This window comes from Lygodium microphyllum, chromosome 21 (genome assembly GCF_053477565.2).
Source record: "Lygodium microphyllum isolate KBCC chromosome 21, Lygodium_microphyllum_v1.1.10, whole genome shotgun sequence".
Classification (NCBI taxonomy): Eukaryota; Viridiplantae; Streptophyta; class Polypodiopsida; order Schizaeales; family Lygodiaceae; genus Lygodium; species Lygodium microphyllum.
This window is the reverse complement of record NC_141155.1, coordinates 24,823,637-24,895,725: the sequence shown is the minus strand read 5'-3', so window position 1 is coordinate 24,895,725 and position 72,089 is coordinate 24,823,637.

Sequence of the window (72,089 nt, the reverse complement as noted above, 5' to 3'; positions counted from 1 at the left end):
TCAGTACTGCATGGTCCCCATCTCATTGAACAATAGCCAACAAAAACTCTCAAGTCTTTGATTTGCATTTTATGCGTCGCGGAAGGGCAAGCATATAATTTAAATCAGTTTGCTTAAGGGAAGGTTGATGCATCATCATATGTTGATTTTTGTCCATCCCAAGCACACGAATGTAGACATAATACATGTGCTTGCAGGCCAGGAAGGGTTTACTTTCCAACTCTCTTTTGAAAGTCACGACACATGTAGAAGGGCTTGGGATTGACATGCACCTCATACAAATGCTCTGACATAACATAAAATATGACTTTCTCATTTGCCACCACTACTTTCTCTTCCATGAAAACTACATCCAATGCCTCAGCCAATGCAATTTTTCTTTCTACATCCTTAGAAATACCATGTCTCCATTTTTTTCTTCGCTTGCCACTTGAAGAGGTAAGTGGTTCTATCCCATGGGTCGTACTATTTTTGGGGGTAGGTGGAATGCCATCATGCTTGAATGCAAAACCTCCTTTTATAAGAATTGAAATCTCCTCTGCAAAAGCATTGGTGCCCTTGTCAATAGACCAAATCCTTGGTTGCAAGGGCACATGCTTAACTTGTTTATCAACATCCCATGTATGCTCCACATCATGACTGCAAAACCAAAACCATTGTGCAATAGGCTTACCTTGAAATTCCCTCTCTGACCAAAATGAAGGGCATAGTAACCCAGGTGATCTACTTTCTATCACGTTGCAGCACTTCTTTCTATTTATAATACCAAAACATTTTCGTTTGCAATGAACAGGCCTTCTCCGGATGGCCCACAAACTTCTATGCATTTCCTCCTCTAAGACAATATTAGTTGGGAGATCCATTTCAATCGACACTGCATGCACCTCATGGTCCAAGCCCACTTCTGTAGGTTGGTCATTTCTATTTTGAAAATTTATCTTGTGTGGTCGTCCTTTTTGTTTTCTATCCCTTGACTCCATTACATAGCCAGGTTTATGAGAGCTACAACCATCTAGAGTTCTTCTTTTCCTTTGAATTGTTTCTTTGTTTCCAGAAATGAAAGGCTCTCCGTACATGGGGGTGCCAAGAACTGCTCCTTGACCTGTTCGAGCTATGAATGCAAGTGAAGGGGTATTTCTTGCAACCACCCTATTAATAAGAGCATCCATGTCAGGACCACTTCCAGAGTACCTTCCAATTATGAAGGCCAGTTGCCTTGAACATTGAATATATGAGTTGATCAAGTCAGTGACGCATGCATCATACAAACCAATTTTCTTCTTTCCATCCTCCCCTACCAACCAACTTGCATGCACGCTCTCAGAAATATTTGTGTTGGGAATACAAGCCCTCTCAGAAGGACTCAAGGAAGCCTGCAACCCAATAAAAAACTCAGCAATTCCTCTTACATGTCTATTTTGTTCTCATACTTGGGTATTCCCACCCCAATGATATTAGTACTGTTGAGATTCAGCAATCACACTCACTAAACAGCCTCTTTGTATGGCGCTTCAGGGCCAAGGACATGCAGGCTAACCTATCCCATATGCACGATGGTGCCTATTGCAGTTTCCTACTTTCCTATAAAGCATTGTACTTGCTTCCTTTTCTTAATGCAATGATAGTACTCTTTTCTTTTCAGTGAAGTGTCAATGTCATTGTCCACATACACAAGATTGTGTTTATGAGTCCAAGTCTCAATCTTGGAGCCTAATTCACTTGTGTAACAAACAGTGTCTTTATCTTCTTCATCATGAGTCCACACTTCTCCTTTCATCCACCATAACTCACTGCCATGCTCTAGATCCCGCATTTCTCACATGGTATCAGAGCCCAGTCGGGCATGGCTCAGCTCGGCTTAGCTCTCCTCTGCTCTCTCTCAGCTCATGATAATCTCTGGTCAGCTTAGTTCCATCCTATGACTTCATCTCCCAACTCTACCCTCACTGAAGCTTCCATGGCAGCCATAGCCAGTAGCACCCTATCAGATTGAGCTGCTTATATCTCACTCCACAGGTCAAATCTCTTGGAGCTTCCTTCTGGAAAAGTATTCCCCAACTCACAAAGCTTCCCTATATCACATCAATCCATGACATTTGGCTATCTGAAGCTCCATACAAAGAGGTTGTTTAGTGAGTGTGATTGCTGAATCTCAACACCCCTCCTCAATCACAACTAGAAAGGCACACAGTGTGTAGAGGCTGTAATGAGAACCACCTGCAAAGTGTGGGCACACCACAAACATGGTAGACACCAGAGGCTGTCGCAGAAACGGCTAAGTGTGGGCACCAAAACATGATGGACATCCAGAGGCTGTAACAGGGGCCTCACAAAGTGTACAAGGACTGTAATGCCAAGTTACATGAGGAGTTTACAAAGCTTATGGCAGGAAGCATTAGGGCAAGGAAGTACAAGGCTTTTAAAACAGTATATCAGAGTTATGAGAGTAGAAGGACTGATGAGTCTTGTCCTTCCGATCCTGGTGGTCTTCATCTTCATCTTCTTCTTTCTTTGCTCCATTTTCTTCCTCTTCTTTGACTGCGACTAGATAGGCCTTTTGGGATCTCTTTCTTGCGTGGCAGAACTTCTCCAATGGTCTCCAATGTGTATGTAACAAATAGAAACAAAAAAAAACATTTACATGTGTAGTACTACCCCAATGGTCTATCCTATTCTCCCACCATTTGATCCATCTCTTCAATGGTACGGTACTATCTCGAGGTAGTCCTACTTGCTACTACCAATTTTGTATAGCTGTGGCATTCCTCTTGCCCTCTTCAATGGATTTTGAAAGGCGCCACCTCTCACATAAATTCAAGTGATGCTTCCAAAGGTTTAAAGGCACGTATTTTGTTGTGTGCTTTTGTAAGCTTTGTTCCCAGTGAAACAAACACGATCGCTCTCTTCCTTCCAAAACATTGTCAAGTCCCGCATTGAAAACAGTGCGGATCGCCATCCAATTTGCACCGGCTTCATCTGCCATAAAACCTGCAAAGTTTGCAGGAGGGTGTCCACACTCGAGCATCACATTATTAAGGCATCTCCAAAAAAGAACTTGTGTTTCTGTATCCTCTTCCTTTGTATCACAAATAGCAATCACCATGATCCCCTTCAAGCTGCAATAAGAAATATAGTGATTAGCAACTAGAACATGTCAACGAAAATTGATAACAAGTAAGGTTCCCGAACAAACCATGGATCGTACACAGAACAAGACATTGTTGCCCAATCATCTATTCTGTGTGTAAAGTCAAAGTGAACCCAAGACTTGCAAAGGTCTCCATTTCCTAAGCGTCGCATTCGATTAACCAATTCCACTCCAGAGCCAGGTCCTTTAGTAGACATCTTGAAAATGTAACTTTTTTCACCCACCCCTCCTTGCCCTGGAAATTTACTGCCATGAAAAAAAGGAAATATGCATCTTTTTTTCAACTCCAAAATGTTATCAAAGCCATCTCCAACAACACATGTTTCTTTTTTTTTTGGCATGTCACAATACTATTGAACCTGCAACCTCAACAAACGAAAGTTTGTTAAACTAATAACAATGCTACAAACCATAGTTTGCAGGCTTGAATAACCGAAACTAACCTCTGATTTTGAACCAATGGCATCAACTCCTCCAAAAAGTTTGTAAGCTCTTGTTCTCCCTCCACCATTGAACCATTAGTTGTCAAAGATTCAGTGATAATTTGTTTTGCTACAATCGTTTGAATCTTCCTAGCACCACAGTGTCGATTCACTTGCAAAACTGAGTGAACTAGAGATCTAATTTTTTTAATTGCAGCCATTGAAGTCCCTGGTTGCACATTATGTGTGTGAGTGCCTACATGAAGCATCAATCTCTCCATGCTTGTGTCCTTTGGCAAAATGTAATAAACTTTGCAATCACAAGTTGCATAACAAGTGACAACTTTACTACAATAGTGACACGTGATTGAATGTTTTTCTTCACTTGCCAGTAGCCCCTTGCTCACTGTGCTATTGAGGTAACCATGAAAATACATTTTATTATGTTGATTGTTGCTCTCATAGTAAGGACAATTGATTCGATGACATTGTAAGTCTCCAAGGCAATGGCTAATTCTCGAAGTAGCATTAGGGAAGATATTAGTTGGATGGGGCACCATCATATTGTTGCTGCATCCCATCCATGTTTGAAGATGTGCCATATGTCGGCAGAAGAATGAAAGCAACAGAACCATTATACTCTCTTGGAATCTCACTAATAAAAAAAGGGCCTTCACTCATCTGCAATAAAGCCTTCAACTTCTTTCCTCTGGGACTATTAGCAATCCAAGGTAAAATGTATTTCTTTATTTGTGGAAATGAATGAGGACTATCAAGTCCATCATCCGACTCTAAGTCAATAGTTGGAGTTAAGACAGGTGCACAAAAAGCATTTGTTATAAGTGGTGAAGAAGTTTGAGATGACATCTCTGCGAAGGAATTGGATGTAATGTCTACAACAAGTCCTGAAAGTGAATGCTATTTTCTACAGTGTATAGTCCTTCATCTTGGTCCATGGTGAAAGTGGTATCACAATGTACTATTTTATACTGACATGAAAGAGAAGAATCGAGCAAAAATTTCTCTGCACCATTGATATCCGGTTGGCCATGAACCGCGATCTCTTCACTGTAAGCATCAAGTTGGAAAATAGCATACAAACCTACCAGCTTCCGGTCAGGGGGTAGAAGTGATTGAAGAAAATAAGAACTCACAAGAATCTTTCCATCCCTCAGGGGCACAACACGTTCTAGTGATTCGGAGAGCCGATTGACCATTGAAGAGTAACTTCTACCACCATCATCTCTCACAAAAGCCGGTTTGAAACTCAGCAAACAATGGAGCTATGAAGGCAAAATATTATATCTACTAGCATGCTTATTGTTTATCAATTTCTTTGAACGTAGAAATAATAGTCCGTTACCCCACCAAATATGGATTAAATGAGCTCTTACTCCATGGGCAAGTTCTTAGTAATGGTTGAAGTTGTGAATCAGTCCATTAATGAACCAAATCATTAAAAAAAGTCTACATATTGAAAAATCACAAGATTTAGTTAAATATTTTTTTTTAAAAAACATGTCTTTTCGAAAATAAATCATGTCTTTTCGAAAATCATGTTGTGTTGTAGCACATATTTTTATAAGCACGTTTTATTTTGTCAGATGGCGGGCGCCATCAGCATTTACATTTTTTAGTAAATAATTTTTCGGTGTTCGAGAGAAACATTCTCTCATGATGGATGTTCAATATGCACGTACTGCTTGCCATTGAAAGTTGTGTATAATGGTTTAAACATATCTTCTTATTTGTCCTTCTTCTTCTTCTTCTTCTTCTTCTTTTTCTTCTTTTTCTTCTTCTTCTTTTTCTTTTTCTTCTTCTTCCTTTTCTCATTTGTTTCCCTCTTCTTCTCTCCCATTGCAAGTTGGAAGGCATAAAGAAGAAGCAAGAAGGAGAGCAGCCCTTGCAACAAGCTCAAACAAGATCAACATTCTCCATCAAACTCACCGGGTAAGCTCCACACTCCATCCTTATGGCTGAAAATCTATATTTCAAGTTTCATTTTTCCTCCATGGCTAAAAGAAATGGAAGAGCAGGTAGACAATGAGAGGACAACAATGGGAGGGGAGAGAAGGAAAGGGGAGGTAGAGAAGGAGATGGTAAACTGAAAAAATGGGAGAGGAGGAGACCTTTGGGACACCCGGGGCTATCTGCGTCAACGCAAACAACTCTCGAGGGTTGGGTGTAGCCCCCTTTGGAGGGAGGAGGAGGAGAGGGAGAAGGCGAGGAGGGGAAACCCTCAGTACCCGCCCGCTGTCTACGTCAACGCAGACGACCTGATGGGGGGGTGGGGTACCTTATGAAATGGGGCGGGTAGTGCACAGCCACCCCCCTCTCAACCCCTCCTCCTTAAACCACTCCCCTCTCAGTCCCTACTCCCTAAACCACTCCCCTCTTAGCACCTCATCCTTAAACCACTGCTCGTCCCTAAATCTCCCCTTAAACCTGTTCTATAGCCAAGTTACCTACAATTTTTGGCTTCAGGGGCGCTGCCCCCGAACCCTCGCCAAGGGGAGCCTCATGGCGACAATAATAGGGGGGTTGATGCCCCCCCTACACCCCCCTCCATATAGAGTGGGTGTAAATTACGTGAGTCCAAGGCGTGAAAAATTAAACCATTTTTAAATTGTACGCAAATCATCCTAATTTTGGATTGGGAATTGTCAAACACTCAGCATTGTCTGTGTCAACGCAAACAGGAACAAGGGGTTGGGAGTATCCCCCCTTTGGGGGTGTGGGGGTGAAAAAGTGGTCAGGAGGTTCAAATGATTAAGAAAATGTAATACATTTATTAAAACCAAATAACAAATGATATTAAAGTGTGTTGTCTGCGTCAAATGGTCATATTTTGGTGGAGATTAATTAATAGAACATGTGATTTAGTTGAGTTGTCTTCATTTTTAAAATGATTTGTGGTTTTTTTTAGTGCTTCTGAGCATGGCTAGAGGTCGGCATAGTGGTGGTAGGAGAGGTCAAAGCAAAAGGGACCATCCAAGTAAGTCATTCCATCACTCTTTTAAATTTACATATTCTATTCTTAATGGTTAAGCAACTCTTTTAAAGTTCCATATAAATGTTATATTCTATTTTCAAATTACTTTTGTAGATACTCCAATTACAAGGTTAAGATCCGGTCTATGCAATAGACTAGTAAGTATCGATCAAGAAGCATCCTCCCGTGCATTCTCTGAATCTCCAAATAACAAGGGTGGAAAACCAAGGAAAAAATGACATTTCATTAATGATGAAGCGCTTGAGGATAGCATGGATGAAGCAAGCAATGACATTCATGCTGATCCTATGAGCACCCACACTACAACTATGGAGTGTGGTGAAACAACACAGGGGAGGTCTTTAGATTTGCAAACTGTACATGAGGAAAATGAAGAGGTGAATGAGGATGTTGCTAATGAAGAAAAGAAAGAGGTCAGTGAGCATGATAGACACATTGGAGAGAATGTCAAGTTTGGGCTTATGTCAGATGTGTTGGCCTCATTTTTTGTAACGAGGTCTACTTCTCCTCCTCCTATCCCTTTGTGTAGACTTGTGCCCTATGAGGCTATAAGGCTTGCATCTAGTTCTGCTACATGGTTGATTTCATCTTTCGATAATGCTTTGTATATGGAAACAATGGGAAAATTTTTGGTTTCTTTGAGAAGGCCCACTGGTGAGCTAATGGATGTATCTCCCCAAAATTTGGAAGAGTGGGGCCCTCTTTGGAGAGAAGTTAACCAAAGGTTTGAAGATGAATTGACTGATGAGTGGGCTGATTTAAGAGGGCGCAAATTTTTGGTATGGGATGGTAATCATAGGTTGAAGACATGGATGAAGAGGATAAAGGAAGGTAACTATGCATTGTCTTGCTTTCTCTTGTTTATTGTGATGATACTTCCTTCTTTGACTAATTATTTATTTTATTATTTGATGTATGTAGTTTATAATGAAGATATTTCGCGACATGTTAGAGTTCTATGTCAATTCATTCAAGTGGAGAAGAAGAAAGAAGGAGAACTATTGTTAGCATTGGATACATCAAATGCGTAAGTATACTTATCACTATTAACTTTTTCAAATGGATTAATAGATCATCAATTGTGTGTGAATATTACCAATAGTTTTTATTTATGTGTGAATCTCAAAATATAAAGATAATTTAGGTGTGAATGTCAAGATATTTTATTTATACCAATAGGTTTCATCTATGTGTGAATGCCAATAGGTTTCATTTATTAGTTATGTGAATGTGAATAGGTTTTATTTATGTGTGAATCTTAAAATTTAAAGACAATTTTCAATGTTGTAGTGTAACAAGAGCACATGTCAAACCCAACCTAGGCCATGAAATTTTCATGTTCCAAAAGTTTGGTATCGCTGATAAACAAAGCATTTTGGAAAGGATGAGCCCTTCTCAAAGACGGTGGGCTGAAATAGAGTATGAAATTGAGGGAAAAAGTAACCATGGCAATGATCCATGGTACAACAACCCGTGTTTGCTAATATCGCTTTTGGTGTGGAAGGTAAAAAGTTTGGTATAGTATTTTAGTTTTCAGCATAACAAATTGTAGGTGGCGCATAGTCGCTTTTAGTAACATCCATAACAAAAGCATGACATATCTCAATGCAAAATATAAACCAGTCTACCTACAATTTGTTATGCGCTGGAGCAAACTTTCTTTTGTAGGTGGCTCCTTGCTACGTTCACAGAGGATCTCGACTATGCGCTGGATATTTTTTTAGGTCGTGGCGGCCTTGGTAGAGCATGTACAGAGATACATCGTTTTTGCATGTGCCTTGAGGGTGATTTTAGCCTCTACAACCAGTGCTTGGTTGATATGGCATGTGGACCGCCATTTGTTCACATCCTAGTGACAATGATGATTTCATATGATTTGTAGTTGCATTATTTTTAATATGATGACTTGTATTGGTAGTGCATGCCATGGGGCTTGATGATGCTAGGGAATTATGTATGACTCTATGGATTTTGGATCTCACTTAAATTGGGATTACTTCATAAACTTATAAAATTATGCTAAAACTTCATGCTTTAGAAGTAGTTGCATACCTATTTTTTGTTAGAGATCAAAGCATTCAATAGTTTGCGATTAGTTTGCAATTCAACATCCTAATATAATTGATCTAATTAGTTTGTAATTGCAAAATAATTAAATTCAAAGCGACAGCATAATCAAACAAAAAGCTCCATAAAATAACCAAAAAAATCCAAGTGATGACCAAAAAGCTTCAAGAAGCACTTAAAAAGCTCCAAATGAAGAGCTTGCTAAATAATAGCAGCCAATTAGTGAGTAGTACGACCGCCCTGTAGAAGCAAAGCAACAATGCCAAATGATGTTGTTGCTAATGCTATGTGCCGATCATTGCGCAACCTAGCAAGCAAACACTTGTAAAGAAATGTCTTTCCAGACCCACTGGGACAATCCAAAAAAAAAACATCCCCATAGTTTCCACCAATAGCACCTATAATTGCATTATATGCAACTCTCTGTCCATCATTCAACATTGCCTCCATAGAAACACAAACTCTACGTTGCTCTACTATATCATATGCATATTCATATTCTAAAAGGGGGTTAGTATACAACTAAGAATCTGTTCAATGAGGTTCTAGCAATCCATCAAAGTTAGATAATCTTCACCCATGCTATCGTAAAAGATCCTCAAGATGCAATAAAGCCCTATTTGATGCCTCTTGTTGTAGAACTACAGAAGATATATGCACATGCTCTAGCTATAACTTATACAAAATATCCTCTACCATTGGTGACATGAACCTATCCCAAAGATGACCAGGTTGCGCATGCTCACAAAAGACCAAAGTTGCAGCAAACAAAGCATGCAGCTGGGCACCAATTTGTACATATGCAGCTTCTTCCAAGCACAGAGCACATTCATCATCATCCTCTAACATGCTCTTTGCAATGCAAGCTTCCTTAAAGGTGTTGTACACCGCATTGCCAACAGTACGCAAACCATCAAAAGACATACATCCTCGAGACACTATCAAGAGCATTCGCAAGTAATAACGCTCACCAGATGTGGGCGGCACAAAGTATATTCGACCACACCTATTTCCACGCTTTCTCTTTGTCCATACCTTTCGTTGTGCATTCAACACCCAATACACCGGGAAGTCTTAATAGCGAATAGCTTGAGCCTCTGGATGAATACGATTGCATACAAACCATTCTGTAAGAGTAGTTTTTCTTATATCTTCATTCTGCATAATATCTAATATATTTTCTGTATCTTAAAACACCACACAATTCTCATCAGGTAAGTGCACCTGCAACCACTGTATATCAGGCTTCTCATTGTCCAATGCATAGTCATATATTCACCAACACGCTTCTGAAGAAGAAACATACCATGCATCTAAATAACTCTCGATCTCATCCACTTCACGAAAGGCTATACCATTTAACCCTGAGTTTCCAACATAAAATTTAATGGTTGCACGATCATGTCCCTTGTATATATACTTATACAAATACTTAATAGCTACCACCGTTGAGCATACCTCAACATTTATATGTGCATTGTATTTTTACTCAAGTAAGGATTGTATGGAACAATCCATCGATTATCAATAGTATTACCCTTTATTGTGACCATCTTTCCATCATCTCATCTTCTATAAATAGGATAGCCAAAGCTATCAGCAGTTGTTACATTCACAAACCTCTGAGGGAATTTTTTAGTGCATCGACCATTGCGCATGCAAGGGCTCTTGGGATTCATTGCACCACTAGGACCATGGACATTGCATGTTGCGATAGTTTCAAACAAAGCTGAAAACTTTGCTTTATCAGAAAACTTAGAACAAACAAATCTATCATAATGGCGTGCTTCAGGGGGTTTAAAAGGATGCTCCAAAATTAGCAAAGTATGAGAATGCAGTAGCCCTCGCTTTTGAAACTCAATCACACTAACATAGCCTGCAACATTCCCAAATAGATTCCTTTTCAACAATGTATGCATCATATCAGCATGTTTTTTATGAAAGACTCGAGCAGTCAAATCAGGACAATCATAAGTAGTCTATCCAAGCAACAAAGCATTAGTTATCTCTAACCACTTTGGATTACATGTCATCGTTATAAAGAGACCAAGTTTTCCCTTACTCTACACTATAGCCATGGTATCCCGATACAACCGATACATGTGCCTTGGCCCACCAGTAAAAGAAGATGGAAAAACCACTCTTTTACCAATAGAGGCACCAATAATTCCCACTAGCCTATCATCTATCACTCCCATCATATCTGCTAAGCCCTTATAAACTTCCGAGCATAAAACTGATTGATTCTGACAACACCAAGCCAACCTACATTGCTCTACACTATAGTAAGCATCAACAATAAATTGTTGCAACAATCAACCACCTCGCAATATGCACACCTCAGTGTCCTCACGCACTTGTAGTCAAAATGCATAAAATTGCATCTGAGTAACACAGTCCTTGTTAGACAATCCATGTATATTAATTGGAACATTGACACCACTATAAGGCACCTTTACATGCCAACCATCATCACCCATAGGAAAAAGAAGAACGTATAGCATTGGCATATATGTCCTATGCAAGTTTGAAATAGCAATGCATCATCCATCTCGACTATAAACATGTATGTCTCAACGATCAAGAGTATTCTCATCACCTTGTCCTGGCATGATAGCCGCAACCTTAGTTACTAGTGGAGTTGAGTATTGTCTATTAGCCTGTTGAACCCCAAAAATAGTCATTCTCAAATCATGCAAGGGATTGTTTTGCAATTGCATACCCACAGATCTAAAAGCTTGTGCATATGCATTGTGTTGATGCATCATAGATTGAAGCTCCCCAAGCAAATCTGGCAATAAATTAGGCATAACATCCAATCGATTAGATAACTCATGCTCCGTATCATAAACCTTAAAGTTGTGCAAATCTTGGCCTTTCCTATCATTGCACATTAGGAATCAAAGGGCCTATACGATAATAAACAAAGCCATGCACTCTAAAGGTATAAGAATTTCCCACAATAGACAAAATCTCATCAACATTGGCACCAAGTGACACAAATGCAAGAGCACTATTATATGCTCGTATATTATTTTTAAATACTCTACTTTGAGGATGCATACCATGCAACAAATCATGCAATAGCTGTGGTGGATGTTGCAATGGTGGTAACATTACTTTTCCATTTCGACAACAATGTTTACCAAACAAAACTGACCCCTGCACTTGAGTCTCACATCTCCACAATTTAGCCGAACATCGCTCACACATCTTAGAAAGACTCGCCATGGAATGCACAATTGGGTCTTGAAATAGCAATATTATAATTGCACGATGAATATCCATTGCAGGCAAAGCATGTAAAATGGAGCAAAAACCTCCATTTCGAGGACTAAAGGTTGAAGCATTATTCACATGTGACTCATTAATCACAAGATTTCCTAGACTTTGGTGATTTTCAAGATCACAATTATAATCATTAGCAAATTGCTGCTCAATCAAACTGTGAAGTCCCTCATAAATCAAGCTACCATGATTTAGAGCCCCTCCTTGCAAAATGTTCTGACACTCAACTATAGTAAAACACATCTCTTTGTGCCCCCTCTTGTTATATTTTTCCATTTGAGCCCTAAGCCTAGCAACCTATCGTTGTCTCTATGTCACGTAGAGTTGAGTCTATGCCTATGAATACGTAACACATAATCCCTGCTAGTTGTCCGATGCGAAAATCCCATATTGATTGGATTCTCACAAAGCCTATCAAGAGAGACCATGCATTCTTTCAAGGAGAGAATTGATTGGGATTAGTATTTTCAAAAAGACTTAAAAGTAGAATCAATCTAGAATCACATAATCCAAAATACTACAGCAATTTAAATTGGCACAATCCTCCTATACACAAGGAAAAATAGCAGCCAAAATCAGAATCATCATATATTTTTATGTGTTCTATACAATTAGATATCTAATCCAAAGACAGACAAAAAAAAACTATATCTAACCGGCAAGTGATCCCCCAAAGCCTATAACTCAAACCCAAACATCACTCTTCAACATGAATGCGCAATATACCTAAAACATTAGGATTCTTAAATCAATGAACTCTTCTCTGTAGATTGCAAGACATAATAAGTCTTTGTATAGATCAAACCTCAAGAAAGAGGAAATAGATTTAAAAATAAAAATATATTTAATATTTACAAATTCTTCAAAAGAGAAAGAATGCACATTATTCCATTCCATAGCAAGTTCCTAGACATTGAAACTAATATTGGAGAGAGAGAGAGAGAGAGAGAGAGAGAGAGAGAGAGAGAGAGAGAGAGAGAGAGAGAGAGAGAGAGAGAGAGAGAGAGAGAGAGAGAGAGAGATGTCCATATCTAGGTATTTAAGAGAGAATATTACTCTTTGATACGTACTACATTGCAAAAATAAACTAATATTGGAGAGAAAGAATGCACACTATTCCAATCCATAGCAAGTTCCTAGACATTGAAATTAATATTGGAGAGAGAGAGAGAGAGAGAGTGTGTGTGTGTGTGTGAGACAGAGATGTCCATATCCAAGTATTTTACAGAGAATATTACTCTTTGATACGTACTACATTGCAAAAATCAATGAAGTTTTTTCTCTAGATTGCAAGACATAATAAGTCTTTCTATAGATCAAACCTCAACAAAGAGACAATGGATACATACATAGAATCATAAATGCGATCAATGTTTACAAACTTTTTAAAAGAGAGAGAAGTGCATATTATTCCTCTAATCTAACTCAAGTCCCTATAATGAACCAAACATTGGAGAGAGAGAGAGAGAGAGAGAGAGAGAGAGAGAGAGAGAGATATATATATATATATATATATATATATATATGAATATTCAAACATTACAATTAGACCATACAATTAGAGAACATTACTCACATGCATTACATCGTAAAAATGAATAAAGTTATATCCACATTGTTTGACATGACAGTGATAATTCTTTATACAAATCAAATGTCAAGAAAAAGACATCACACCACATTGTAGGTATCCAATACATTTTACTCAATTTAGTCTCATTACAAAAAAAGGAAGTACACATTATCACAAAAAGAAAGCACACATTATCACAAAAAAAGTAGTGGTCCAAGCACTTCAAAATAACATAAGCGAGACAACAATAGATCATAAGCTTCATCCAAATGTTGGAGAGAGAGAGAGAGAGAGAGAGAGAGAGAGAGAGAGAGGTGAATATTCAAACATTACAATTAGACCATACAATTAGAGAATATTACTCTCGCATGCATTACACTGCAAAAATCAATAAAGTTGTATCCACATTGCAAGACATGATAATTCTTTATATAGATCAAACCTCAAGAAAGAGGCTTCACATCACATTGTGAAGCGCGTAAGGAATGCTAATACATTTTACTCAGCTTAACCTCGTTACACAAAAAGGAAGCACACATCATCATAAAAAAAGCACTGACCCAAGCACTTTAAAATAAGATATAAGCGAGACAATAATAGATCATCAGCCTCATCTTGAGCAAGTTCTCCTCAATTGTGACTGTTCATTTGACGACTCAATTGTTGTAGCAAGGCATTAAACTTATTAACGTTCATTTGAAACTGCAAGAATGGTAGTCAACAACCCCTCTGGGAAATCACAGGCTCACGGTCATCTCCAAGCCCCCAAAACGATGCCCACATATCATTCAGCAAACAACAAATTCATCAACCTGCTTGTCTCAGAGACAATTGTCGAAAGTTTCCTCACTTCACCACCCAAACCACTTGAGATTTGTTGAAGAACACTCTGGGTGTGCTTTGTCTCACACACAACACTGTATAAACCTTTAGCTTGTTCATGCAACTCTGTAGAGTAAATGGCAAGTGCATGATCAACACGTGTGGATAAACTCATTTGCAATTCCATCAACTCATTCATCTTGGTCTCGAGGCGTTTAAACTCCAAAGAACTTCAAGTAGCCTCTATGTTTCTTCGAATCCTTGTTGTCCTAATGGATTTAGTAACATGTCCTCCCTCTTGCCTTGCCACTTCTTTCATCTTTCGCACATTAACTTTATTCACTCTATTAAATTCCACATTTTGGATGCAACAAAATACACAAATGACTATCTCCCCAAAAAGTATATAATACCTTGACGCAAATACAATTACAATAACTATCTCTCATACCCATGAGAATGGCTCCAAGCAGGCAAGCGTCAAAGAGACAATGCAGTGGTTGTTTTCTTCACATCAACCAAGTCAATTGCATTCAATGGAGTCAAATGCACTATGTCTGGAACATCGTCCAGAGATTTGCTTTGTTCCATGATGACTACACGAAACTTTCAATAGAGTATAAGAGTCCCAATAGAGAAGTCTCAAAGCCATTGAAGACACAATCGATACACACATTTGCAACTGAAAACCCTAAATCAAAAGTGTCTTGGACTCAAGATAAAAGAATAGTCATGCATGAACATGTGCGTAAACAACCATGCATGAGCACATACATACACACAGTGCTCGCCAAAAGCCAATTAATGATTCCTCTCTCCAATGGATGTCCATTCATCCACATGTGCACATGACACTCACTAAAGGCCTAGCAAGCATCACTGAAACTTGAAGATATATTAGTCTTGAGGGTATCCTAGACTCGAAAGTGAAAGAATGAACACGTATTAGGCCCAACACGCATAACCAAATGCATGTATGGTCAGGCTTGAGTACATACACACATCGCTCAACAAAGGCCGGTGTCTAACCTCCCTCCTCTCCCTCCATGCCCCTCTCTCTCTCTCTCTCTCTCTCTCTCTCTCTCTCTCTCTCTCTCCAGGCCCTGCTAATGGATGTTTGTTTGTCCACATCTGTACATAGATCTTGCCAAAGGCTCGAATGTGTTGAAGATCCAAAGGTATTTGATGCTCAAAGATGAATGAATAAGGTGAAAATATGAAAAAATAAACTATTAAAATAATTTGGATGATATAGACAATATTTTTCAAAATGGAGATTTTCATCAATCAAATCAAATACAACAAACTCATTTAAAAAGTCTTGCAAAGGTTATATATATCAAGTAAAGCATGGATTCAAGGATGTGCTTATGCGACAACTCATCCAAGCTAAAATTGCCAAAAAGCTATCTAGATAAACTTTGAAAGAACCAAGTTGCACATCAAGGGCAATATTCTCGAGTGTAAGGGGATGACCCCACATGGCGATTCATCTGGGTTAACATTGCCGAAAACCTATTAAGACAAACTTTCAAAGAAGTAAGTTGCACATCAAGGAAAACGTTCTCTGATGCGACCAAGCTCTCATTCTTGTGAGCAATTAACTCACATACGCCATCCTCTATATGACCAGCACTGTCAATAAGATCTTTCATCTTCTCATCATGATCATCCAAGGATCCAATACGTGGCCAATATTTGCAAACATGGTCATACATCTCCCCTATGTAACCCTTGATTTCTTCTAGCTCGTCTTGTACCCTCACCCCATCACAAAGGTTCCCTTCGTATTTCTCCACCAAAATTCTCTCAATCCTTTATAGATGACTACCAATGCTCTCACCAAGAGAAATCGAAGCCCTTTGACATCGAAATAGTGCCTTCACTTGCATCTCAAGCCCATCCAAGTGATGAATGACTCTCAAGAAACTAACAGAACTTTCATATTCTCCAACATGCCTGATTGCACGATGACGAACTGCCTTCTTTCTTATAACCTCTTTCCCTTTGCACATATTCATTTGCACACTGGGAGTGCACTACACAACATTTGCTGCTAACACATTTTTGTCCTCCATGCTGCGCAAGACACATGCGTCAACATCGATGTGCATATCAACTATTGTTATCTTATCTTAAAATTTAGAAATAGTGAAAAATCCTAGATGACATTAGATTAACTTCCAAAGCATTAAATTTAAAACACATGTGCATTAGACCATATAATTGATTACAATAGTAGGATTTACTATAGTAAGTAGCATCTGGAGTGAGGTTTCAATTTGTTTATCCCACACATAGAACTCAAGTGGATCTTCGCGTGAACAAACTCAAAGATAAGATCCTTATAGTTACACCCACTCATGAATTGCAATGAGCAAAGTCGAGGATCGAGCCCAATATCATAATGACCAGTGAGTTGGCTTTTTAATTGGTGTACCTAACGTTGCATGGTGCACACCATACAATATCCCCACTCCTACCAATAGAACTATAGCTCACACATTAAACAACCTCCTAAATTTAAAAATGTCAATAATAGATTTTTAATGCCATTAAGTGTTATTATGTCCATGCCAACCCCACGAATTGCAATGAGCAAGGCAAAGGATAGTTGTACCTCTCAATAATAAATGTCATGATCATGAACAAATAAATAGTATTATAATATATATAATTTAGCTCCACTTTGGTACCTTTAGGGGTTCATAATATAATACATATATCTTATAAAGTTACTATAAAACCTTCCATTCCATAAAATACATGTGCATTAGACCAACTAGGTGCTCCGCACCTAGACTCAGCCGGGCGCTTCGCGCCGGGGCGGGCGCAATTTTTGCGGGCGGGGGCGGGGGCGGGTGCTGGACGCATGGCACCCACCACCGCGTTCTCTTTTTTTCTTGTGGGGGAGGTGGGGGCTGCCACGTGGCACCCACTCCCCACCTCTTGTTAACTAATAGTAAAGATGAGTTGGCTTTTTAATTGGTGTACCTAAGTTTGTATGGTACACACCATACAATATCCTTTCTTAGAAAATCATGCCCTAGGATGACGCAACACTCCCCACTCCTACCAATAAAACTATAGCTCACACACTAAACAACTTCCTAAGTTCAAAAGCGTCGATATAGGTTTGTAATAATACCCCACGAATTGCAATCAATGAGGCAAAGGATAGTTCTATCTCTCAATAATGAAAGTCATGAGTAAATAAATAGTATTATCATTATAATTTAGCTCCTCTAGTACCTCTAAGGATCGACAATATAATACATATCTTAAAGTTATTACAGAATCTTCCACTCCATGTTTAAAATCAATGAAAAGATATCTTCCACTCCATGTTTTAAAACACATATATATCCTAAAACATTTATTCCAATCCAATGTAGATCCTCATATTTTAAAGTGTGTGGGTGGGTATTCTCTATACAAATCCAACATTAATTAAAAACCCCACAATTTTAAAAGTAGAGAGAGAGAGAGAGAGAGAGAGAGAGAGAGAGAGAGAGAGAGAGAGAGAGAGAGAGAGAGAGAGAGAGAGCTACTTTCCTTACTCGAATGTATATATATATATATAGAGAGAGAGCTACTTTCCTTACTCGAATGTATACAACATATCACCATATCACTCGAGTGGAGAGAGACAGAGCTACTTTCCTTACTTGAATATACACAACATATCACCATATCTATTTGTTTTCAAACTCTGGAGAGAGAGAGAGAGAGAGAGAGAGACGCATCTCATACACTACAACCTATCTATTAGAGAGCAAGAGCGACAGATGTGCTCTCCCCCCCCCTCTCTGTCTCTCCAAACCAAGCAATGTACTAACAAAACTAACCTACCACCCCACCAATAACTAACCTACCAAATTGTATTATAAAATAGATAGAGAAAGAGAGAGCATGTGCACATCCATGAATAATCAATCAATCAGCTTTTCTCTCACTCCCTTCCCTTCTTTCCCATATTTGACTGATTAACAATCTTCGCCCATGCTGCCATCAAAACCAATTACATCAAAACCAATATATATATATATATATATACCCCCACACCTACGTCAAAAGAAAGAGATTCCACAACCAAGCAACAATTAAAAAAACTAATAATTGATTATCCATTAAATAATAATCAATTCAATTAATAATTAATAATTTCTCATTATCTCTTCCTCTACGCAACTAACCAACCTAGTAACAAAACCAATCGACATCAACCAACATTGAAGGAGAGAGACCACCAACATAAGCAACAACCACAAAAAATCGCCCAAAAGACACACGGCTGCAAAAAAGTACTGGCTTGCTCACAAACATGTAACCAAGACACCAACAAACAACATCAACCAAAGGCTTAATCAAAATCACTAATCACTAATATAAGTAATTATAACTAAATATACATACGAATTTAAAAAATTGAAAAAACAATTAAAAGTGGAGGAATTACATTGTTTCCTCCACTTTTAATTTTTTCAATATGAATTAGTCAATTAATCAATCAATTTTAATTTAAATACCTAACTAATTTTAACTAAGAATAATAATATTTACTAATAATACTAAATATATATACTAATCATTATAATATTATAGTATAAAATATAACTTTTATTCATTTAATCAATTAATTAACCGAACTAATTCACTAATACTAATATATATACTAATCAATGTAGCACTATTATCTAATTCACTAATTAATTATTAATTTAATTATTTATTAAATATTAGTAATTACTAACTAATATCTATTATGTTAAAATGTAATATTAATTTACTATTATATATGTTATATTTATAATACTATATCAATATCATGTTTAATTACTAATATATATATATTATTATAATACCCATCTTCTTTAATTAATAATTACTAATATCTAATTAGTTACTAAATTAAAGTAATTTGTTTAATGTTTAATGTTGTGTTTACTAATATTATTTATCTACCCTATTTAATTACTAATATTTAATTTAATTAGTTAGTTATTATTATTAAATTAATTAAACTAAAGTAATAATTACTAACTAACTAACTAATATCTATTCTATTAAATATAATATAATATTAATCAATAATATATATCTATTCCTATTTAATTACCCATACTTTATATGTATCCTAGCCCTAGTAACATTAATCTATATCATACAACTAATAATAATAAACTAAAATAAACTAAAAATGTGTGTGTGTGTGTGTGTGTGTGTGTGTATACATACGAATCCCATGAACAGATCGGCACAAACACAACCAAAAGGAGCATCAAGCTAATACAAAAAATACTCAACAAAACACATCACAGCTCTCACTCTACCCCCAACCAAGGCATGAAATCCATGATTGGTAGCCCTAGCATAATCTGACAGAAAGCCCAAAGTGAGTTACTAACCAATTGCTCCAACATGGCCAAGCTAAAAAGAACAATCAAAGAGGTTGTCCTAAGTGGTGGTCTAAACTACCTTCTTAACTGAGGACAACTCAACCAGGAGCTTCCACTATATATATATATATATATATATATATATATATATATATATATATATATATATATATATATATATATATATATATATATATATATATATATATATATATATATAAAACTAATCTGAATATAATAATAATGTAATAATAACAATAAACTAATAATACATACAAACATACAACTAATTACTATATCATAATATTAATCAATATTGTATATATTTATCATATTTAATTACTATAATAATAATATAATAATCATACTAACAATAATAACAATAAAATAAAATAATCAAACACATCTATACTAACAATACAATAAACTAATAACAACTATAGACAAGGGTTGAAGGAGTTCGGCTTGTAATAAAAAAGAATATTTATTTTGTTGACATTCCAAGCAATGAGAAACATACTCCTTCACATCCCGCCATAGGCCTTTCCAATAGAAACTCTTATGCACTTTGTCAAAAGTCTTAAAGAGACCAGGATGGCTAGCCAAGGGCGAAGAATGCATTTCTTGAAGGACTTTCAACCTAAAGTTGCTTTGAGGGATCAAATAGACCTTCCCCTTGTACCGTAAAAGTCCATTATGCCATTTGAAGTTTGGACATTCTTCATTTACCCCTTGTTGTAATTTTTGCATTATTGTGGCATCATTCTCCTCCATCATATATTCCTCTTGTATGTCATTTATCCAATCTTTATATATAATGGAGACGGTAGATACATTACATGCCCACATCCTAGAGAGCGCATCTGCCACTACATTTTCTTTTCCAGCCATGTATGCTATCTCAAAATCATATGATTGAAGAGTTTCCAACCACCTTCTTTGCTAAGGAGACAAGTTGGGCTGTGAGAGGAGATACTTCAACAGCCTATGGTCACTTTTCACTTTAAAGTGACTTCCATAGAGATAATGATGCCATTGTTTAATTGCATGTAGTATAGCTAGCATCTCTTGCTCATATACATGCATTTTTCTCTCTTTTTCATCAAATTTTCTGCTCTCATATACAATGACACCATGTTCTTGGGCTTAAATAGCCCCCAATCCTCTCCCATTAGCATCCGCATAGATCACAAAGACCTTAGAAAAGTCGAGACAAACCAATATAGGTGCTAAAATGAGGAGTTGCTTCAGCTCATTCAAGCTTTTTTCGGCTATTTCATCCCAAAAGAAAGCTTCTTTCTTTAACCTATCGGTCAATGGTGCAGCCACATGAGCATAATTCTTGATAAATCTTCAGTAGAAAGAAGACAAACCAAGAAAACCCCTCAATGAAGTGGTATTTGTTGGAGTAGGCCAATCTTTCACACATTAGACCCTTTTCATGTCAACCTTGATACCATTTTCTCCAACAATATGTCCCAAGTATTCTACTTCTTTGGCCATGAATGTACATTTGGTTGCTTTAGCAAACAACTTGTGAATCCTCAATATGTCAAAATTCTCTAACATGTTGTAAATGCTCTTCTTTGTCTTTACTATATATCAATATGTTGTCAAAGAACACCAAAACTCTCTTGAACAAAAGTGACTAAAGTATTTTGTTCATTAAAGCTTGGAATGTGGCTAGAGCATTTGAAAGACCAAAGGGCATAACCATGAAATGATACAATCCCCTCTCGGTTCTAAATACAATCTTGTATTCATCTCCCTCCTTCATGCGTATTTGGTGGTATCTTGATCGCAAATCGATCTTTGAAAATACCTTGGCATCCTTCAATTCGTCCAAGAGATCATCAATCCTTGGTATTGGATACCTATTTTTGATAGAGGCTTTATTCAAATCTTGATAATCTATGCGCATGCGGAATGAGCCATCCCTCTTCTTGACTAAGAGAACGGGAGAAGAAAAGGGAGATTGACTTGGTTGTATAAGACCCATTTCAAGTAGCTCCTTTACTTGGTGCTCAACTTCTTCTCTTTCCAATTTTGAAAGGCGATATGGAGGCTTATTGATAAGCTTGGTATTTGGAAGCAAGTTGATGGGGTGATCCACTTCACGCTTTGGAGGAAGAGAGGTAGGTGGCTAAAATAAATCATCATACTCTTCTAACAATTTGCAAGGACAAGGATCCATATCTTTTGAAGGAGTAGAGGGCTTATTTGAAGAGGGTTGATCCTCATCAATCTTTGACAAGAGAAGGGTAAACATAAATTCCTTTGCATTGATCTCTCTCTTAATCTTCTTGGGACTGATCACCTTTAGCTTCTTCTTCTCAATCGCTTGAAAAGTAACTTGCTGTCCATGCCATTGAAATTCCATTTGCAGCCTATTCAAATCCATGGTAAACCGAAGTGGTACAAGATGATGATAAGGTGATGGGAACATTAGAACAAATCTTATTACTACTCTCATAAGTGTTGAGAATCTGCCAATCACACCCTATGTATGCCCCTTTGTATGGAACAACTAGGCTAAAAAATGCAGTTCATTCTAGGAAGAGAGACAGATCCCATAGGCACAGTGATGAAATGTGCTACCAAAGCAATCCTATATAATGATGTACTTAACTATCACTTTTATATGATGATAATGCAATAGTACTTGTCTCTTTCTGTCAAGTCTCTATGCCATTGTCAGTCCTACACAAGATTTTGTTTATGAGTTCAAGTCTCAATCTTGAAACCTAATTCACTTGTGTAACAGTTGTCTTCTTTGTCAATGTCAACATGAGTAGTATCTTCATCTTCCATCCTCCATAGCTTCTGGCTCTGCCATGCTCTAGATCCCGCATTTTTCACATGGTATCAGAGCCCAGTCGGGCATGGCATAACTCTCTTATCTGCTCTCTTAGTCCCTCTTAACCTCAGGTCAGCTCAACTCCAGCTCATGGTTCCATTTCTTACCTCTATCCTCACTGAAGCTTCCATGGCAGCCATAGCCAGCAGCACCCTGTCAACTTGAAGCTCCTGGATCTCTCTCCATAGGTCATATCTGAACCTGCTCTCTTCTAGACATTTGTTCCTTGACTCCCAAGGCTTATTTCTATCACTTAAGAGCTTGACATTGGCCACTCCATAGCTCAGCATTGCTTAAACTGTCAATCTCTGCTCTGTGTCTGCCATAGCCAGACAGGACATATAGCACTTGGAGCTTCTATATCTTACTCTACAGGCCATCTTAGCCCATGATTCCTTTTGGAGAAACATTCCTCTACTTGTGGCGAAGATCCCTGATGCATCACAGTCCAACATTGCTCATCATCAAGCCCAGCATTGCGAAAATTGCGGAAATCTGTAAAAACTGCGCCTGTTCACGGAATTCGACTCTGCGCGTGCAGTACGGGCTGCGATCTGGATGATGAGATTAGGGCTTTGGTAGAGCATCTCATAAGCTACATTTCCATAAAAAAAGTTTTAAAAATGATCCACCACAGCTCCTACAATGTTAGAAAAAACAGGCTCCTGTCAGAAACCCTAAAATCCACCATAGCCAAAATCCTTCAAACTCAAAAATTCTTCATTTTCTCTCTCCTGACACTCAACCCAAGCCTCTGCCACTTTGATTCACTGATTTGATTAGTCTCCAACAACATTTGTCCATCAAATCAAGGAGGGGAGATCTCTGAAGCACTTAAAGACCATTGAAGATTTGAAGACCTCTCATAGACTTGAGCTCCAAAGCTTCATTTTCTTACTCTTTTCACTCAACTGAAGGTTTTGATAATCTGATCTGAGTATTTACTCAGTGTTCAGCAAGATTTTACCAGCAAGGAGGGGACTCAAACAACAGGTTCATCAAGCAAAGGATCGGCATCAAGAATCACCATCGTCAACTCTAGTATCCCTTGATACTTAAGAGTGTTGATTTAACACTATCTTCACTTGTGTTTTTTGACACATTGAAGATCAACTTGGTTGCCACTTACTCACAGATCTAAAGCAAATTCTTGGTCATATCTATGATAACCAAGAAGATTTATATGTGGATACACTTTATGAAAAGTAACATGACTTATCTACACTACATAGAAGATTTTTGTGATCTACTTAGACATGGAGTTGCTCATACTAAAGTACAATCAATGATTCCATCTAAAGTTTTTGAAGACACTCCAGTTACCTTGGCCATCATGAAGAATGAGATGTCTTTGCTTGAGGGGGACAAATACATGGACATGAAGACTAAAGCTGCAAGCAAAGTCCATGGGGAACCAGACCAAGAAGACCATAAGATCAAAGAGCAAAGGAAGAAGGACAATAAGAAGATTAGCCATGAAGACCAAAAGACCACATCATTCAAAGCCAAAGAACCAAAGATGAAAGACAAGAAGATTTTCCATGCTGACAAAGAGAAATCATATGCTGAAAAAGACCACAAGGGCCTATCAGTCCTTGTCTCTCATTTTCTGTTTTAAAAGCATTGTACCTGCCTTAATGTTCCTTTCATAAGCTTTGTAAACTCCTCATGTAGCCTTGTACTACAGCCTCTGTACACTTTGTGAGGCCCCTGTTACAGCCTCTGGATGTTCACCATGTTTATGGTACCCACACTTAGCCTTTTCTGCGACAGCCTCTGGTGTTTTGCCATGTTTGTGGTATGCCCACACTTTGCAGGTGCAGCTCTCACTAAAGTCTCTACACACTTTGTAATTTCAGGTTGTGATTGAGGAGGGGTGTTGAGAATCTGCCAATCACACCCTATGTATGCCCCTTTGTATGGAACAACTAGGCTAAGAAATGCAGTTCATTCTAGGAAGAGAGACAGATCCCATAGGCACAGTGATGAAATGTGCTACCAAAGCAATCCTATATAATGATGTACTTAACTATCACTTTTATATGATGATAATGCAATAGTACTTGTCTCTTTTTGTCAAGTCTCTGTGTCATTGTCAGTCCTACACAAGATTGTGTTTATGAGTTCAAGTCTCAATCTTGAAACCTAATTCACTTGTGTAACAATTGTCTTCTTTGTCAATGTCAACATGAGTAGTATCTTCATCTTCCATCCTCCATAGCTTCTGCCTCTGCCATGCTCTAGATCTCGCATTTTTCACAATAATATCCATTTGCCACTTGGATTCTTAGTTATGAAGGCATTTATTGTGTATACAGATTCGGTCCATCAAGAGACTGCAAGCTATCTGTACTCCCGGTGTTGATAAGAATATGAGCAATTCTTCCATTAATGTAGCCTTTAAGGCGTAATGTATTGTCCCCTTTGGAACCATTCCATGCATCATGGGAGATAGAACAAAGCTTCAATGAATCCAAATTTGTCCAAGGATCATCCACGTAGTAACCACCCGAGTCGAATGGAAAACCATCCATAGGGTCATAGAATTCTTCATAGCAATCATCATCATGGTCATGCATCTCCTTAAGAGTAGCTAAACACTCAAGCTGAGATAGACTGCTTTTATTTGTCTTAACATCCAATTCCTCTTCAAAGATCATGCTCACTTTGACATTCTTGGCTTTGCATTTTGTCTTGTGGTCGAGAGACCATTTCTCTCCACATTTGAAGCATAGACCTTTCGCATACAAGTCCTTTAGCTTGTCATTAGGCAATGCTTTCCTTGCAATATAGGAGTTGAGTTTCTCCCACCTATTTTAGTCCTCTTTCCATCTGATCTATTTTCAACATTAAATTTGAAATTATTGCCTTGTTTTGATCCATAAACAGAAGGAAATATAGGAATCTTGCTATAGGAATTTGTTGACTTTCCTCCTTGCCAAAGTTCAATCCCAAAATTTGTAGCTATTCTAGTGGACTGGTTTGGCTGAAAATATTGCCTTGTTGTAGGCATTTGTTGGCTTTCCTCCTTGCCAAAGTTCAATCTTTGTTTGCCCAGAATTTGTAGCTATTCTAGTGGGTTGGTTTGACTGAAAATATTGCCTTGTTCTTTGCTGAAAACTCTTCTATTTTTTACCATACCTTTCAGTCAATTGTATGGCAGCTTGTAAAGAGGATGGTTTCATAACTCCCACTTCCAAAGATAAACAGGATTCAAGCCCGAATATATACTTATTCAACTTGGCATTGCTAGATACTCGATCCACGTACATGGAGAGGTTAAGAAATTGGTCAGAATAATCTCTAACCGTTAATCCCCTTTGCTCAAGAGCATACCACTTCTTCTCTAACTTCTCTTTCTCAATAGGAGACATGAAAACTTTGATCATTGCCCTCTTTAATGCATCACATGTCAAGAATTCATTACCAATCCTTGACATGTACCGCCACCATGTATGTGCATATCCCTCCAAATGTAGGGCTATGAATTTAATCTTGGCATTCTTCGGTCTAGGATACAAAGAAAAATACATCTCACGCTTGTCAAACCATTCTTCCAACTCAGTTGGGGATGGATTTTTACCCTTGAAATTAGATATGGTTATTTTCTCATTGTATTCCCGCTAATATTGATGAGATTGGCCATTATTGTGTTGTTGTCTATTAAAGTTTGGACCAAAAGAATTTTACTTTTGAACATCATTACTCCAAGCTCCATGAACATATGGTTGTTGCTGTCCATGAGTATGTACAAACCCATTTGGCTGATTGTCCTTATTGGTGGTTGTTTTCCACTCATTTGATGAGGCTAAAACTGATTTGAATAAGGGCCTTGTCTAGAGGGCTGATTATTTACATGATTATTGTTGACTTGATGTTATTGTCCAAAATAATTTTGAGCTGAATTTACATGACCATGTCCATTGTAAGGGTGTTGCCCGTGAGGATTATTACCTCCAGTTGCTTGACCATGATAAGACCTTTGTTCTTCAACTTTCTCTTCATCGAATAGTGGATGGCTGTCCATAAAAAGACTTGTAAAAAGGATGGCATCCATGTGTGTCCTTAAGGGTAGTGTAGATCTTGGGTTGATTTAGGGGCTAAGATTGATGGCATCCATGTGTGTCATCATTACAAATCTTGTCCTTAAGGGCTAGTGTAGATCTTGGGTTGATTTAGGGGCTAAGATTGAGGCTAAAAATGAGAGGGCTAAACTCTTAATGGCTCTCCAACTTCATAGTGTCCAACAACCTTGGGAGTTGTGCTTGAAGTGTGGTCTTTGACTGCTCTTAAACAATGGGAAGACTTGGAGCATTTGGAATAGCTATAGGTAATATCCTCTCACTCAAGAGAGCCACAAGCTTATCAATGCCTGATTTTATATCCTTTATGTCATTGGAGAGTTGTTGAAAACTGTTAGAATCAGTGGAGACATGAGTAATGCCAACCCCATTCACTTGTTCATTTACTGCAGCATGTGTTGAACTTATCTCTAGCTCCTCATTATCATGGTTCTCACGGTAAATAGCCTCTTGTGAAGCTTCACACTCTTTATCTAGCTAATAGTCCCTTAAACCTTCACTAATAGTATCCATTATGGGTTCCTTTCTTTTATTTTTAGTCATAGGTGACGTCCTGTCCTGGGTGTACAACAGAAGAAAATTCAAATATCTTGAGCTCTAATGATCCAAATGACCAACCTCTTGGCTCTGTATAAAGCTTAGGATGTCCCCTTTTAGATGAACTATCAAGTGTTGAAGATGGTTGAGTATGCAAAATTCTGTAGGCCATTTTATTGTAGTTGTCTGGAATTTCTTGCAACCTGTGAATGCTATGTTCTAGTCATTTAATGACTAACCATAAATTTCATGCATGTACCAACTATGTAGACCTGCAAAGGAACTCCATACATCTCCCATAACTGAGAATAACCTCTACAAGTAACCAAAGGATTGAATAATCTCACTATGAGATGCAAAATAAGGATCCAAGAAATGGAACCTTTTTTGAATACCATGTTCCAACTCTTTATTGCTGATCCAAGTTACAAATGCTACAAGTAGCATACATCTTGCTCAGCATAGCTCTGTCCCAATTTGTCAATTACATTGCATTATGTTGCCATACATTTGCCTTTACATCATGTAACCCATGCCAAATACACCATGCTAAAGGCTGAATTCTTGTGCCTTTGAAATGGTACATGCATCTAAACTTTAAATGCATGGGATCCGAGACTTGAGGGGTGTGCAAATTTCCCTCTCAAGCCGGGTTGTGCTCCCCTTCAATGTCCTTGTCAGCAGGGGAGGGTCACCTCTCTTTTGTCCTACCAACTCGCCTGACATCCACTTTTCATCATGGGTATAGACATGGCAAATCAATGCTAGGCTGAGAGGACAACATGAAATGCATGTATTGAAAGGGATTTGATTGCCATTTCATGCTATGCAAGAACTTGGAAGAAATTTGGACGGAAAATGAAATGGGGATAGGTAAGGAATACCTGTAGCAGTGACTCACTGCTTTACAGTTTTTATTTCACTTACCATTGGGCAAAATTTTCATTCATGGCAATGAAATAAGAGGCAAACAGTCCAATGTCAAAGCAAAATGGATGAGAATTAGAGACATGGGAAGTGATTATTTCAATGAATGTAAGTGATCAATCAGTAATTAATCACTAAGGTAGCTCTATGGATTATTCATGAAGTGCATTTAAGAAAATGATTGGATTTCCGAATCATTTTAGACCCTCTTTCATCAATCAGATTAGCTCAGCAATTGGATTCAAAAGGAAGAGATTAAATATGATTGAAAGTACCTCTTATGCTTGTAAGTGAAGAATGTGGTTGATATAGATACCTCTCACAATGATGGCCTATCTTCAACTTATAAAGATCCAAAGAAATCCCAATTTAAGCATGCTTCAATATAGCATAAGCTCTGTGCTTCATACGAGTCTTCTCCTATGAACTCCATTGTTTCCCCATGCTTCAAGAATGGTTGATGAAGGTATAATCTTCTTCTATTTGATGTAGGACTTGAAAGATGATAATGAACAACTCCAATGTAGGCTGAAAACTCCAAAAATTGGAAGGAGAATCAAGAATTTCATTGACATTGAAGATGCATGCTATCCAAATCTTCCATAGACTAATATATGCCCAAAGATTCTTCAATGTTGCTTCAATGTTGTCAATGAATTGAAGCCACCTATATAAGCAAGCTCCAAGAGTGATTCCACCAATACTCCCTTCATTTGCTTCAAGAAATTAGAGATTCTTTATTGTTGTCCAAAATTGTCAATAATAGGGTTTCATGGGAGAAAGAAGAGTCCAAGAATAGGAAGAAATCTTGCCCAAGCTTGAAGGAGACCACTTGTCAAGGTTGTTTAAGCATTATCCATGGATGAATTGAGCTATATAGCTCATCTTTGAGACGAAATAGGCCTAAGTATATTGCTGGTGCAATTCACACTGCTATCCACTCTTGGATTCCCAGCAAAGAATGAAGCATAATGAGCCAAACCACTACTCCATGGAAAGCTCAAGAGGAGAAGATCAAGGTTATGCAGTCCATTGGCATGATGGAGATCACAGGCAAGATATATGATCAGCCTTTGCCAATGGATTCATGAGAAAATCTTGAAAGGAAAGGGAAGAACCCCTGTTCTTGAAAAGTAACTCAATTTTAAACTCGCACTAAGCCATGTAACCCTCATTTTATCCATCTCTCTTCATTTTTGGGCCAAAACTGACCCACAACATGCTAAAATTGACTGGAGCCTAACATTATCCACTGATTCATGCCAAGAACCTCCATCTTAGTCACAGTTTTTGTGACAAATCTCCATGTCAGACCATGGTTATGAAAGAACTAACTCCTGTGAGACTGAATTTTAACTGCGATTTTCACTCCCTAGTCACTGCAACTAAATCTAATGCATGAAAATGACTTCTAACAGGATCTAAACTAATGCTTTGATACCAATGTAAAGAAGGACTAATCTAACAATGGAAATGAATAGAAAATCAAATTATTCTAAGCTACACACAATAAGAAATGTAACAAACTAAATTACAATCATGGCCATGCCATGGAACATCTTCTATTACCATAGCACAATGTAGCCATGAGCTATTAGCCAAGTACAAGAAGATGAAAGACAAGAAGGATAAACTTGTAATAATACCAAAGAATGATGCTACATTAGCATTTCTTGCCTTTTTATACTAAACCCTAGAGCTCTCTTCTCTCATGTTTGAGTATTTACAAGGTTTATAATTCGAATAGGCTTCAAATCTCATGTTAATAATTTGCTTAATTACATAGTTATTCCTCTTGATAAAAGTTTTTATGTGGTGGGGATCATCATCACAAGATCCCAACCTTGAGGATGTGGTGGGGGTTGTTAAGGTGTTTTGAGAAGACTATAAAAGCGAAAGTGCTAGCTACTTTTTTTGTGTGGATATTAATTTTGTGGAGTGTCAATGCCTTATTTTTTGGGCACTTGGATTATATTTGTATTGTATGGACATCACCATATTATCATGGATGTATTACTTTGTGAGAGCCACACTCACTCCCGTGCACATTGTATTCACCACCCGCAGTTTTATTTGTTACACCCGCAAGTGTTGCGTGGGTTGCACATGTATTTGTGATTAGAATATCCTAGGCTTGGTCTAGTTAGGCTGAGATTGAAGCATACAATGATGATTGAATGGCCTAGAGTCCACAAAGTGGGTACGATGTCCAAGGAAGGATGCAAACCCTAAACGCAAAAGGGGCACAAACCCTAACCCTAACCCTAATTGTTAGTCTATATAAGGGTGGGAGGTCTCAATTGTATTTAGCCTTTTGGCACATCCATGCGGCAGAAGATCTATCACTATGACTACTCAAGCTATCTATTCAATCTTTCTAGTCTATCATCTTACTTCCATTGTGTTGAGAGTGACTAAGAGAGACAGAGTGAGAGATGTGTTGAGCGAGGGACTGAGGAGGGAAGGTGAAGCTCTTTGTCATCATCTTGCTTTTCTTGTCTTCTCTACTAGCTCTTCGACTCATTGTGTGCTTGGTAGTGGATGCGAAGGAGTGATGGCATTGGATTGTGTTGATAGTGGTCGTGGAACCATCTTCGAGCCTTTCAATCATCAAACACAAGAAGGTAAGTTAGGTGAGTTCACTACAACTCGAGCTACTCTTGTGTTCTTACATTTTTGGGTTGAAGAGGACGATGCTTGGTTGGTTATAGTGGAGTGTTGAGAGACAAGGTGAGAGATTGTCGCCGAAGTGAGTTGCAACTTCTAAAATAATAAAATTCTGTCCAAGTCCCAATTGTTGGTGCATTAGGCTCAACATTTTGGTTCCATTTCCAGGACCTAGGACGATGCAACCACCAAGATTCTCATAATCCTACCGTTTTGTAGGAGGCTTGTGCATAGGCGTGGATGGGATTGATGGGGTTTCGATCACCCATGTTTGTGGCTAGCATTCTAAAACCCATGCGACTAGGTTAGGAAGGTTGAATTGGAAGGAACCGGTTCGTTGGATTGAGATTGTGAAGATAGACATTGTTAGGGTAGGAAAAAATACAAAATACAAACTTTAAAAAACACACAAAAAACTCAAAACTCACATCTCAAACACAAAATGCAAACTCATACTCTCCTTGTTGGATTTCTTGTGTGGCAAGGTTGTGCATAGGCTATTAATTTGAACCTCTTGCTTTACATATTTGCATCAAAGTGCCATCCTTACTTGCCATATTGTTAGCATGACATGGTTGTGATTATTTGAGGAATCGCTTGCACCCATGCACATTGCATTGGAAAGGAAAAAAGCTTGATTTTTCACACCTCACTCTTGCAAGGTTTTGAATCAAAGTGTTGCAAAGTGCCTTGATAACTTGTAGGTTTTGAAGTAAAGCATTTGAAGTAAATATCTTAATGACTTAATAACTCAACAAAGTTTTTGTTAAACTAAGTAACCACCTTATCATATTGCAAGGACCTCTGATACACATTACACATAGCACCTAGGCAACCTTGGCAACACACACTAGGTTGACATTACCTTAGGTCATTTAGGATTATAGTGCACAACCACAATAGTCGATTTCATATCTACATATAGGACACACTACAAGTCATTAGGGGGGAAATCGTTCAACCAAGCTGCCATCATCATGTGCTCCATTCCAATGGGCTAGATGAGTAAAATATTGTCGACCAAGGTGCCATAAGTCATAAGCCTCCTTTGAAACATTTTGAACCCCATTCAAAGAAAGTGCCAATACCACAACAATTGAGAGGAGAAGCCAACCATTGAGCCCATAATTTCACCATTTGCACTTTAGTGCAAAATCACAAGACCAATTGACCAATGAGAGACAAAATTGAAGGATAGGAACTCCAAGAAATGAAGTTGCAAAATCCAAGAAGAAATAACAAGCCTAGAGAGTTGACCGAGAAAACCCACACCAAGAACCACGCAATACCATTGCAAGAAGAGTTGCAAAGGTTGTCATTTTGGCTATTAAGAGCCTTACACTCTATTGGCATGCCTCATAATGGATGTTACCGTGTTTCCCGCAACACAAAGGAGCGGAAAATGGAAAAAAAAGAAATAGCAAAAAAGGCGCAGGATAAAAGTAGAAAAAGGCGCCTTGATCGGTAACCAGACCCTGAAAAATTTAAATGTTCGGGCACGACCCTCAAAAAGTCTCAGTGTCGCCCTGAGACAACAAAATAGTAAAAGGCACACCATTAAAATGTGGAAGTGCTCTCGAATCCTTGTAAGAGAGCGCCAAGCTTGCTCCTGTGCAAAGTGTACGCATTAGTTGGGAATAGGATAAATTAAAATGGTGGGAAATGGGAAAAAGGGCCTAGGCTACGGCCGGCCATGTAAAAAAGGGAAAAGGGGATGACCGCCCAAAAAGGATTTAGGGCTTTGCATATAAAGTTGAAAAGTGAATGAGAAGCTCATTCTTTTAGTGTGTGGCAAAAAGAGTATTCTTCTTCCTCTCTTCTTCTCTCCTTCTTGCTTGTGTGTGCTCTTGAGAGAGGGAATGTGAGAGTGTGAGGGAGTGAGTGATCAAGTGGGTGAAGCTCTTCACCATCTCCCCTTCTCTTCTTCTCTTCTCTTCTTTTCTCTTCTCTTGCGCGCATGGCTATGGAGGATGGAGCTTGGACATGGAGGAGGATTGAGGATGCTTGAGCTAGCATCAAGAATCATGAAGCTACCAGAGTGCAAGAGAGAGGAGGGTACTCGATCAAGCATCAAGGTAAGCTCACTACACTCATAGGATTGACGACGCGTCGGCTAGGTGAGAGATAGCCATTAGAGCTCGCTTGGAACGCTTGAAATAATAAGCGGTCCGTGGGTCTTGGCGGTTGAGTAAAAGCTCCCACATTTTGGTTCCGTTGCCGAGACCAAACGGATTCAAGCTTGAGCACTTGCGCGCCTCATATCGAGCATCGAAGTAGGGGCTGCATCCCCGAAACGGAGCTTGAGATAGGTAGGAAGTTTGGGTGTTTTTTATCTTCAAAACAAGTAAGTATTTTGGAATATTTTGGTTGTTTGATGATTGGAAAACATGGAGAAATTTGTTCATTTTTTTGCTTTCGATTCGTGTTGCGTTTAGAGCAGGCTAACATTAGGAAATCGCACCCGAGAGGCATAGGGTTTGTTGCTGTAAAACAGGGAGAAAATCGGGGAAAACAGGTGGAAAATGGGGGAAATGCTCATTTGAATGTGTAGGAATCGCAAGGAGAGTGATTAGTAACATCTGAGTAATGTCCAACAGGGGTATAAGTTCTTTGAGGGCAAGGAAATCCTCATTGCAACCAGCTGAGAGAGAGAGAGAGAGAGAGAGAGAGAGAGAGAGAGCTTGGGTGACCCATTCCAATCGATTAGTGCGAGGAGTCACATTGCTATCGGCGATCCCCAGGTATATAGATATCTTCCCCATCACTCCAGCATCATTCTTGTTGAATCTTGTAGCCTACAATCATCAATATCGTAAGATTCTGGACGATTTCATGCTCGAAAGTGCGTTCGGGTCGGTGGAATCGGACACCAAATTCAGTGTCCAATTCTAAGAATCGGACATTCGGACAACCGTCCGATCGGACCCCAACCCGTTCGATTTTGGAAATCTGACCACTCGAAGCACTCGGACCAACCCCATCCGATTGGACACTTTGGCCGATCGAGGAAATCGAATCCACCCCTGTCCGATTTGTAGAATCGAACCCACGGGTTAGGACACGTCAGCAATTGGACCACCCACATGGTTCCACTTGTCCGATTTTTGAAAATCCGACACTTAACCCCCGTCCGATTCTGAGAATCGAACAGCTCAAACTCGGACCCACCTGGTCTGATTCCGAGAATTGGACCACTGGTAAATCGGACGTCCGATTCTCAAAATTAGACACACCCTTAGGCAAAAAAAAGAAAATTTACCCCCACGACCGACTGGAAGCGCAACCCGCTCCAAGACAACATAGCGAGTGCCTTGTAGGCAGTTCCTGATGTAGGAGTCACCACCAAGGGACAGGGGACGGTGCTGGAGCACTCCCCAGTGGCCTGACGCATTGAGAATGGAAATCCAACCATAGGACCTGTGATCGACCCCCGAGTAAAGAGCAAGAAGCAGCGCAGACCCTAGAATCCGCTAGAACGGCCAGGACTTGAGCGATGAAGCTTATCAGGCCTGAGACGAGACAAGAGGGCATAAGGCATATAGAGATTGTTGTCGCACTCACATTGAATTCCACACTTAAAGTACACATAAGAAAGTTGAAAGCCTGATTGACCACAAGTCAAGTGCACAAGAAATGACACACACTGAGTGATCATAAATTGAGGATTGTATTCAATAAGTCAAGGAACTCACTCAGATAAAACCACTCAAGGAACCCACCAGCAAGAGAGAACCAAGACATAGACAAACCATCAAAGTGCAGAGTAGGATCAAGCAAGGAGCGCCAATGAGGTGGATCTGTCAAGTCTATTCAACTTGTTTGATAGCTTAGTGGAGCGCGAGAACTCGACCATGACAGAAGAGAGCTCCGACCATCGGTCTAATAAGGAGCTCAATTTGAACGTATTCCCAGATGCTATTCAATAGCTCCTGGTGAGCAATTACAATGCACACGCCCTGTACGAGCACCGCGGCAGGACAGCAAATGCAATCATTGCAGATCTAGAAGAGGAGAGAAGGCTAGCCCGTAAGGCATTGCAGGGCATAGCCAAGTACAATAGGGATCAGCAGGCTAGGAGCCAAAGAAAAGCATGGAGTTGCATGAGGTGTAGTGAGTGCTGAACTTGGCGGACCGAGACCAAACGGACCATGAGAGAGCACTAGAGGGAGACTTGACGTTGAGTGAGCTTCTCATGAAACGGCTACTCGATAATACAGCAGTAGAGCAGAGTGCCACCGCACTAGCAACGTCGCTGCTCGCAGGATTAGGGGCGAACCAAGGCTCAAAGAGCCAGGCTAATATACCGATTGTTGCCAAGCAACTCTATAAGTACCAACCTCATGACGACCCCTACGGCTTTGTTGAGAAGTTTGAGCAAGTCTGCGAAGCCAACGGCCTCAACGACCAAACTTAACTCTCGCAAGAATTCGGGCTTTGCCTAGGCGACAAGGGTAGGACGTGGTACACGAGCCTAGATGCTGTAGAGCGAGCCAACTTCAATGACCTCAAGGATCTTTTCATCAAGAGATTCGTCGAGCCCGGATACTCCGATAACCTACTAGTACGATTGATGAACGTCAAGCAGAAAGAGAAGGAGAACATCCGCAACTACGTAACCCATGTGAGGAGTCTCTTCAAGAGAATCCCTCTGGGCGAGCGACCGACTGAAAGAGCAGTTTCGACTGTATTCATCAGTGGAATTCGAGACGAGGAATTACATAAGGCTTTGGTAGGCAATTCAAGCTTGCAACGAGACGCGGTGGCTAGAGTGTTTGAGGAAGCCATCAGAGTCGATGATCAGCTGAAAGAGTGAAGCTCAGGGGCTCGAATGTAGAAGAGACCAACCCGTGAGGTTCCGAGGGAGCGTCAGCCTCTAGTAAGCGGGCAATCCCATCATCCCAGGATAAGGGAAAAGCCACCGAGACAGACCAAGGCTTGGGTGAGGTCAAGATGGAATTAGCCAAGTTGCAAGACATGTTGAGACGACCAACATGCCCGCACGTCCAATGCGTGTACTGTGGCGGAAACCACTTGGTGACACCCGAGTGCTAAGATCCTAGGTCAAGACCTTGTGCTAACTACGGTAGGTTCAGCCATGATGTCGCGCATTGTAGATTACCAAGAAGACTTCCATACTCGCAACCCTATGATCGGCCAGCCTTATCTAGCGAACAGGCCACAACCATTCTTCGGAAGGGGAGCCCCATTAGCTCTTCCCACGCCTAACGATATGAAACCAGCCGTCCCTAGAATGGACATCAACCCTACCGACATTCCTAGACCGCCTGGTCCTTACGTGACCCACCCACCAAGCGACGCTCCAGTACACTACGTGGAGGAGCCAAATGATGAAGAGACCTACATATACCCTTACGTCTCGCACGACGACGAGGGCAACGCGGTCCTCATGGATTATCGACCTGTGCCGGTGATGGCATTAGGAAGGGGACAAGGTAGGGGATTAGGAGGGTAGATGCACGATCCAGTCACCTGTTGGACTTGTGGTCACCTTGGCCATGTCTCATCACGCTGCCCTGAAAGAGAGTAGAAAAACACAGATAAGGCTGACCAAAGGTGTGCAGAGTGCGGAATCACCCATCTTTTCGTAGATTGCCCAAAGCGAAAGCCATCCTCTAGCTCAGCCAACTTGCCATCTATCCCATTGGGACTGTTTGGTGTTGAAAACCTCGATGGGGAGGCCACACCCATTCCACTGCGGGTCATGACCACAGCCCAAATGAAGCAAGCCGGCATCTCTCTGCCAGGACCTAGCAACCTTGACGCAACCTTGATAGGGAAGAAAAGCCGCAGGCAGAAGAAGAAGAGATCAGAAGCTAAAGTCGCACTAAAAACCGAGAGTGCTACGACTCTACCTACTGGAAAGAAGGTTTTAGACACAGAGGCAGAGACTTCAGCCCCTAAGACGGATGAAAAGGGAAGCGCTAAGGTAGGGGAATACCCACATCCGAAGCAACAGTTAGAGGCCATAGAAAAGGTGAAGAAATGGGTGAAGGAGGCTTAAGAGCACCTCAAAGACGCTGAGCCCATCATAGAGAATGAGATCGATGACCTCTCCAGCATAAGCACGCCAATATCACCACCTCAACTAAGTTGGTAGAAGCAACCACACCACAAATAGTGCCGCTAAGACCAAGCCTTGACGCAACAGAGCCTCAGATCAGCTGCGCCCATTGGCCTAGACAATCTAGGTTAGGGGAGGGATGAGTATCCAACGATCTCCTGACCACGCTGGTGACTACCCCTGTAACACTTAGCCTGGGAGATCTACTTAAGCAACATCCTACCCTAGGGAAAGATCTTAAGCAGTGGGTCGAAGGGTCACAAGAGCAGGTCACGGCAGACCCTCAAGACCATGATGCAGAAATGCAAGTACCAAGTTTGACGCTGCACTCCGTGCATAAATCCTTGCACGTCAATATCTTTTGGGAAGGCTCTGAGATGCACGCGGTCTTATTAGTCCTAGCCCTAGGTGACACAACAAGAAAGGGAATCATAGACACGGGAATTGGGGTTAGTCTGCTTAGCCACACAGTGCTCCAGACTTAGGGAAACCCACCTGTCAAAACTACTAGGTTTAATGTCACGTTAGCAAACAGTATGAGAGTGAAGCCATTCAGGGTACTTAAGAACTGGCCAGTGAAGATCGCAGGTGTCCAGTTCTCTGTTGACTTTATAGTCATGAAGGGAGTGGACTACGATATCCTATTAGGCCGACCCTGGATGCGCAACGCTAGAGTCATCGAAGATTGGGGTAACGGCTTGATCTTCCTTGGTAATAGAATGGAAGCCGTGAGAATAGAGATGGACACTTGGAAGACCTCACCAGTCGACCTAGATGCCATCTCTGCTATGCTCAAGGGGAACACTTAGGTCAAGAAGCCCTGTGGGCCCTTGACCAAGTATATCCCATGCCTAGAGGATGAGCGGGATTGGATGCACGTTCTTGTTACAATCGACCTGCCGTTCTCAGATCATGAGGCATATGAGCAAGCCATCAAAACTATCGGCAAGTCTAACGAAGCACTCTCTACACCAGTCTACATGATGGCAGGAAGCCTCCATGGAAAGCCTAAGCCTGTCACCTTCCACGTACCATCCAACAAAAGGGAACTCCAGGGGATATTGGAATACCTAACAAACCAGCTAGCTGTCAATCCAGCTACAAATTTCAAACCACTCCAGGATCTCTTAGAGGAATCCAAGTGGCAATGGACCAGGGTGCACGATTTAAACCTCATGTATAACTGGGCCCTAGTTCCTGACCAACGACACGAGGCATACCAAACCCTAGGAGACGACGAGCAGTCGAATGACAAAGATTCTAGCGACGAATACGAAGACTGCCAATCCTTCAGTGATGAGAGCGAGGGTGAAGTAGATACCATAGAATACGACACTGAAGGATGAGAAATTGAGCAGATACGAGCAGATGCCAAGCCGCAGAAAAGACAGACCCTTAGAGTAGAGCGAGGAGTCATGCGCATGGAATGTGATCGCGCTTGGTTGGAACGCGTAGGAGCCATAGACCTTGAGCAAGTAGGCCTAGCCTAGCCAGGAACGACATCAATACTTAGGTCTGAATCACCATCTAAACTGCAGCCACCAGGGGAGACCACCTCTTCTAGCGAAGATGAAGGGTTTGACTCTAAATCAGAAGTTAGTTCGGATAGTGATCCAGAGATCCCTAGGCCACCCCCACGACCAGACGTACCAAGGGGGACCTACCCATCCAGCTGAGGCGCAGACAGTTAAGGCAAGAAAAGGCAAAGCAACCTAGGGATACATGAACAGAAGAACAACGAAAGCCACAAGACCTCCCTAAACGCTTCACAAAATTCAAAAAAGGGGATAGGGTAGTAGTTCTGTTAGGTGCCAAACATCAAGGGCAGACGAGCAAACCAATCGAGGGACCACAGCCAAAGTTAAGGAGGGGAAACCTGTCCAGCAAGAGAGACTTATTAAGGCTGATTTAACGCCATATTGGGTGGACGACATAGTCCAAGTACTCGAGCACGGACTACCTGAGCGACCAATAGAAAAAACCCGACTTAGGTGCTTGATCATGAAAATCCAGTCCTACTACCTGATTGCAGGCCAACTCTATAGGCTGGGGCAAGATAGATTGCTGCGTAGATATGTGTGTGAGCATGAGATGCACGATGTGCTCTCAGAGGCACACAACGGCATCGCAGGAGGACACTTTAGTGGAGACACGACAGCATGGAAGGTGATGCAGTCTCAACTATGGTGGCCCACACTTTTCCACGATGCCAAGCGATTCCTCAAGCATTGTGACGAGTGCCAATAGACAAAAGTCCCAATTCGTAAATATAAAATGGAGTTGACCCCAATTATTGCTCGCCAACCCTTCGAAAAATGGGGAATCGACTTCATAAGGCCCATTAGTCCTGCGGTGCAGTACTCACAAGCCAAGTACATCGTTGTGGCCACGGATTACCTCACAAATTGGGCAGAGGCGAGAGCCACACAAAGAAACAATGCTAGGATGACTGCCAAGTTCTTATGGGAGCAAGTGATCTCGCGCTTCGACTGCCCCATCAAACTGGTTAGTGACTAAGGCATACACTTCATCATCGAAGTGATAGCACATCTCCTATCCACCTTTCTCATTATCCATCGCAAATCCTTACCATACTACCCTCAAGCAAATGGCCAGGCAGAATCAACTAACAAAATTCTTATCAATGTCCTAAGTAAAGTAGTCTCAGCCTCACGCAGCGAGTGGGACAACAAGCTGATGGCAGCCTTGTGGGTCTACCGCACAGCTTATAAAACGGCTATCGGCCAAACCCCCTTTAGGCTGACCTATGGAACTAAGGCAATTCTACCATTAGAATTCTTCGTTCCTAGCCTGAGAATAGCACTTCAAGAATGATGGGAAGGGAAGGAGGCATGGATGCAACGCCTGGTTGAGCTTGAACACCTATCAGAGACTCGTCTTCTAGCCACCCACACGCTTATCTGTGAGAAAGCCCGACGCAAGAGCTAGTTTGACAAGCATGTCAAGCAGCGCGATTTTAAACAGGGTGACTTAGTGCTCCTTTACTCAGTTAAGGGGCATAAGAAAAAAATGAAATTCAGAGGTCTCGAACCCTTCAAGGTTCGTGCAATCAGCCGAATTGGCAATGTCAAGCTTGAGACACTACACGGTGAGGGAATAGGCTTCTTCAATGGCACTCGTGTCAAGAAGTACTACCCTCCCACACATCCTTGGCATGAGCCACCATTGTTAGAACCGCTGGTCAAAGTACGAATAGCTACAATCACCGAAATCAATGAAGAGGATGAGGAAGCCGTAGAACTCGCTTACCTCCGTATCACGGCCACTGCCAAGTAAACATGCACTTTCAACGCCTTGATCAACGAGGGAGCAGACTTCAATGTCTTAACCCAGAGTCATTGGATCCAACTTGGCAAACCACTACTTTAACCCACAACTATCAAATTAAACCCATATGGGGCCCACTCATACGCACTTCTCGGCAAGTGCAAGGTCACCGTTTCTATCGAGTCTGAGACTGTTCCAATGCTTTTTTACGTATTGCCAAGTGCTACAGACGCAGGCATGGAGTCACTGCTGGAGCGAACCTTCAAAAAGTAGACTCACTGCAATGTTGATTATGAGTCGCAATGCATCCACCTAGCAATAGGCAATGTGCGCATTGTCACAGCTTTTAGCAAGGGCTGCGCGACACCATCACCGTCCGCAAAGCCACCGGTAGAAACATCCGTAGCCAAGACTAAGGAGGGGGTAGTGCACGGCTGCCACTCCCCGACTTCCATAAACTACAACCCACAGTAGCCAAAGCTAAGGCCCAACAGCCTCGCTTTCAATGGGTGCCTAAACAACCGCAACAACCGCCTAGGAGTCGACGCTCCTATCCTCATAAGACCCAGAACTCTAAACCTAGGAGGCCAAGATGCAATCATAGGAAGCGTCACGTGATCAAGCAAAGATGGGTCCCTAAAGCCCTCTTGCATGCGTAAGGCTACTACGAGGGAAATACCTGGCACTGTGGATCCCTAAGGCCCCCCACAGCCAGAGGCACTATTCATACACCACCCTCAAGCTTGATCAGCCCACGTCCCATAACACCTCAAAACCATAAGCCGCAGTGCTCTCTAGAGCCCCAGCCATCTGACTCATCTGCGCTTCGGCCCAAGAGAGCTGCACAGGCCTATCAGCCCAAGCAACAGCCACCGCCACAAGAGGCATCATCCAACCAAGTCAATCCGACTCCCCAAAGCAAACCTGAATGCAACAGTCCATCTGTTGTGGCTGGCCCTAATCCACCCATATTCCAAATAGCCCAACTGTAAGCTCAAGGAAACTCCCAACCGCAACTCTGTATTGTCAAGGCCTCTATTTCTAGCAAACCTCAACCACCCATCAGCCTCACGCCCTCCTATGAATGAAAATCCTTTCTAGCACTAGCTGCTGACCTCGCTGAGGACACCAAGGATGATGGGGTGGAATGCATTAAACGACTCGATGCCTCCGTGTCACTAGCCCTCAACTATGACCGTTTGGACTTAGGTCTATTAAAAGAACCCTTTGCAACGGAAGTGCGCAATATGCCTTGCTCTTGGGAGACTTTTGAATTCGCATTTGCAAAAGCTTCTCGCTCTGTTGCTGAGTCGCTCAACAGTGAGATCTCCAAAGAGCAAGCCATTAAACAACGTCTCATCACATCCTACGATCAGCGAACCACTTCTACTATCACTGATCAGGAAATCACCGAGTTATCCAAGCTCGTTGATATTGATTCCACGTTTTTGAAGCATTGGTACACTCTTAGGTTGCAATGGGAAGTTGAGGGGTGCCGCATAATGACCAACGTTGAGCAGCGCCTCGCAATCAAAACAGCAGAGTATGACCCCACCTACATCGCGCCAACCTCGTATCGAGTACTAACCACTCTTCGTGGCCGACCCATGGAAGAGCACATCAAGGGGCATCCCTACATTGACCGCCTCTTAACAGAGGAAGAGCTCCACATTGCAAGTCGGGTCGATTCTGGTGATCTCCTAACTGATGTTCTGACATACATCACGCACGTGGGTATCCGTCCATTCGAATTAGACCGTGAAGCTCAGCTAGAGTATAACCCCAACTTCGATGCTTCGCTTCTACGCAAATAGACCGACGCTCTTTATGCTGAATGCCCTTGTCCTCTCAACCTCCAATCCTGGGACGGATTCTTCTCGTTCCAAAGGGGGAGGGGGTAAGGTGGAATTTAAAAAGTGAACCAAGTATGAAATGTCAATAAAATTTGAAATGCAACGATAAAATGTAATGGTAAAAGTCTGAAAAGAAAAGTTAAGGCTATACTCAAAATATTTCAGATCAATAAAATCTGTTACGCTTTTCTTCTTTCAGCAAATTACTTGTAAAAAAGCACTAATGGTGGAAATGGCTGAACTTGCAGGCATCGATCATGGCAAGCCAGGACAAGGCTGGCAAGCTCCCCTTCTTGGAGGAGGAGCAAGCGAAGTACAGCCTCACGGTGAAGACTAAAACCTTTAACTAGTTGAAGTTCCCCGTCACATCTTCAACCTTGAAGACGTGGCCATCGAAGAGCCAGTAGTGCGCCAGATTATAGACCAGTGCCATCTGCAATAATACCTAGACGCAATGGGCCAGAGGGTGGACTACACCCAGTGCGCCGACTTTTTGCGCACCTTTAACAGAAACAAAGGCACCTTCACGGTGCGCGAGAATTAAGCCACCCGGCAAGTACAGATCAAGTTGACCCTAGAGTTGGTGGAAAGGGTGCTGGGGCTACCAAATAAGGTGGAAAGAAAGCCGAAGAGGGATGTGTACGCCATGTTGGGAATGGACAAGGTGAAGGTCCATACCAATGATGGGATTAGCTTGGCAGACATCCCAAACCCAAACATCCAGCTGCAAGCAAAAATGGTACATGCTTTGTTCTCAAGCCAGAGGTACAACAGCATAATGAGCTGGATCAATGTGCCTCTACTCGATAGCATTGCGGCACAATCACTGGATGAGGTAAACCTGAATGGGTTTGTGAGGAGAATGCTAAGGCCCTAGCAATAGGGGGAAGAGCCGTTGGAGGAGAATCCCCATCGTCCCGATCAACACGGCATCATCCTCCAAAGCCTCAACCATAGGGTTTGGAGGCATCCTTACTGCCATAATCCAAGAAGCACTAGGGCAAGGATGGGAAGAAGAAGATAAGAAGGGAGGCGAAGAAGGAAGTGACGAGTCATCGTCACAATCCCCACCTCACACAGAAGAGTAGCGTAGGTCTTCAGATGAAATGGAGACTGACGAAGACAAAGAGGGAGAGTCCCAAGGTAGCCCACAGAGACATGCAGAACAAAGAACGAAAGCCCTACATGGAAAGAGGGAAGAGGAGCGCAAGAAAAAAGAAAAGGAAGATCTAAAGAGGGCTTGAAGGGTTGCTTAGGGATGAGGAGGAGAGAAAAAAGAAGACTGAAGAGGAGTTGAAAAGAAAGAAATAGGAAGAAATAGCGTTGGCCACCCATCGCTCCATTGAGGAGCAACACAAAAGAGACGAGGAAGGCGCAAAGAGCCTGCACAGAACAGAAGCACCTGGTTCCAGTATCAGTGTGCCGGAAATCGCACCCCTGCCCCCAGCAGAAGGAAAAGGCAAAGAACTAATGACGCCAACTCCCCCTCTCTTCGTACCTTGTACGCAAGCCACTCTCATCATGACAACGCCCACTACCACCGCCACCCAAGGCTCCACTCCAAAAGTCAATGAGAGCAACATGGTCACTTGGCTGCATTTCCTGGTGGAAAGGGAGTTGGCAAGAGAAGCGGGCGTGGCCACCCCAGCGTTAGGAGTGAAGAGGGCAGCCACGACTGATATGGAGCCAAGGCCAAAGCTTAAAAGACAGAAAATAGAAGCCGTTGTCACCACTGCCATCATGTCCCATCCCCCACCTCCAACAGGCCAATACGATGAATGTGTTAAGGAGCTGCTCTCACAGCTAGAAAAGGACAAGGAAGAAAAGAGAATAGCCATGGAGGAGTTGGCAATAGAGCGAGAATCACGAGCCGCTCTCCAACTGGAGAAAACAAAGCAGATAGCAGAATACCAAAGGGAGATTGATGTGCTAAAGGAAGAAGCCAGCAATAAAGATGCAAAAGAATCAAAAGCCCTGAAGGAACGTGATGCTGCTTGGGAGGGAAGAAGAAAAATCTTAATGGATTGCCTAAATGGAGAGAGGGAGACCAGTGCTCACCTGCAGCGCAAGAACAACCAGCTCACTGCAGTCAACCTGGAGACACAAAACCAGCTTGAGAAGATCACACAGGAGACTGCAGAGTTGGACCAGCTAAGAGGAGAGCAGGTGCGAAGGATGTAGGTGAAGCTGGACCAGCTCAACACACAGATCACCAATGAACACCAGGAGCAGTCCCACCTACACCGCAAGCTCGAGGACCAGCAGTAACAACTCATGGTTATGACCCTCCATTAGGGGGAGAGCCTAGAGGATATGGAAAAGAGAGTGAAAGAATGGGCTGACCACAACGAAAGGAAAGTATGAGACCTAGCATGCCGACTGGCCAAAGCAGAAGGAGATGGAGTGTTGGCTGAGAATCAAGTAGAGGCTGCCCAGCTCTCTATGATAGCCCAGCAGCACACCTTCCTCAACATGCTGCTCCACTCCACCAAAACGGAAGGAAACGAAGCCAATGATTAGCTGCAGAAGAAGCTAGCCATTGCACCCAGAGCCCTAACAGTAGGCTTGCACATACCACTGTAGCTAGAAGGCCCACCGCAGAGCCTGGAGGAGCAAAGAAGATATCTTGCACAGGTAGGCCTGACGGTGCAAGAAATCGATGAACTCGGCTTCACAGAAGAGAAGGCACAAGAGACGGGCAAGCAGAAGGGGGTGAACGAGAATTTGATCTGGGACCTCAGGAGGAGGACTATGTCCCACCACCCCCTCCTCCACAACAAGATGAAGTGCAACCCACGGACACATCCACTGAGAGGAAAGTAGCCCTGGCTAAGCGTAGGAGAGAAATGGTAGAGAAGGCCAACCCAACTGCTTGGGGAGTCGGGGACCGCTTGGGAAATGGTAGAGAACTACTTGGGGAGCTGAGGACCACGAATTTTGGCAAGATAAAGTCCTCCAGGTGCCTAGATCGGTGGAAGGCTATAATTGCCAACCCACCTGGAGAAGACACATTTTTTATGTCACCCTTGACGCTTGGTGTTGAGATATCAAGCTCCACTCGTGATATGCCAGGGTAACCGTTGTGTATTTATGTCACCGACTTGTTAGCTGCAGATGCGATTGGTACACTGCCCATGAATAATAGCTAGATGATAGCTATCCTTATCTACTCTAGTTCGTGGCTCAGTTAGTATGCCACCTTAGTTAGTTGAGTTTGGTTTGAGACCCATATATAGGGTTCTTCTATTTCTTTGTACTAGAGTTCTTTTGGCTTACACAACTAAGAAGAGGAAAACTGTTTTCAGCCTCCACCTTTGTGTGTATTCTCCCATTGTGTAAGTGAGAAAGCTACAAGTGAGACTCCTTCCTTCTCTCCCACAATCCTGACATGGTATCAGAGCCTGGTTTGTAGTAAGGAGGTCAAGAAAGAAAACCAAGTTCGCGGCGTTCTAGTAAGAGGACCAGTGTTGCTTTCATTTTTCGAGTTTGGGAGCAAGTCTCTGCACAGGTAGCACAGCCGGAAAGTGCAAGAGTGCATTGTCTCAGATTGAGATGCCCTTCGTGGTGTAGAAAGAGGGCAGTATATGCTGTGGGAGAGGGCTTTAGTCCAAGGTTGCCCTGTTTTTTTGATTTGAGGCCATTTCGGGGCCTATTTTGGAGGTGGAAGTTTTCCGCACGCACTCAGGAAAATGACCTATTTTTTTACTGTGCGACCATTGTTCTACAGGTTCGTGAAAAGTTACCATAGAAATTGTATCATATGCCTGTGCGCAGAGACATTGGGAGTTACAGAATCATCCTTGTTGCCTGTTGATGCAAAATCGTCACTAGAAAGTGACTGTGTGGTCAAATACCACTTTCGTCAGTTTTGTAGATTTTCCCTTGTGAGGCTGAAGTTGTGTTTTTTGCAGTGACAGAATTTTTTGCAGTGTTCTGTAATGCGTTTGATTCTCTTTCGCAGATTGTCACTGAAAAGCTTGACAAGAACAACTTCCAAGCATGGAAGTTTAGAATGACGAATTTCCTTATGGGAAAAGGATATTGGGAATTCGTTGCAGGAAACGAAGAAGAACCAGTTCTTCCTGATGTTCCCAATCAACAACAAATGCAAGCATTTAAAGGATGGCATGAGAGAGCCAGAAAAGTTATGTACCGACTGTCTATCAGTATTTCAGACTCTATGATTGTGCATATTCAGGATGCAAGTACGCCAAAGGAGGCATGGGATACTTTGTCAAAAATGTATAGCAGAAATACGCAAGCCGGGAAAATGCAGCTCAAGCAAGAGTTGCACAATGTGCAAAGAGAAAGTATGAGCATCAATGACTACCACATGAAGGTGAAGAAGATTGCAGATGCACTTGCTTCCATTGGGTCGCAAGTGGAAGATGATGATTTAGTTTCTGTGACCTTGAATGGTCTAGGAAAGGATTATGCACAGTTCCGAACATCGATTTCCATCCGTGAAAGATTTCTTGATTTTGAGGAGTTGATTGCTCTTCTAATTTCTGAGGAGCAGAGAAATGGTGGTGCATCTTCTTCAGGAGGAACTTCAAAAGAAGCTATCTTCTACTCAAATGCTGGAAGAGGTAGAGGCAGAGGTAGAGGAGGCTGATCTGGAGGCCATGGTAGAAATCAGAATATGCAGCAAACTCAAGAAAACCAGTCCTATGGAGGAGGACGTGGTAACTCTAGAGGCAGGGGGAGCCAAAGAGGTCGTGGTGGATAGCACAGAGGTCAAAATGCAAACAGCAATGTTGAATGCTACTACTGTGGTAAAATGGTTCATATGGCTAAAGACTGCTATAAAAAGCAGAATGACATTATGAATGGAAAATTGCAACAAGGGAATTATGCATATTCTAGTAGACAGGGTGATGACAAAAATGAGCATTTGTTTATGGTGTAGCACATGACCAATTTTGTGACAAGTGCAGAAGAAAGCAACGATGTGTGGTATGTTGACTCAGGTGCATCAAACCACATGACAGGTCATGTAGAATGGATGCAAGATGCAAGAAAAATGGATAAACCAGGATTTGTGGAGACTAGTGATGATACTGCACATCCTATTGTGCAGATTGGAAAATTTCCTTTGTCTATGTAGGATGGGAAAAAGAAATACATGTCGAATGTATTTCATGTCCCGAATATCACCAAGAACCTGGTTTCTGTTGGTCAAATGGTTGAGCAAGGCTTGCAGGTCAAATTTAATTCTCATGGATGCTTTGTTGAGGATATGAAAAATAAACGTCGCTTGATAGCAAAAAGAAAGAAGAAGGGCAGAATGTTTACGTTGGATGCAGACATGCCTGAATTGAGTGTAGCAATGTTTGCACATGGGACCAGTGTAGTTGCAGATATTGATATCTGGCATAAACGCATTGGTCATGTTAATGTATAGCGACTTAAATCAATGCAAGACCAAAATATTGTTGTAGGATTGCCTAAATTCAAGGTTGCAGAAATGCATAAGGTATGTGAAGCCTGTCTATTTGGAAAACAGGCAAGGAAACCATTTCCTAGACATGTTCAAGAGAGTAAGAAGCCATTGGAACTAATCCACTCTGATGTGTGGACTACTAAAGCTGCATTTATTGGAGGTTGTCATTATTTTGTCACTTTTATTGATGACTATAGCAGAAAAGTTTGGGTGTATTTTATGAAAAAGAAAAGTGAAGTTTTTGGGCATTTCAAAACTCTTAAAGCTATGGTTGAAAAAGAAACATGCCTACAAATCAAATGCCTAAGGTCAAATGGAGGGGGAGAGTACCTCTCAAATGAGTTTGCAAGGTTCCTGCAGGAGCATGGCATAAAGCAGCAATATTCATGCAGTCATACCCCACAACAAAATGGAATTGCAGAAAGGAAAAACAGGCATATTGGAGAGGTATCTCGTGCCATGCTCAACGAAAAAGACTTGCCAGATTTTTATTGGGCTGAAGCAGTTGCTACAGCAGTCTACATTATGAACAGGACTCCCACTGTAGCAATACATGGGATGACTCCAGAGGAGAGGTATACTGGTAGGAAACCAGATATTTCTCATTTGAAGATTTTTGGTTGCATTGCCTATGTTCATGTGCCAGATGAGTTGAGATCCAAGTTGGATCCAAAAGCTAAGAAGTGTATCTTTATTGGTTACTCTCTGCAGCAAAAAGGGTATAGATGTTATAACCCTTCTACTCGTAAGTTTACAGTGAGTAGAGATATTTTTTTAAATGAGATGAGTAGTTGGTATAAACCAGTAAATGTGATTGATGATGTAGATGCACAAAATGGTAATGCTGCAAGGAATTCACAGCAGCAGTCACAAAATATTAGTGGACCTGGAGTGTCCTCTAGCAGTGGTTCACATTCTTTGCCATGGACAGGCAGATTGAGATCAGGAGAATCTCCTCAAAACAATGCAAATAGTGGTATGCAGGTTTCACGAGAAGGAAAAGAGAAGGTAGATCAGTCCATGTTTGATGTGAATGCAGGTCACTCTTATGTGGATGGTGAATCCAGTGGCTTAGAACAGAGCATTGATGATGAGTTGGGTATTCCCTCTATTGTTGCACCTGGAGTAAGGAAGACCAGGGATGTTTTGAGAGCACCTGAGAGTGAAGCTACTTTGTGTAGGTCTACCAAAGCTAGGTATCCTGTGGATAGGCTGAAATATGATGGATTTACAGCTATTCACTATGCCTATATGGTCAAAGTAATACAGGAACCAGAACCCACTTCTTTTGAGCAAGCCATGGGAAAAGAAAAATGGGAGAAAGCCATGGATGAAGAAATTGATGCCTTGGAAGCAAATGCTACATGGGAATTGGTACCTTTGCCTAAAGATAAGAATGCAATTGGTTGTAAGTGGGTTTATAAGGTGAAACACAATGCAGATGGTTCTGTGAATAGATACAAGGCAAGATTAGTAGTCAAGGTGTATGCACAAACATATGGCATTGATTATGAAGAAACATTCAGTCCGGTTGCAAGGATAGCAACTGTAAGAGCAATCATTGCTATGGCTGCATCAAAGGGATGGTCTTTACATCAGATGGATGTAAAGAATACCTTCTTGCATTGTGATTTGCAAGAAGAGGTCTATATGGAGCAGCCACCAGGTTATGTGCATGCTGTTCATCCTAAGTTTGTTTGCAAGTTGAAGAAAGCCTTGTATGGCTTGAAGCAAGCACCTAGAGCATGGTCTGACAAGATAGGACAGTATCTTGTCACTATTGGCTTTCAGATTTCCAAGGTAGATTTCTCACTTTATGTGAGAAAAACAGAGAAAGGTATTATGCTACTTGTCATTTATGTTGATGATTTGATTATGACATGTGATAGTGATGAAGATATCCTTCATGTGAAAATGCTATTGAAGCAAAAGTTTGAGATGAAGGATTTGGGAGAGCTGCATTATTTCTTGGGCATTGAGGTGATTAGATCACCAAGTGGGATATGGCTCTTGCAGAGGCAGTATGGATTGGACATGCTGTCCAAATATGGGATGACAGGCTGTAAGCCTATTTCAGTTCCTTTGGAGCAGAATGTGAAGCTCAGCACAGATGCAGGTGAGCTTCTGGAATACCTTACTATGTATAGACGCATAGTAGGAAGTTTGATTTATATGACTATTACCCGGGCAGATTTGAGCTATGCTGTTGGATTGGTAAGTCAGTTTATGCAGGCTCCAAGGAAATCGCATTTGGATGCGGCTAGACGCATACTCAGGTATGTGAAGTCCACATTGCAGTATGGACTATTTTATGGGACTGGGGTTCAGATACAGTTGCATGGATACACTGATGTTGATTGGGCTGGTAGTCTTTCTGATAGATGATCTACCAATGGATATGTGTTATCTTTTGGGAGTGTTGTAGTCACTTGGAGTAGCAAGAAACAACTTACAATTGCCTTGTCAAGCACAGAGGCTGAGTACAGGGGTGCAACAATGGCTGCATGTGAGGTAGCTTGGTTGCATAAGCTACTTTATGATATGCATCAGATGGGCCAGTTGTCATTTATTGTGACAACATGAGAAGTATTGTAATATTTCCACACAATAAAAGTTAGTTGGTTAGTTCAAAAGTTAGTTAGTTAATTAATAAGTTAGTAAGATTACTAACTAAAGACTAACTAAGGTAAAAACTAACTAACATTAATTATTAATAATTTTTATTTAATTTAAAATATTTTATTTAGAAAAATCAAGAGTCGTAAATTCGAAATTTTTTTTCGAATTGGCAAGGACCGTGGCCATCCTTCACGTAAATTACAACGTGAACGAAACTTATGAGTTATATTAATCACTAAGATAATGTGTATAGTTTGGATGGTCTAAAAATATTAGACTTTTGGACAAGACTAGAATATTTTAGATATTTTTAAGATTATCTTAATTTTTTTTAAAAAAGAGATATGGAGATTTCTAGAACTAGATGTCATTTAAAAGAAAAAACAAGTGATGTGTTAGTTAGTTTGAAGATTTTATAAAAAGAAAAATAAAGAAAAGTGACTGGCGAAATCGCGCGCGCCGCGATCGCAGTTTACAGGCAGTAGACAACACTTCGAACAGAGAAAAGAAGAAGGAGTGAACTGAGAGCTTTCTAATCAAGTGTCTTGGGTTTTTACCCCCCTTTCGGAGCCAATGGAACCATCAGATTTATGATCTGAGCATCAGATGACTGATCTTTCCAAGATCCCCCTCCACAAAGAGCTCCACTTCTCAACCACAAGCCCTCTTCCCCAATTCACTATAAATATGAGGCATGGGAGAGGCATAAGTGACATAAGGAGACCCCGAGAGGCTGCAAGAGAGAAGAAGAGAGAAGGAAGAATACTCCTTCAAGAGGCTGTGAGAAGCTAGAGAGAGAGAGAGAGAGAGAGAGAGAGAGAGAGAGAGAGAGAAAGAGGAAGAGAGTTAGCTCAAATCCCTTGTCTCGATCTTTAACTAAGCCATATTCTCTACCCTCTCTCATCTAAAATCTATCCCACCTTCTCTATCTCTCAAACTCCTCGTGGACGATGGCTCCAAAGCGACGAAGTGGAAAAACCATGGAAATCAACGCAACCGATCAAGCAACGGGTATTGCCAATGATACGGGAGTGCCCGAGGTTGCGGGAATTGCCACCACAATTGGAACATCGGGTGTGGCTAATGCGAGCACGAGTAAAGATGAAGTTCTGAATGTCGTGATGCCGCCAAACCAAGTTATTCATTACTAGATTATCAATTTTACAATATAAGATAAATTACATAGGATATTAGCTTTCATATTCTTCGCTTACACATTAAACTGATAACTCATCCACAAAGACATATTAGTTCAAGCATAAAACGATTAATCACTATGATTTCTAGCCAGAATAGTTAGGATACTAAGGCATTGAATCATGATAGAATTAATTGCCAAAGGTTATTGTACATTTGTCTTTATGCGTATTCAATATAGTTATGATCAAATGCAACAAGGTTAAGAACTGATTAGTGAAGGTTATAGAAACTGGTTATCTATTTAGGAATCCTAAAGATCATCTCGTTGAGTTTATTGACACAATATATTTCCTTAAGGGATTTTGCTTATATTAGATAAGTGAATCCAAATGGAAAACTCATGCCCTGCTTAACATGTTTTAAGAGGTGTACTCAACACTTCTTTATGGGGAGAAGAATCCTCATTAGAATGAAAGGTTACCTTAGGATAAGGTCTACCTTGGCTATGTGAAACTGTGATTTACATGTTGGGATGATTTTCATTGCACTATTTGATACATATTTGAAAGGACTGTTTGTGTTTGCTAGAATCTAGATTTTTTATTGAAATTATTGCCAACAGAATAAAAGAAAGGATCGCGCTAGGCTACCCCCAAGCTAGCGGCGAGACCCTACTCCAAGGGGGTCATGATTATCGCTACGAGAGGCTTGGATCGGATCCGTAGGCAAAAGGTCTGTCAGTAGGGATAGTCTCGGGCAGTAGGAATTGTAGGTGCGAGAGGGGGCTCTGGCTGTAAATCTTGCATTGTTCCAAGAATCTGACGAGCCCCTTCGTGACCCAGGATAGGATCCTGGAACCCCAAATACTAGTTATGAGGGTGAAATCTTGGTGGACAGAATGTCCTTATGGAATTCTGTGTATCTTCCGCTGGGACGGAATGATGGAAATTGTAATAAGACTTCCAATATAATAAAGAAGCTTGCTTTACTATTCGAATTGTATGCGTGTTAGTGAGATAAATTATGTGAAGGAACGTGTGACTTAACGGACTAATTAAGGAAGCTAATTGTATATGTTCCAATAAATGTGTTGTAGGTAATTAAAAAACTAAAGATGACCCATCATCAGAGGAAAGCGGGTGGGCGTAACCCCCGATGGGTCCGTCCAATGGTAGGGTGGTCCCGGTTAGCTGGGAGCTTTTCTACATCGGATATAGAAATAGGAAGACAATAAATTGACCAAGTAGTCATTAGGTAGAACCGACTTGCATTGTTTTAGGGGGCCGGAATGGGATTTTGCCTTATGGGCAGGAGGGTTGACGTACCGCACTCCCCTCCGTCTCCCATTCTCTTTGAACCAAGTGCAATGGCAAGTCTGCTTCAAATCGAGTAATCCTCTAAAAAGTGAAACTCAAAATTACTGACGCTAGCTGGCTGCTAGGAGACCCATCCGATTTTAGGAACCCAAGTCTTCAGGTCAATCCTAGTGGGTTCGGCCAGAACTCTCCCGTTGCGAAGTAGACTCGGTAGGGCCTAAGTGACAATCCCGTGATGTTCCAAGGGAGCACCGGGCGGCATCATTTATGGAAAAACCTACTGATGGACTACTAAAAGGTGTGCCATGGATTGGGACTAGCGGACACCTCACAAGTATACACTTAGCAGATAACCCAGTCGATCATGCTAGAACAAAGCACATTGAGGTGCATTATCACTATGTGCAGGAGAGGGTTTTACTAGGTCTTATTGATCTAGTTTATGTCAGCATAGAGGATCAGATAGCTGACATATTCACGAAGGCATTGGGCATTGAGAAGCTGCGCAAGTTCAGAGACCTGCTTGGTGTGCAGGAATTGGGATTGAGCTCGAGGGGGAGTGTTGAGATATCGAGCTCCACTCGTGATATGCCAAGGTGACCGTTGTGCATTTATGTCACCGACTTGTTAGCTGCAGATGTGATTGGTTCACCGCCCATAAATAATAGCTAGATGATAGCTATCCTTATCTACTCTAGTTCGTGGCTCAGTTAGTATGCCACCTTAGTTAGTTGAGTTTGGTTTGAGACCCATATATCTATTTCATGAGGCCACTATAAACTCAACCCTGTATACTAGAGGCAAGAAGATCAAACTAAACCAATATATCTATGGGGAAGTTACGAAGATCCTTCCGGCTGACAGAATAAAAGTCATAGGTCGCTCTAGCCGCCGCAACTACAAAAAAGAGGGATTTCCTGAACTCCCTCAAAAATATAGATTCCTAGATATTTACTCTCCGAATCCAAGTTACTTCATAAAGGATGTATCAGAGTGTCATACTTAGATTGTAGTAGGGAATCCTTTCCTGAGAGAAAATAAGATGAGCCTGTGAGCCATCTGAATAATGTATTTCCTTCCGTCTGATTACCTTGTATATCCGTTGTAATAAAAGATTGATTGATACTTCATCAATCAAAGAAATAATGCAATCCTATTTTATTATTTTTTTCTTGAAACCTCTGAAATTGCAATTTAATTTTATGGGAAGAAAGTTGATTTGAGAGTTGTTTCAGTAAACTAAGCGAGAGATATTTTGAGTACTGAACTCTATTATTGACGCTACATAGAGTTGTAAAATTTAACTTACGAATTGCTAAAAATTTCCCAGAATCTCGCACCCACAATAATTCCCAACGAAGCTCAAGAGAAAAGGAATTTATTGAAGCAAGTCAAACCTCCAGAGTTTAATGGAAAAGGCGAAAATGTGGAAGCTGATGCAAAAATTTGGATCGAATCGATGGAAGATTATTTTACTACTGCTGGAACTATCCCAGCCAACCAAGCCATGATAGCTAAGCTAAAATTAATTGGTGAAGCTCGACTTTGGTGGAAGCAGTGGTGCCGAGATCAAGGTGTCCTTGAAAATACCATTACTTGGGACTTGCTGAAAGAAGCTATAAGAGGGAGGTATTTACCTCCAGCTTATCGCACGCAAAAGATGAACGCGTTCTTCAATTTGAAGCAAATGGGACTGACCTTGGAAGCATACTACTCCAAGTTTGTTTCTCTTCTTAAATATGCACCCCCCATGGATACTGTTCAACAAGTGTCCAAGTTTTGCAATGGGCTAAATCATCCTCTGAACACTCGTTTAGAATCAATGCGCCCCATAGACCTCCAGGATGCTTTGATTCGAGCTGCTCCTATTGTGTGGGAAGTACAATCAAAGCCTAATAACAATAAGTTCTGGAGCTACAATAACCAGAACAAAGGAGGATTCAAAGGTCAAGCAAAAAGAACCCAAGGACAGTTTTTCCAAGGACAAAAGAAGAAGGCAAAATCCAATGCAGTTGGAAATTTTATTCCTACCCAAGGAAACGGGATGGTCTTAGGTGCTTCCACTGTAATGAGACAGGACATTTCAGGAGAGATTGTCCAAAGCTTGGTAGAAACCATCACCAAGGCCAATTTCGAGGTCAAGGCAGAGCTGCCCAAGGTCGTGGTCATGTAGCTATGGCAAGAGGAAGAACGTCAAATATTACCCTAAAAGAGACTAATAAGGAGGAAGACCCTACTATGGAAGAAGATATTGAAAGAGCAACTGTTCATGCTGCATTCCACAGGAAAGGACCAAATCGTCAATATTCGGTAATACAGACACCGGCTAGTCACCAAGGTAAATCATTTAAAGTTTTGATTGACTGTGGAAGTACACACTCATTTATTTCACCCAAGTGTGCTAAGAAGATAGGTATAGATACTGTAAATGCATCAAAGCTGCTTGTGGAATTAGCAAATGGAAAGGAAGTACTTTCTACACAGCAAACTGCCAAGGTAGAGTTTAACCTAGGGGAAAACCTTTCAAGTATGAGGTTCAGAGTAATGAACCTAGGAGCCTATGAATGTTTACTAGGAATGGATTGACTGATTCCCAATGATGCTCATATCCATTGTGGAAAAAGTCAAGTCACATTCCAGGATTTGAACGGTGAAATAGCAACTACACAAGGTGAAACAGGGAAACCTAAAGTTCAATTGGCAAAAGCTTCTCGAATTGTGAAAGGCTTGAAGAAAGGATTACCTGTTTACTTGATCAAGCTTAACAAGGTAAATCAAGATGATCATGCAGAAGAAGAACCATCCTGGTTAAAAGAGTATGCTGACATATTTCCTGAAGAGCTAACTGAGTTACCTCCGGAAAGAGAAGTTGATCATGAGATCAAACTTGTTCCAGGAGCCGCTCCAGTGGCAAAAAGACCTTACAAAATGTCTATTCCTGAAGCCATCGAACTAAAAGAGCAACTCAAGCAACTGCTAGAACAAGGGTATATCCGGCCAAGTAGTTCACCATGGGGAGCCCCAGTATTATTCCAAAAGAAGAAAGATGGAACTCTCCGTCTTTGTATCGACTACCGAGGGCTAAACCAGGTGACAGTAAAGAATAAGTACCCAATCCCAAGGATTGATGAGCTTCTTGATCGTCTACAAGGAGCAAAGATCTTTTCTAAGATTGATCTTCGGTCAGGATATTACCAGATTAGAGTCAAGAATGAAGATATTCCAAAGACCGCCTTCAACACAAGATACGGCCATTTCGAATTCATTGTGATGTCATTTGGATTGACAAATTCTCCAGCTACCTTCAACAGGTTAATGCAGGACATTTTTAGACCCCACCTTGATGACTTTGTCCTTGTATTCTTCGATGACATCCTAACTTATTCTAAGGAGGAAGAGGATCATGAACCACATCTTCGCATTGTCCTAGAGACAACGAGAACACATAAGTTGTATGCCAAGAAGAAGAAGTGTGCATTCTTCAAAAGAAAGATTGAATACTTGGGATTCATAGTGTCTATTGAGGGTATATCAGTAGATCCTGCCAAGGTCAAGGATGTTCAAGATTGGCCACCCCCAACCACTATCAAGGAAGTGAGAAGTTTCCTTGGCCTAACAGGATGGTATAGGGTATTCATTAGAAACTATGCTCAAATTGTAGCACCTCTTACAAATTTACTTAAGAAGCAAGTTGCCATTAATTGGATGCCAATCGAACAGTCTAGCTTTGAGCAACTAAAGCATAGTGTGGTAACTGCTCCTATCTTAAGGCTACCTGACTTAAGCAAGGAATTTGAAGTTGTCACAGATGCCAACTCTCTTGCATTGGGATGTGTACTAATGCAAGAAGGACATCCTATAGCTTACTCTTCAAGAAAATTGAAAATCCATGAGCAGAAATATGCTACTCATGACCTGGAGTTATTAGCTGTGATTCATGCTCTCAAATTATGGAGACATTACTTGCTTGGAAATAAGTTTTCATTAGTCACATATCATAAAAGTCTTAAGTGGATTTTTACTCAACCTGATATTAATATGAGGCAACGACGTTGGATCGAGGTTCTACAGGAATATGACTTTGAAATTAAGTTCAGACCCGGTAAAGAAAATGTAGTAGCAGATGCCCTTAGCCGTAAAGCCTTCCTTAATGCTCTTATCACTGAAGAACCATCTAGGTCAGAAACTCTAGCTACAATGGTATCGATGCCAACTAATCCTATCATCAAGCAAATAAGGACCCAGACTGTCAACAATTGTTTTGGGAAGTTCAGAATAAGGAACAAGATCCCAAACTCAAGACTAAGTATCAGGAATTCTCTATAGATGAAGATGAAGGACTTGTTTATTTCAAAATGAGACTATGCATTCCTTCAAGTCAGACTCTCAAGAGAAGGATACTTTGGGAAGCACATGATTCTCCTTTTTCAAGACACCCAGGATATGCAAAAACTCTTAATGCTGTCAAGGAAAGTTATTACTGGCAAAAACTCAAGGGTGATGTACTTAAGTATGTCACTGAATGTCTAAATTGCCAAAGGGTAAAATATGAACGTGTCAAGTTACCAGGAAAACTCCAGCCACTTGACATTCCCCAGATGAAATGGGAATTTATTAGCATGGACTTTGTAGTTGGGTTACCTTCTGTACAAGGAGGATATAACTCAATAATGGTAATAGTAGACATGCTAACAAAGGTCGCTCATCTTCTCCCAACAAAAACCAATTACAAGGCTTCAGATATTGCTAGAATTTTTGTAAAAGAGATTTTTAGGCTACATGGGTTACCTAAAAGGATCATCAGTGATCGTGATTCTCTTTTCACATCACACTTCTGGAAGAGTTTATTTGAAGCCATTGGAACCCAACTTTGTTTCAGTACTGCTTATCATCCACAAACTGATGGGCAGACAGAACGAGTTAATCAAGTAATTGAGGATATTCTGCGTGCATATTGCAGCAAGGAACCTAAAAGGTGGATTCAGTATCTATCCTTAGTGGAATTTGCCTATAATGCCTCCTATCATCGAAGTATTCAGATGACTCCATTTCAGGCACTCTATGGTCAAGATTGTCGTATGCCACTTAATTTTTCCGATCCTACTCTAAGGGTAGAAGCCTCGAGAAAAATGTTAGAAGAAATGGATGATCAAATCAAGATCATCAGACAGGATATTCAAGCTGCCAAGGATCGACAAAAGGCGTATGCTGATCTAAAAAGGCAAGAACGAATCTTCAAAGAGGGAGACATGGTCTTCATCCGTGTCCATCCAAAGAAGAGTTCTTTGTCTTTAGGTGAGTTTAAGAAGCTAAGTCCAAGATATTGTGGACCCTATAAGATTCTCAAGTGCTTAGGACCAAGCACTTACAAGATACAACTCCCTGAGAATATAAAAATCCACAATGTATTTCATGTTAGCTTATTGAAAGCATACGTAGCTAACCCTAACCATATCCTTGATGATGAACAAGTTGTAATACCTAGCCAAGGAGTCCTTGAGCTACAACCTGACAGAGTAATTGATGTAAGGGAGAGAAAATTGAGGAGTAGAATCCTTAGAGAATACCTTGTCCAATGGAAGGATTACCCTGAAATAGATGCTTCATGGATAGATGAGGATGCTCTTCATTAACAATACCCACAGTTTCTCTCGAGATGAGGACATCTCGATTTCTCTAAGGGGAGAAGGATGTAATATTTCCACACAACAAAAGTTAGTTGGTTAGTTCAAAAGTTAGTTAGTTAATTAATAAGTTAGTAAGATTACTAACTAAAGACTAACTAAGGTAAAAACTAACTAACATTAATTATTAATAATTTTTATTTAATTTAAAATATTTTATTTAAAAAAATCAAGAGTCATAAATTCGATATTTTTTTTCGAATTGGCAAGGACCGTGGCCATCCTTCACGTAAATTACAACGTGAACGAAACTTATGAGTTATATTAATCACTAGGATAATGTGTATAGTTTGGATGGTCTAAAAATATTAGACTTTTGGACAAGACTAGAATATTTTAGATATTTTTGAGATTATCTTAGTTTTTAAAAAAAAGAGATATGGAGATTTCTAGAACTAGATGTCATTTAAAAGAAAAAACAAGTGATGTGTTAGTTAGCTTGAAGATTTTATAAAAAGAAAAATAAAGAAAAGTGATTGGCGAAATCGCGCGAACCGCGATCGCAGTTTCCAGGTAGTAGACAACACTTCGAACAGAGAAAAGAAGAAGGAGTGAATTGAGAGCTTTCTAATCAAGTGTCTTGGGGTTTTACCCCCCTTTCGGAGCCAATGGAACCATCAGATTTATGATCTGAGCATCAAATCACTAATCTTTCCAAGATCCCCCTCCACAAAGAGCTCCACTTCTCAACCACAAGCCCTCTTCCCCAATTCACTATAAATATGAGGCATGGGAGAGGTATAAGTGACATAAGGAGACCCCGCTGCAAGAGAGAAGAAGAGAGAAGGAAGAATACTCCTTCAAGAGGCTGCGAGAAGCTAGAGAGAGAGAGAGAGAGAGAGAGAGAAAGAGAAAGAGGAAGAGAGTTAGCTCAAATCCCTTGTCTCGATCTTTAACTAAGCCATATTCTCTACCCTCTCTCATCTAAAATCTATCCCACCTTCCCTATCTCTCAAACTCCTCGTGGACGATGGCTCCAAAGCGACGAAGTGGAAAAACCATGGAAATCAACGCAACCGGTCAAGCAACGGGTATTGCCAATGATACGGGAGTGCCCGAGGTTGCACGAATTTCCACCACAATTGGAACATCGGGTGTGGCTAATGCGAGCGCGAGTAAAGATGAAGTTCCGAATGTCGTCATGCCGCCAAACCAGGTTATTCATTACTAGATTATCAATTTTACAATATAAGATAAATTACATAGGATATTAGCTTTCATATTCTTCGCTTACACATTAAACTGATAACTCATCCACAAAGACATATTAGTTCAAGCATAAAACGATTAATCACTATGATTTCTAGCCAGAATAGTTGGGATACTAAGGCATTGAATCATGATAGAATTAATTGCCAAAGGTTATTGTACATATGTCTTTATGTGTATTCAATATAGTTATGATCAAATGCGACAAGGTTAAGAACTGATTAGTGAAGGTTATAGAAACTGGTTATCTATTTAGGAATCCTAAAGATCATCTCGTTGAGTTTATTGACACAATATATTTCCTTAAGGGATTTTGCTTATATTAGATAAGTGAATCCAAATGGAAAACTCATGCCCTGCTTAACATGTTTTAAGAGGTGTACTCAACACTTCTTTATGGGGAGAAGAATCCTCATTAGAATGAAAGGTTACCTTAGGATAAGGTCTACCTTGGCTATGTGAAACTGTGATTTACATGTTGGGATGATTGTCATTGCACTATTTGATACATATTTGAAAGGACTGTTTGTGTTTGCTAGAATCTAGATTTTTGATTGAAATTATTGCCAACAGAATAAAAGGAAGGATCGCGCTAGGCTACCCCCAAGCTAGCGGCGAGACCCTACTCCAAGGGGGTCATGATTATCGCTACGAGAGGCTTGGATCGGATCGGTAGGCGAAAGGTCTGTCAGTAGGGATAGTCTCGGGCAGTAGGAATTGTAGGTGCCAGAGGGGGCTCTGGCTGTAAATCCTGCATTGTTCCAAGAATCTGACGAGCCCCTTCGTGACCCAGGATAGGATCCTGGAACCCTAAATACTAGTTATGAGGGTGAAAGGATCAGATAGCTGACATATTCACGAAGGCATTGGGCACAGAGGAGCTGCACAAGTTCAGAGACCTACTTGGTGTGCAGGAATTGGGATTGAGCTCGAGGGGGAGTGTTGAGATATCGAGCTCCACTCATGATATGCCAGGGTGACCGTTGTGCATTTATGTCACCGACTTGTTAGCTGCAGATGCGATTGGTACACCGCCCATAAATAATAGCTACATGACAGCTATCCTTATCTACTCTAGTTCATGGCTCAGTTAGTATGCCACCTTAGTTAGTTGAGTTTGGTTTGAGACCCATATATAGGGTTCTTCTATTTCTTTGTACTAGAGTTCTTTTAGCTTACACAACTAAGAAGAGGAAAACGGTTTTCAACCTCCATCTTTGTGTGTATTCCCCCATTGTGTAAGTGAGAAAGCTACAAGTGAGACTCCTTCCTTCTCTCCTACAATCCTGACACTTGGATGGTGTTTTGTAACACCCTCCGTTCTGAGAGAAACGACCCCATTTTCATGCCGTATCCTCGAAGGGTAGGCGTGGATTTTAATCCGTCCATCCATGGCAGGTTCGACTTCCCCATCATCTATAACGCCAATAGCACCTCCTATAAGGATGCCCTTGTATTTACCCTCCCTAATTTGTACAGTTCTATAGATAGATTCCTTAGTGAGTTCACCTCCTGTCCTAACCCCGCCTTCATAACAACTTGTAATTACCTTAGACTAATTAGGGTCCTAGTCCACCAAGATCCTGCCCCTCAAGAACACCACCTTCCACCCCTTTTCTTCGACCCCAATGCCATAGATAGTAGAACCATGACTTGCCTCATGATGCACACTACTCTTTTTCCATCCTTCTATGTTGCACTGCTTGAGGATATGAGCGATAGCAAATTCACACAGTGCAACCACCCCTTCCTTTCCACCACCACTCTCAAAACCCACCTCAATCTCAAGGGCTACTTGCTGAGTCGTAGATTCCTTAACAAGGCCCCCCGCCCTCCACAACCCCCTACCCGCCATTCGGATGACCAGGATTAAACTCCTATCATGCCCTTGTATCACATGGAACTATGTATAAGCCTCTTTATATTTTATTTTTTTTATTTTTATTTTTTTAAAGGGTGAACTGGAAAGAAGAGACAACAGCAAAGCATAGCAAATCCAAGGGATGCATCTACTATTAAGCAAAGATAAGAGAGAGAGGCCTTCGCAAGATCTGCTTGCAACTCCCCTTTGCCTCGTCATGCACCACAATCACTGCGCCTAGGGTTCTCCCTATCCCCTTCCCCACTTCATGCTTAGGGCACATCAAGGGCAGGACTTTCAGACAGGACTTTCAGACCTGTTACCCTAAGACTTGCACCGCACCTCCAACGACACACAAACTGGGTCCTCAAGTGTGGACATTACCAAGGGCACCCATCTCCCAGTTCCACTACCACGGGCACCACGCACTACATGGAGAGGCAGACACACCCCCTAGGGAGTGCAAAACTTTTCTTGCAGGTTATGTTCGAGTTTTAAGAACTGGCTACTCAGCTGAAGAAGATCACCCACGACATCCTTGAATGACCAAAATCTGTTCCATATGCCGGACATGACACCATTGCTGCTGTTTTAGGAACTTTTCTACATTGAAGTGGATGGACCAATGTGCTTCATGCCGCCAACCATCTGCCTGCTAATGGCTACCATGATTGAACCAAATCAAGCAAAAGGAGTACTCAGTAATAGACCTGCCATTGGCATAGATCTTGGAACCTCATCTTCCAAAGATGCATGCCCAATGCCTCAAGATCTACGGATCACTTATTGATTCCACAAGCCTGAACAATTTCAATGCAAGGTTGAAGATCTTCAACGTAGCACTGAAGACCTTTAACTCAAAGACAAAGATCTTCAAATCAAAGACACAGATTTTCAATGCGAAGACAAACCATATCATTGTCAAGGCAGAGTTTAGGGGGGGCTTCTCCAAGGTAAATCCCTCCAATACCATCCTCCTAAGGGATTGTTTATTGCTTCAAGCATTTCTGATGCTCAAGGGACGACCGGCTACATAATGGATGCAACAACTGTGTGTAAGATGCTGAGCATCTTCATGAAGCCTAAAGCACGCCAAAATCTCTCCTAGTCATCGTCATTAAACCCCATCACCTCTCATTCACACAACCACCTTGGAAGCAGTGTCATCCACCTACCAATTGCGCCTAGCAGCACACCTAACTAGCCACTACTTCCCACCGCAGTGCCATGGGACTGGCACTTGGCTAGGAGGGGGGTAATGTTACCGTGTTTCCTGCAGCACAGAGGAGCGGAAAATGGAAAAAAGGAAATAGCAAAAAAGGTGCAGGATAAAAGCAGAAGAAGGCACCTTGACCGGTAACCAGACCCTGAAAATTTTAAATGCTTGGGCACAACCCTCAGAAAGTCTCAGTGTCGCCCTGAGACAACAAAATAGTAAAAGGCGCACCATTAAAATGTGGAAGTGCTCCCGAATCCTTGTAAAAGAGCGCGAGGCTTGCTCCTGTGCAAAGTGTACGCATTAGTTGGGAATAGGATAAATTAGAATGGTGGAAAATGGGAAAAAGGGCCTAGGCTATAGCAGCCATGTAAAAAAGGGAAAAGGGGATGACTGCCAATAAGGATTTAGGGCTTTGTATATAAAGTTGAAAAGTGAATGAGAAACTCATTCTTCTGGTGTGTGGCAAAAAAGAGTCTTCTTCTTCCTCTCTTCTTCTCTCCTTCTTGCTTGTGTGTGCTCTTGAGAGAGGGAGTGTGAGAGTGTGAAGGAGTGAGTGTGTGGGAGTGAGGGATCAAGTGGGTGAAGCTCTTCACCATCTCCCCTTCTCTTCTTCTCTTCTCTTCTTTTCTCTTCTCTTGCGTGCACGGCTATGGAGGATGGAGCTTGGAGATGGAGGAGAATTGAGGATGCTTGAGCTAGCATCAAGAATCGTGGAGCTATGGGAGTGCAAGAGAGAGGAGGGTACTCGATCAAGCATCAAGGTAAGCTCACTACACTCGTAGGATTGATGGCGCGTCGGCTAGGTGAGAGATAGCCATTAGAGCTCGCTTAGAACACTTGAAATAATAAGCAGTCCTTGGGTCTTGGCGGTTGAGTGAAAGCTCCCACAATGGACTCAACCTAAGGTCTTGAAGGTCCTAAAACGTGATGAGTTAACACAAATGAGTGAACATTCTCATCCATCTATCCATTCACATACTGCCAAAGCTAGCAACACAAGAGCCTAGGCCATAACTACTAGCAGACCAAATGGTGATAGATAAATTTACAAGGGCTGACCTTAGATGCATTGAGTGCAACATCACTCATATGTATCATCAATACTCAAGGTTTCATGTAGTACCCTAACTAGATCTACCATGCCTAATATCCAAAAGGTCCAAGCCACAAACACTAACCCAAAATATGAAGAGATAATCCCTATTGCATATCTTAGGGTCAAACTAACTATCAAGTGAGAGCTCATCATTGATGCTCTCATAGACAAAGGTTCTGATTACAAAATCTTGACCTATGAGGTATGGACTGATAACCTATACTCATCCTGACCAATGCAACAATCAAGGATTAACCTATTCGCTCTTAGGATGATGCAAAATTCTCTTGATTATTGAGATTGCAAGCAAGCTCACGGTGTTTTATGTGCTTCAAAATTGAGAGATATAGGAAAGGAAGTCTTGCTTGGAAGACCTTTTAAGCATGCAACCACATACATTGTGGACTACGAAGCACATTGTATACACTAAGCTTACCAGAGATAGTCACTACTTTCAGCAAAGGGGACCTTGTCTCTTCTCTGCTAGAGAAGGGCAAGAATCTTGTCTTAGAGCCAAATCAAGCACATAGAGAGGGCATCTGTTAGAGAGCTCTTAATGAACTACTCAAGGCACACAAGAATAAGAGAAAACCACTTAGTTAAGAACCCTCTTAGAACAACCAAAGGAAAGAGCACAGCTACTAGAAACACTACCATAGCTTCTCAAGTTGTTGGGAATAGAACTACATCTAGAAGGGGAAAGAGATTTAGGGCAAGTAATCAAAAGCATTGATGGAGAGCTAGAACAAGGCCGCGATGTTGGGTGCCCAAAGCATTGATCCATGTTGTTTGTGGTGTCAACATTTCTAAATTGGCTAAACTTGATCCCTTGTGTTACAAACTTCTTTCAAAGGAAGAGCTACACAACATTCCAAGTCAATTAGGATAATGAGACATGATGATTGATGTCACTAGATATATCTTTTGTCTCACCCATGACCCACAAATTCTTGATGACCATGCTACATTAAAGTACAATCCTAATTTCTATCAGTAGTTTATTCTAAGGCCAAGGGACATAATACAAAATCTTACCTTTGCTTCCAGTACTACAATGTGACTAAATCTTCATCAAATGATGTGAAACAAAGTGATGTAGATAAAACTTCTACTAGCCTAGACACAGTGGTGGCTCGAAGAGAGGTATGCTTGCAACTCTAGATCGTAGGCACAATGCCACTAATGTCACTACTAATTCACCCCACCAACTAGCCCCAATTGAGTTGGTACCCCGGGATGCTCCAAAGGAGGTTGCTGAGACACATCTCTAGATCAACCCTACTAAACCTGACCCTCCTTTTGGCATCAAGCCTTTGCTAGTATGTTGACCATTGAGTACCATGGTTGCTCATTTGGCATTTGGAAAATAAATTCAATTCCTCTAAAATAGAATGCATACTCCGATTTAAGGCCACACTACTTATGCCAAGTTTTTTGCAATGATTGATCTAGGCGTTTTTGAAGATGAGGTAGTTCAGGTTGCTTCTAAATGGCATTCCACTTGGGAGGAAAATGAATATTTTTTTGATAAAATCCTCTTGATTCAAAAGGAACATGTTAGGAATCTCCCTCAGGAGCACTTTCTATCATGCTGCCAATTTATTCCTTCTTATGCTTTTGTGACAAAAATCCAAGACCAATCAATACTTGATGAGCTTGAGCAAAATTGACATTCCTCAAGTCCGTTCTTGAAAAAGTGGTTTTCTCATCAACTTGAGATTTCTTGCAATGGAAAATCTTCTTATGACCAAGCTAAGCAACACCATATAGTCAATATGCTTCAAGCTGACCCAACTTACAGTGAGACCACTTCATTGCGCTTTATCATCCTAGCTTGGAATCTTGCCTTTTGCGATGAAAATTGATATATCACCCATTGCTTGACAAGATTCTAACCGAAGAGGAACTACACATTGCCAGTTTCTTTGTAGCTTTGGCTATCTAATTACTTATATTTATGGACTAGATACCAAACCACTTGACTTGGATGCTTTTGCTAAATTGGAGTATAATCTGAATTTCTATGACTAGTGGATCCCAAAAGCTATAGAATACTAACTCTTTTTCATTTTTTGTCTTAGTTTCTTTGTACATATTTTTCTTTAGCTCAATTTGTTGCACTAACAAGAGTAAAATTCCCTTTGACTTTAGTAACAATGCTACATCTTATGCAATGGCAAAAAATGAAAACAAGAGGTACAAGCTCAAACCCTTTCACTCCTCATATGATGGTGAAATTCAAGGAAGAAGAAAGTTATTCCTAATTGTCTCTATCTTTTTTCCTTGAATCCATTGCATGGTACTCTCAAGGCTCTTCACTATCATCTTGCTTTTCTCCTCTTCTCTACTAGCTCTTCAATGTGTTGGTGTGCTTTTGATAGTGGACGCAAATGATTGATAGCATTGGATCATGCTGATTGTGGTCGTGGAACCATCTTCGAGCCTTCGAATCATCAAATGCAGGAAGGTAAATTAGGTGAGTTTACTACAACTCGAGCTAGTATTGTGTTCTTGCTTTCTTGGATTGGAGAGGAGAATGCTTGGTTAGTTAGAGTGAAGTGTTAAGAGACAAGGTGAGAGATTGTTTTCGAAGTGACTTGCAACTTCTAAAACAACAGAAGTTTGTCCAAAGTCCCAATTGTTGGTGCGTTAGGCTCAATAGGGGTCATCATCACAAGATCCCAACCTTGAGGATGATGAGAGATAGGGAGGACTCAAGGGATATTTAGCCCACAATAGAGGGAGGCACAATGAGTTCAAATGGAGTGATTTGATTTATTGCATTTTGGGTTAACAAGTATCAACACATGGGAAGAAAACCTTGTAAATAAATATATCTTTTTAATTTTTTATGTGTGGTTGTTTAGCACTGATTGTATCTAATACTTATAGTATTTTTATTTTATAGTTGAGTATTTTTTGCCAAATGCCCACTATCCATGAGATGACTTATAAGCATCGTTACAATAGGATCAATACATGGACACACTTGTGACAATAAGGCATCATCATAGAGTAGCAATAGTGTGAAAACACAATATGAAGAATTTGTGAAGTTGTCTCTTATGTTAAATGCATTAAAAGTTCTAAGTTATGGTAAGCTTGAATCTTTTGCATCTACAAGGACAACAACCTAACAAGAGGGTTGAATAGGGGGGAGCTAGAGCAAGGAGTGATATAGATCAGAGTGAAGAGCACAACAAGTAGAAGCAAGATAGTAATGAGGATGATGACAACAATGATATAGAGGGAGGAGATGGTGGTAATAGCTCTTCACAAGACATATAAGCTTTGATGTATATAGTAGCTTATTAGATACTACAACACATACTATTTGGCTTCAAAATCATGTACTTATCTTTTATATATTTTAAGCAATACTAGCTACTCTTGGTTATTTTTGTTGTGAATATTTAATTATAGCAATCCTTGTTAATACATGTAATATTTTCATAATATATGCATACAATTTGTAAAGTTGATGCTCAACCCAATGGGTATGTAAGAAGGATGAAAAAAATTAAGGATCTATTAGTTGTTGTAGAACTATGGCTATGCCCTAGAACTGTGCCTATAGGGAATAGCTTTGCAATTAGCTACTCCTTGTTTATTTTTTCCTACATAGAGCATATTTATGGTAGCATAAAAATGCATGTGAAGATTGCAAGTCAAAGCATGTTAAAAAATCCATTTAAATTAACATGAAATTTGTAGCCTTTATGACGTATACAAAAGTGTAAAATTTTGTGTTTATAAGCCACAAAATAAATATGATTTTGGATGCAAGTTTCTTGATGCACTTGTTTTCATGACCATAGACAGTACACTTGTGAGTCTTTTTCTCTCAATTAAGAAAATGCATCAATCAGGCCATTTGTGGGCCTAATCCCTTGTAGTGTCACTTCATTACACTCCAAAAACTAGTGATAGATAGATTCTTCATTTTTCTTGCATAGCAAGCATAGAGGCGACATTGCTTTCCACATGCATAGCCTGTCTTGCATTTGAAACTTGTTCATCATAATTGTCTTTTATAGCACTAGAGTTAGTGTTCAATGAGATGTGGCATACCATATCCTTCTCACTATTCCCTTTTGTGTCCTAAGCTTTGTTCTTTGAAATTTCTTCCTCTAATACCAACGTGATATCTAAAAGGGCAAGATGCTCATGGATTGTCATAAGAGCAATGATGTTTATGCCTACAGAAGACATCTAAAAGAACCTTGGCATCAACACATGAAATAAGTCAAATCTTAATCCAAATTTCAAATCACACCCAATTCAAATATAAATCAAAATTTTAAACTTGGGGGTTCATTAAATACATTAGAAAAAATTTGGACTAAAAAAGAGGTAGATACGGACCATTTGAATTGTTCAATAGAAAGGCTAAATGTTAATATCTATGGAGGGTGAATATTCTCTCTCCAAATCTTGGGTTTTTCATTTTAAAAAAGGATAGAGGGAGATTAGAAAAAGGGATGAAAGAATAGTACACCAAATTTGAGTTTCTCTCACCTCGTATTATTTTCCCCTTTTTGGCGAATTTTCAATTTTGCTTTTTTGTTTCCCTCTCATGAGATTAGTTTGACCCAAAAGTTTAATAATAGACTACTCCCCCTCTCTTTCTTATTCTAGAAAAATTTTAGTCTCCATTGAAGCTCTCTAGTGAGAATAATTAGAGCTTGAGCATTTTGCTTACTTCTCCACTTTTTTCTCCTTGCAGCTCTAGAGTACTTATCTCTCTTTATGTTTTCGCTTGTTTGTTGTTTTTTCAGTAGGATTTGATGTCGTTTCTTACTATTATTTTTATTTTGTTACAAAGGTTATTTTGGCAAGAGACACATGTGCTCATCTCTCTCTCTCTCTCTCTCTCTCTCTCTCTCTCTCTCTCTCTCTCTCTCTCTCTCTCTCTCTCTCTCTCTCTCTCTCTCTCTCTCTCTCTCTCTCTCTCTCTCTATGTGAGTGTTGTTTCTCTTTTCTATTGTGTATTCAGTATACCTTGATATTGGTTCTAATTGTTTTTGTTCTCTTACAAAGTTAATTTGGAGCAAGAGGTGAAGGTCTCTCTCTCTCTCTCTCTCTCTCTCTCTCTCTCTCTCTCTCTCTCTCTCTCTCTCTCTCTCTCTCTCTATGGATTTTCTTTGCTATTGCTTTCTTTTCAATACAACATAATTTTGGTTCTAACCCTGGTTGTTTTATTGTAGAGATCATTTTGGGCGAGTTTGCGTAAGTGCTCATCTCTTTCTCCCTCTCTCTTTTCCTCTCTTTATGTTTTCCTCGTTTCTATTATTTTTTAAGTATATCTTCATGTAAATAATAGCTGTTGCTATTGACTTTATGTAGATATCAATTTGGGCAAGATTGTATGGGTGCTCATTACTTTCTCTCTCCCATTCACTCAAACATACTCTTTCTCTTCCTCTCTATATTTTTCCTTTTCTACTATCTTTACAGTAGGGTTTGATGCTAGTTCTAACTTTCAAATCAATTGTTGTTGCAACACTTAACACAAGGTAGAGAAAAGATTTTGTAGCTCTAGATTTGGATCAACAATGCTTCAATCTTATCTTTAATAGATCAAATTATAGGTAAATTTGCCCAATTTTGTGTTACTTTTATTCATGTAACTATCTAGATATTTCTTGTTAAAAGGAATTCATCAATTGAACAATCTAGTCATAGCTTTCTCATGGCTATGATTTTATAAGTATCAAATATATTATTGTTATTGTAATCAATAAAGTAGTGTAGAAATTCTACTTATAGGTGATTCCTCCCTTTTATATTACAAGAACTCATGAATAATTAGTTATTTTGGTTATTATTAAACCACTATGTTTCTATGACATGTAGATATTATGCAAGGTTTAGGTGAAGCACAAAACTCTTGATCAACTATTTGGCTTTAGTAAGTGATTCCTTTGTACTAGATAATATAGATATGCTAAAGTCAAGGTTTAAAAATCCTTTGATTTGTTGATCCCACATGTCCATTTGGATCTCCATGCCAATTGGCTATGATCCATGAGACTCTTGTATCATATTATCTATATAATGCATAATATGCTGAGTCATAGAATATCTCAAGTGTCAATCCAATGTGCTTATTCAGATTTACATGCCATGTGGTTGCCATCCTTGTATCAAATACTCTTTAATACTTACATTTTTATGCAATGTATTGAGTCAAATCAAACTCCTATTCATTATAATGAAATTTCTTTTTGCAAAATTATTTAAGTATTCTTGTATTATTCTTTCCGTTCTATTTCATTTAAATGTACTTAAAACTAAATCCTTACTTTGTGTCGATGTATAGACCTGTATGCGTTTTGATATCAATGTTTGTATCTACTTACAAAAGTGTAAACATTTCTTAATGCCATGTTGATCTGTATAGTATATTGGTAGTTACTAGTTGGTGGACCTAAGATACTTATTGTTAAGGGCTTAGCACATACTTCTTTACACCTATTGCCTAAGTTATAATGCTTGAGAGAAGAATAAGAATTCTCTCAATAGAAGTAAATAATAGGAAAGATGATGAAAAGAATTGGATAATGGATACATATAATTGCTTATATTGGGTATATATGCATCCAAGCATAAAGAGAGCTTTCAAGGTAAAATCATATGCAATTGTAGATATATCAAAGCACTCAAAGGGTAAAAGTTTAGCTCTCAGACAAATGAAGGTTGATTCTCACCTTGTAACAAAGGGATTGGTACAACCACTACAAGGATTTGAGCTGGTAGCGATGGCGATTAGCGACGGCGGGTATCGGCATCGCTATTTTCGTCGCTATTTGCATCGCAAATAGCGACGGTCCACAGGGAAACAAGCGGGTCGAAACCGAGCACGGCTTTATTTCGTGTTTTTACGTTTTGTGTTTTGAGAGCGAGAGCGAGGGAGAGAGCGACCGTCGTGAGAGAAGGAGAGGAAGAAGACTTGCTGCCGCTGTTGTTCGCAAAGGAGAGGAGGAGCCTTCATCACAAAGAGGAGCCGCCCCACACTCGCCATATCTCATTGGTGAGTCTCCCTCTCTCTTTCTTTTGCTTGTTTAAGGTTTAAATCACTTTCTCTTTTTCTTCTTTAGGAGAGGAAATGAGAGAGAAAGAGAGGGAGAGGGAGAGAGAGGGAGAGAAAGAGAAAGAGAGGGAGAGGGAGAGGAAGGGGGAGGAAATGAGAGAGGGAGAGGGAGAGGGAGAGGGAGAGGGAGAGGGAGAGGGAGAGGGAGGGAGAATGCATTCTCTCTCTCCATCTCCCTTTTTCTTGTCTAAGGTTTAAATCACTTTCTCTTTTGCTTCTTTAGGAGAGGAAATAAGAGAGAGAGAGAGAGAGAGATGGAGAGGGAGAGAGAGGGAGAGGGAGGGAGAGTGCATTCTCTCTCTCCCTCTCCCTTTTGCTTGTTTAAGGTTTGAATCACTTTCTTTTTTGCTTGTTTAGGAGAGGAAATGAGAGAGAAAGAGAGGGAGAGGGAGAGAGAGAGGGACAGAGAGGGAGAGAGAGAAAGAGAGGGAGAGGGAGGGGGAGGGGGAGGAAATGAGAGAGAGAGAGAGAGAGAGAGAGAAAGAGAGAGAGAGAAAGAGAAAGAGAGGGAGAGGGAGAGGGAGGGAGAGTGCATTCTCTCTCTCCCTCTCCCTTTTGCTTGTTTAATGTTTAAATCACTTTATTTTTTGCTTGTTTAGGAGAGGAAATGAGAGAGAAAGAGAGAAAGAGAGGGAGAGAAAGAGAAAGAGAGGGAGAGGGAGAGGGAGAGGGAGGGGGAGGAAATGAGAGAGGGAGAGAAAGAGAAAGAGAAAGAGAGAGAGAGGAAGGGAGAGTGCATTCTCTCTCTCCCTCTCCCTTTTTCTTGTTTAAGGTTTAAATCACTTTCTTTTTTGCTTGTTTAGGAGAGGAAATGAGAGAGAAAGAGAGAAAGAGAGGGAGAGGGAGAGGGAGAGGGAGAGAGAGGGAGAGAAAGAGAAAGAGAAAGAGAAAGAGAGGGAGAGGGAGAGGGAGAGGGAGGGAGAGTGCATTCTCTCTCTCCCTCTCCCTTTTACTTTTGGAGAGTGTTAGGATATATTATGAGAGGGAGAGGAAATGCGAGAGAAAGAGAGGGAGAGAGAGGGAGAGAAAGAGAAAGATAACATATATTGGAATGATAACATATCCATGATTATGGTAATGGTATGCACTTTGCTTTTTTTATGGGTACCATTACATTGACTCCTCAAGAGGGCTAAAAATTAGTCATACACTTTATAAAGTCTAATTAGGAGATTTAAGATGCATGATAATAGACTTATCGATAATGGTATGCAATGTGCTTTGCTATGGGCCACGTACATTGGTGACTCTTTAAGATGGCTTAAAATTGGTCAAATCCTTCATAATGTCCAAGTAGGGGATCTAATTGTGATATGCATAATTCATTGTTTTTGTATTAACTTTATAGGCATAACAAATTAGAAATCATGCCAACTAGTCAACG